Below are 72,089 nucleotides of genomic sequence, written 5' to 3'. Positions count from 1 at the left end.
AACCGAGTTGAAGATGGAAATGTGCTCACAGATGTTTCTGTCTTTCAATTCTGCTTTTCCTCCCCATATGTCAGCTTTTTTTCTCTTCTTCCACCACAGATCACCTTTTCCACAGATAAGAAAATATGGCTGTGGTCAGTTTTAAAATTTTATACATTACAGTTTTGGTCACCTGAAAAAGATTGTGTTAACTTTGTCCCAAGTATACAAAAAAATCTAAAGAAACTGATTCATTAATGTGGGACAGTTATCTGCCCTTGAACCTATCTGCTGAGGTTGCAAGTGTGGTTGCAAGTGTGGTTACATTGTACACACGTGGGAAGTGTGATGACCTTGTGCTCATGTAAGTAAGGAAATGACCTTGTGCTTGCATGGGAATGTCATTTCTTTGTACTTAGGTGATGACTTCCTCCATACTCGTGTGAATTAGGCAAGAGCTTTGAAGGGGCAATTCCTGCTTAGGTATTTTTACAACTTGTTCAATTTTTTTTTTTTTTTTTTGCCTGTTTGTTTTATTTTCTTACTAAGTTTGCTAGTTAGTTGAGTAGGTCAAATCAACCATTTATTTTTGGACTCATTTCAGAAGAGCAGACATTTCCTGTAAAACATGAAGATAACAGAACAAGCAATTCATGAGGACAAGGTCAAATGTTTCCTAGCTGAGCTAACATAGTTTTAGAAGGTCTTTTACACACTTGACCTAACAGTGGAAAGAGAGTTGGAGAGGCAGTTTTTTATTTCCTAGGGCAATAAGGGTCTCAAAAAGCATCAGTTACCATATTGAATTTTGGCATCCCTTAATATTTTATGTCCCAGCCAAGGAGTAATTTTCCATTCTTCTCTCCAATATCATGGCAGCCTGCAACATCGAGACTGTTACTTAGAGATGAATTGAGTGACTCATACTTAATTTTGATTCTAGAAGTTTTGGCTAACTTCTCTCTTGAAGGTTTGCGTTTATCCAAACCTTCTTTCCAAAAAGTAGATGTAACACCATGAAAAATGCTTGCCATACCTCATTAATGATGGTAACCATGCTGGCTCACTCTTCATAGAGCATGAATCTTGCATCACAGAGAAGAATTATGCTTACCAGCTTTTCTTTCTTAAAACTGAGATAACAATACAAAATGAAATATACCTTGCCAGATGACAAATACCTTGCCAAAATGACATATACCTTGAATTTTATTATTTGTTTCTAAATGGTTTCTCTGCTTGGAGTGATATACAATTGCTTCTTTTCCTTTGACATATATATGTATATGTATATATATGTATTAGAGACATGTACAACAACTCTTTAGAGACTGATTTGTTCAACTATTTGGAATTTGAGGGATAACAGTTGCTTTAGAGGAGCAGAGTAAAGTCTTTGGAGGACTCTTACAGTGATCTAAGATTGCTCAAGGGTGTGGATGAAAGTTCCGGTGTCTCCTTTTCTCTATAAATGTTCCTAATTTATTCATTGCCATCAGTAAGAAGGGCTTAAATCTAAATTTTTAAAATATGTATCTTCAATCTAGCAATTTTGGCATGAAGGGTAAGGGGAGGGTGGGACAAATAGGAAAATTAGGACTGACATATATACACCACCATGTGTAAGAAGGATAGCTGGTGGAAAGCTGCTGTGAGCACAGGGAGCTCACTCGGTCTGTATGATGACATGGGTGGGTGGGATGCGGGTGGGGTGGGAGGGAGGTCCAAGAGGGAGGTGATATATGGATACATATAGCAGATTCACTTCACTGTATAGCCAAAACTAACACAACATTATAAAGCAATCGTACCCTCATAAAAATATAATAATGTAATCTAGAAATGTAAGTGAGAGTAGCACTCATTCAAAGTAAGACTTCAATATTGGGTTGCTTGAAGAAAGTAAAATGATGGTTAAAATAAAATCAAACAACCAAAGAGCAATAGCGAACTAAATGCCACTCTGAATCACTGGTCAACTAAAAACTTTTTACCATCTATCTCACCTGGGTATATATGCCAGACATTGAATATACAGGGATGAACAAGAATGATATCAGGTAAGGAAAGGAGGTCAATGGGAAGTACACAAGCTTGTGAATTACAAAAATCCATTCTCTCTCTCTATATATATGTATGTATATATATGTGTGTGTACATACACACACACATACATGGGACTTCCCTAGTGATTCAGCTGTACCAAATCTGCCTGCATTGCGGGAGACATGGGTTCGATCCCTGGGTTGGGAAGATCCCCTGGAGGAGGGCATGGCAACCCACTATAGTATTCTCGCCCGCAGAATCCCATGGACAGAGGATCCCCTAGAGAAGGAAATGGCAACCCACTCCAGTGCTCTTGCCTGGGGAAACCCATGGACAGAGGAGCCTGGCAGGCTACAGTCCATGTGGTCGCAAAGAGTTGGACACAACTGAGTGGCTGAATACTCACACACACACACACACACACATGTTTCAGTTAGATCCCATTTTACCCATTGTTAAACTCCTTTTGTTAAAATCCCAAGATAAAACTCTCATTGTTAAAACCTCAAGATTTTTTGCAAATTTTATTTTCCAGTTGATTTCTTATCTAGACATTAATATGATACATTAGTTTCATTTCCACTCCCTTTTTGACATTAGGACTTTTTTGGATTTTTTTTTTTCCTTTTTGGCTTTTTATAAGCTTTCCCAAATCTATGCTATTAAAGTCATTTTCCTAAAAAAAAAAAAAAGCCTTATTATGTCACTCTCAACTTCTAAGTCTTTAATGACTACCTAATAGATGTAGTGTAAATTAGGTTATAAGCATGAAATTTAGAAACTGCCAGAGTTGGATTTTTTGTAATCTGAGATCTGAGGTAAATTATTTGGCATTCTTCTAAACCTCAAGGTCTTCATTTGTAAAATGAAGGCACTAAAATGACTTGCCTCATAGGATTTTGGTGAGGACCCGTTGTCTAGTTTATAGTAACTCAATAAACTATAGTCATCTTTTCGTTGTTGTTTAGTCTCTAAGTTGTGACTGATTCTTTTGTGATCTCATGGACTATAGCCCACAAGCGTCCTGTGTCCATTGGATTCTTCAGGAAAGAATACTGGATTGGGTTGTCATTCCCTTCTCCGAGGGATCTTCCTGACCCAGGGTACTGAATTTGTGTCTCCCTCTTTGACGGGTGTATTCTTTACCAGTGAGCTACCAGAGAAGCCATCACAGTTATTAACTACAGCATAGAAGACTCAATTCCTTTAACATATTACTTATGGTGGAATACTGTGGAACAGATTTCTCACTGGCTGTGAGAGTAGTCAAAAATGATTTTTAAATCACTTGCTATTAAAGATTTTCCTGAATCCTTGACCCAGTCTAACTAAGTTTGTATCATAGTCACAAAAGAATAATGTTTAGTATAGAAATTTCTGGGAATTAGTTAAAATAATCAACTCATCCTTTAATAGTCACAACATGATAATAGATAAGGGATGAGATTTCTGCATGCTGCCAACGTTTGCTGGTTGCCGACCAGAGATGCTAAGGTGAAGGACTTGGTGAGTTGGTGGCAACATTTCCAAGGCCTTAAGCCCAGCATTCCTCTCTTCTGCAGTGATTGTTATTTATAGCCTTAATTTCTGGAGAATCTAAGCAAGTGACCTCAAAGGAACTTGTCAAAGAAAAGTAAGAAGCTACAAGGAGAAGCTAATTTCCCTTATATAATCATGACTTTAAATATAAGTACACTGAAAATTCCAAGGAAAATAATGTATACCTTGGTTACATTTCTGACTTGTGAATAAGAAATAACATATATAATATTCACTGGTCTTATATCCTTTATCCAAAAGGCCTGCATATTCTCCTTTTGTATCTTCACAGAGCCACATTTTTCTTTAAAATAAAAAAAAAGGGAGAGAAAATCCTGATTGAATTGTAACAAACCAAGGGTCCTTGATATGGGACATTCCTTTTAAGGAGTTTTCCCCATTCTCTTTTCTTCTACAAAGAGAAGAGAAAAACAAGGTGATGCTAAAGCTGTCATTGGGGAAAGGGGAGGGACAAGGAGATTCAAGTACCCTCTCTTAGTTATCTGCATGTACACAGAGTTCTACTTCATGTGAGGTTGGATCTTAGTATGATCAGCATTTGGGACAACCATCAGGGCTGATAGTCCAAGTCTAGTGGTTGGAGAAGGTTGATAATGTCATTTAAAAGGCAGGAAGAAGTAACCTAACATCCTTATGGGTCTCTCTAATTGAAAAACAGACAAAAATAAAATACTATTCGGTCATAGTCCTTCTTAGTTCTTTTGACAGAAGGACATGGTAAAAGAAGCTCTATTAGAAAATGTCAAATTATTTAGAAATCATAGGAAACATATGAAGTAATAAGGCTTCTGTGACAGTTCAGGGTATATATACAGAGCTAGGGATGGATGAATAATTATCCTTTAGCCTCATAAACTACATATATAGAATTTATTTATTTATGACTTCATAGATGATATGTGGACATAAGCAATAGTGAGGTGTTCGCCAAAAATTTTGAAAAAAGGAAAATAAAGATAAAACATGTAATGCCATTTTTTACTATTTAGGATAAACAAGATTTTATTGTTGTTTAGTGGCTAAGTTGTGCCTGACTGTTTGTGATCCCATGAACTGCAGCCTGTCAGTCTCCTCTATCTATGGAATTTCCAAGGCAAGAATACTGGAATGGGTTGCCATTTCCTTCTCCAGGGTATCTTCCTGACCCAGGGACTGAACCCACATCTCACGCATTGGAGGGCGGATTCTCTACCACTGAGCCACCCGGGAAGCCCAGGCAAGATTTTGTTATAGTGAAAAACAACCCCAAGATCTCCATGGTTAAAACACCAAGGTTTGTATTTTGTTCATAACATAACATCTTGTGTCCTTGATAAAATATCTGGAGGCCCTTATTCCAAACTTTCTTGACCCCAAGCAGACCCTATCTGGAGCCTTGACTGTTGTTGGCTATCTTGACAGATAAAGAGAACTCAGGAGAGTTTTGTGCTGATATTTAAATGTTCCAGTCTAGAAGCGACATACACTCTTCTGCTTGAAAAGTATTGGTCAAACGTATTGGTCACATGGTCCCACCAAATTCAAGGAGGCAGTGAAGTTCAGGTGCTCAGAAGGACTCTTTATAATGACTACTGTCATATCTTAAAGAAAGTGACTAGCTTACAGGTCAACATAACTATTAACAGCAACCAGATTGAAAAAGCTAGCATATCTGAACAAGGTGTCAATTAGATTGTAGGTTAGATTGTAGAATGTAGATTGTTAGATTGTAGATTGTCAGTTAGATGAAGGTCATCTACCTTAGTAACACAGAAACAGAGTAATAGATTTAGATATTGGCAACGTGCCATTCATGTCTTTTCTAAAGAAGAGGGCTTTAGATAGATAGAAACAAGTATTTGGTTATTCTGATAGGTAAATCCTTACTGTAGAATTGGAAGCATTAGCTGGCAAATCCTGATGTTCACTCAATATTTGCTTGTTTTCATTTTCTCTTAAACTCATGCTGTGATCACCAAGTAATCCCTTAAGAATGAGGCTTTTCATGAGGTCTTTTCTACAAAAAAAGAAAGGGGTGGTCAGTGAATAAAAGCATCTAGTTCACCTAGTATAATTTTATTTTAAATTAATACATCAATAGTATAGTTTTGTAGGTTGCTTTCTTGTGAAGTTAGCTTGAATCAGTTTCCTAAGTTAAATAGGGCACTGAAGAGATGAAGTGTTTGATTCTGTGTAGCTGAAGCTCAGACACTGAACTGTAGTGAACTCCCCAAAGGAAGTATTTTTTCAAGAATTGTGAGGGCAGTGCTGTCTTACCCTAACTTTGCCTAAATTCCTTTCTATGTAGTTTTTGACAATGCTTATTTAAATATGTCAGGAACAGATATGTAGTCCACATACTTTATTTATTTTTTTAATTTTTGTTTGGTATTGAGGGATAACTGATTTACAACATTGTGTTAGTTTCAGGTACATAGCAAAATGGATCAGTTATACATGTACACATATCCATTCTTTTTCAGATTGATCATAGCCCACATATTTTAAATTGAGTTGATAACCAAATTAAAAAAGAATTTATAGGAAAGCTCTTGGGCAGAAATCACCCTAATAAAAATACGTACAAATGCAAGCCCAATTCTTTAAGCTTTGTTCACTAAACAGCATAGGAAGTGTTCAAAGGCAATGCTTTAGTAACTACAATTATTATTATTTTTTTTAGTACTTGCAACCATAGTTAGAGAAACATAGAAATGCTCCCTCTATGTAGTACATTAAAATTTCAAGAAATGCTTTAGTTGTAGTGTTCTAGACAGCAATGCAAAGGATTGTAACATTTCAACTTGAGTGCCATTTCAAGGAACCAAGGGACAAAATATGAGCTCACCCCTCTCCCAAAGATCTTTTAATTTACCTATCAGGGAAAGCAGAGCAAAGTGGGAAAAATAATGTAAGTGACACTTCTTTGGGGTTAACTATATTCTTTTATGAACACAATCATAAAAATGTGCATTCTTGTAAATGGCTTTATGCAGATATGTGTTCTATCACATTTTATATCATTTTGAAAATCAATATTTTTAGTGCTATCATAAAAAGGGCTGCAAAAGCCAAGGAGAATTAAATCCTTCATGGGGCTTCATACCTCACTAAGGACATAATCTGTTGCATGAGTCAACTTGCATAGGATGTAGTAACAAGTTCTTTAATTAAACATCTAGGTGTTTTGTAGAGGTATTTTGTGGATGTGGCTAACATCTACAATCAGTTGACTTTAAAGATTATCCTTGATAATCTGATGGGCCTCATCTAATCAGTTGAAAGACTGAGAAACACAGTTTCACAACTGCGAAACAGATTTCCCTGAGGTAGAAGAAATTCTGCCTGTAGATTCCAGTGTCAGTTCCTGCCTCAGAGTTTCCATTCAGCTGGCCTGACCTACAGACTGAACTTGCCTGACCCTACTAACATGGAAACCATTTCTTGAACTAAGTTTCTTTCTCTCCTCTGCTCTGGTTTTGTTTTTATGCTAGAATCCTCACTGATACAGATTGTTTTGGATACTGGGAAGTGGTGTGTTGCTTTAACAAATACCTACAAATGTGGAAGTGGCTTTGGAATTGGGCATTGAGTAGAAACTGGAAGAATTTTGAGAAGCATGATAGAAAATGCTTAGATTTCCTTGGTAGAAAGAGTCAAATGTGTTTCTGGTGAAGTCTCAAGGATATGAAGAATACGTTATTTAGAACTGAGGAAAGAAAATCTTTTTTATAAAGTGGCAAAGAATTTAGCCGAATTGTATTCTAGTGCTGAATGAGAAGCAGAGTATATAAATGATGAAATTTTCTATTTAGCTGAGGTGATTTCCAAATAAAGTATGGAAGGTGTGGTTTGTTTCCTGTTTGTTGCTTATGGTAAAATGAAAGAGGAAATAGATAAATTAAGATAAATTAAGGTCAAACATATTAACCAACCCCTTCCTGCCCCAAGATTTGACAATTTGGGAGGTTCTCAACCTACTTGGATTTCAAAGGATGCTAAAATTAGGAAATCCACTGTTGGCAAAACAAACTATAGAGAGAAGACCAAGGTGTGGCTGGACAACCTTTTGTTAAAGAAATTAGATGTTCAATCAAACATCCCAAAAGGAATAGAGATTGGATTATCAAGGAAGAATCTGTGAAAATCTCTCTTGTCTAATGCATGGATTCCCTTAACATACATTGGAGACCCATGAGGTTTTGGGGGGATGCTAGCAAAAACTGTCCTTTTTAGTCCAGTAGTCCAGCTTGGATTAAAAACAACAGTGAGTGGACAAAATTAAAAATGGTAGTCAGATTCTCCAAATTTGATATACAAACAATGAGTCAGTAGAGCTACCAGGGTTCAAGAAAAAGGATGACTGCCTCAGTGGACAGATCTGTGAGCCCAGAGGCTAGGGTGATGGGGCAGCTGCTGAGGGTACAGCAGGCAATAGGGCTGCTTCCAAGGGTGCAGGGGTGATGGAGCTGTGAATCCAAAGGGTGAAACCTTGAGCCACAGTTCTTGAAACTTAAGGCTATTCCTGAGATAGAAACAAGAAGGATCCCAAGTAAATGGGATTGATTTCCGTTTTGAATATACTGAGTTTGAGGACATCCAATGGCCATCCCATGGAAAGTGTATACTAAGCCACTAGAGTTCAGTTTATGGAATTCAGGAATGAGATCTGAACTGAAATCTCTCAAATGGAGGGGATGTGATGTTGGTAAATGGAACTTGAAGAGATGAAGATCATTGTTTTGTTATAAGTAGGATAAAGATAAATAGGATGGAGAAGTCACTAGGGGAAAAATGTCAGCTGAGAACGGGCTTATTGTGAGAAAGCCTGGAACATTGTAAAATGTTGTGACAAGAGAAGCAGAGAGGGAGAGGCTAAAGATTCAGGAAAGAGACAATAACTCATTGGTAGGGTAAGATCCCCAAGGAGACAGAAGAAGATGCGTGCAGAGCAGTGGTGGGATGATTTAAATCAGACAAGTGGAGCGTCTCTTCCGTTGTGGCAAGAGTGACGAGGGAAAGAATGAACTACAAGTAGGTCAAGTGGCAAAAGACTTAAAGAAGGTCCTGAGGGTGTTGGCTGTTTTTTGCAATGTAACGAATTACTCCAAACTTAGCAAATTAAAACAAAGAATATTTATGGTTTCAGTTTCTGTGGGTCAAGAATCTGGCACAACTTAGCTGAGCTCCTCTGGCTCAGGCTTTCTCAGAGTTGTCAACAAGCTGTCAGTCAGGGCTGCGGTCATCTCAAGGATCATGTCTGAAAAAATGGTGACAAAGGAGATCCCAGCCTCCCTTCCCCCATGGAGATCAGCAATTAGACATGCCTATGGACAGAAGCAGCTCTGCAGGCCTTTCCTGGTAGTCCAGTGCTGAAGGATCCACCTTGCAATGCAGAGGACACTGGTTTGATCCCTGGTCTGGAAAGATCCCACATGCCATGGTACAGCTAAGCCCGTGCACAACTCTTGAGCCTGTGCTCTGGAGCCCGTGAATCACAACTGAAGCTGGCCCGCCCTAGAGCCTGTGCTCTGCAACAAGAGAAGCCACCACAGTGAGAAGCTGCACACCACAGCTAGAGAGTACCCCCCACTCGCAGGAACTAGAGAAAGTCCATGAGCAGCAAAAACATCCCAATGTAGCCAAAATAAATAAATGTATATATATATATATATATTTTAAAAATAGCTCTGGAAGAGCTCAAGACTCCACTTAAACAACTTTAGCAACATAGTGGGGGAGAAGAAAACTGAAAATAACTGCACCAAAAGAGAAGAAACGCAGCTTCATTTTGCCTATCACCCCATCTTCCAGGCCAGCATTGTTCAGTATCAAGAGGGGAACCTCAGCTAGAAAGAGGTCCCTTCACCAAGAAAGGAAGAATGGGGTGAGCAGCCACTTCCCTGACCTTTCCGGATGCCGCACAAGGGTCCTGCTTTGGTTTCACCCCGTCCAGACCAGCAGAGCTGTGGGAAGGCTGGGAACAAGGAGAAAAGCAAGCATTGCCAAAAGCAGCTACTGCGGCTCCCAGGGACCTATTCAGTAGACAAAGCCAGCAGATTTCATGCCAAAGAAACCAATGGCCAGCAGAGCCTCTGCAGAACCCTACGGATTTTCACCAGCTTTGCCCCACAGGCTTTGATGTTCACTGACGCCAGGTGCTTGTGTTCTTTCCTGCTCTTTCCTTCCTGCCCCCAACATAACATGGGGTGAACGCTGGCTGCCAGCCCAGGCTGTATAGCAGTGCATGAACTACGAAGCCTATGGCTGACCTGCACCACTGTGCACACACCTGGGGTGAGACCCTCCAACTATGTACCTGCATGTTCCTACCCTGATGCCCTTCACTGGCCTCCATGGCAGTGTGCATGTCTGGGTGGAGACTGTGTAAACATGAGAAAGCATGCCAAAAGCCCAGCCTCTTCAGGTGTTTATGGGCCTGGATCAAGCCTTGTCTTTGGTCACTGGCCTGCTCTACTGCACTCATCTCTAGCTAGCCTCTCTGGCTATGTACCTGCATGACCCCCAGCATGACTCTTGTCAATGGCCTCCACTACCGTGCACCCTTGACAAGACCCAGTAGCCACGGTAGTTGACATCCAAGGCCCCTGCAGCTACTAGTGTGTCTGCAAGTGGCTTTGGTCCTCGCTACCCACTTTGGGCCCCACCACTGAGTGTATCTGAAACTGGCCTCTGCCACCGCACAGGCGCCCACAGCTGAGCGTGGACATGGCACCAGCTCTAGCCGCCATCATCGCCTGTCATGATCCCTAGCCACTGGGCCTGGGGGCACCACTGAGGACTCCAACAGCCCCTGAAGCCACTGCGGACCCTCTGCTGCTTGCCAAGAAATGCATAGTTGTCAATGCTGCAGACCCCAGGAACCTGAGCTGAAACATCACATCTCTCTGAACCTGGTGCCCTGAGGGGTTCCCATGCCTGGGAGGACCACTAGACCCGGGGTCACAGCATGTCCCAGTGTGCCCTATTTGTAGGTGCAAAGATTCCCATAATAAAGTCAGTCCATAAGATGCTGAAGAGGTGACTGCTTCTTCCAAAGTGCAGACACCACACTGGCTACAGGCATCATGAAAAATCAGGGAAATTTCACTCCACCAAAGTCATACAGGAAATTCCTAAGAGGTTCTCTAAAGAAATAGGGAACTAGGAATTGCCTGACAAGGAACCCCAAATAATTGTTCTAAAGATGTTTGGAGAGCTACAAAAGAATGCAAATAAACAATTTAGTGGTATCAGGAAAAGAAAATAATATAAGAACAAAATGAGAAGTTAAAAATAAGGGGTAAAAAATAATAAAAAAAAGAATCAAACAAAAATTCTGGAACTGAGGGACACATAACTGAACTGAAGAATTTTATAGACTGTTTCAAGAGCAGGCTAGAGCAGGCAGAAGAAAGAGTAGGTTAACTCAAAGACGGATCAATTTAAATTATCCAGTTAGAGAAGTTTAAAAAAAAAAAAAAGCACAAAAATGGAAAAGGGAGTACAAAGTCTACATAATCAAAATAGGATACCATCAAAAGAACCATTTGCAAACTATCACACTTCCAGAAGGAGAAGACAGAGAGAAAAGGATAGCAATCTTATTTAAAGAAATAATGAAAAAAATTAATCTAAAGCAAAAAAGAAAGAATGGCTGAGAACGTCCCAAATCTGGGGAGAGATTTGAATATTCAAGTCCATGAATCCCATTGGTCACAAACAAAATAAACTTTAAAGAGATCCTCTCCAAAGCATATTATAATGAATTTTAAAAAATTAAAGAAAGTCAAAGAATCTTAATGACAGAAAGAGAGAAACGCAAAGACTTGTGATTCACAAGGGAACTCCCATAAAGCTATCAGTGGACTTCTCAGCAGAAATCTTACAAGCTGTGAGAGAGTGGGATGATGTATTTAAAGTGCTAAAAGAAAAAAAAAATGCCATTAAAAATACTTTAACTTGCAAAATTGTCCTTCAGAAATGAAGGAGAGATAAGAACTTTTCCAGACAAATGAAAGTTGAGGGTTTTCATCACTAGAACTTGCTTATAAGAAATGTTGAATGGAGTTCTTCAAGCTGGAATGAAAAGATACTACTTAGTAACATAAATCATATGAAAATATACAACACACTGGTAAAGGTAAACATATAGTCACATTCAGAATACTCTAATACTGTAATATTATGGAGTGCTAACCATGTAGCTCTAGTATAAAGGTTAAAGAACAAGACTAGTAAAAATAACTATAGCTATGAAAGTTTGCTAATAAACACAAAAAATAAAAGAGATAAACTGTGACATCAAAAACATAAAACTCAGGGAGTAAAGGGGAGAGTACTTGCATGTAATCAATTTCTTTTTTAAATCAGAATAAGATAAACTGTTATGAGATGTTTTATGTTTGTCAGGATGGAAGAAATAGGGAGTTGTTGGCCCAAGAGTTAAACTTGCAGTTATAATACAGATACATTCTGGGAACCTAATGCACAGAATGATGATTATAGTTAATAACACCGTATTATACACTTAAAAGTCTCTGCTGGTAGCTCAGTGGATAAAGATCCACCTGCCAATGCAGGAAAAATGAGTTTGATTCCTGTATTGCCAAGATCCTCTGGAGAAGGAAATGGCAACCCATTCCACTATGCTTGCCTGGAAAATCCCATGGACATAGGCGCCTGGCACATTACAGTCCATGGGGTTGCAAAGAGTCAGACATGACTTAGATACTAAACCACCACTTAAAAGTTGCTAAGACATCTTAACTGTTTACACCACAAGAAAGAAATGGTAATTATGTGATATGATTGAGGTGTTACCCACTGCCACTAAATAATTGTTTTACATAATGTAAATATATTCAATTAACACCTTGTATACCTTAAATTTATACAATGTTATATGTTAACTATATCTCAGTAAAGCTGGGAGGAAAATGGTTTAATATACAAACAGATAAAAGAAGGGAATAGTTAAATGAATTAAGGTTATTCATGTGATGCACAATTTAAAAAAATAAAAAAAAGGTTCAACTCATGGAGGATTCACTTGCAAATTACTCATGTGGTTGCTGGGTACCCTCAGACTCTCATTGATTGGTACTCTCTATATTTACCTTCAAATTCTTCTGACACAGCTTATGTCTTCCCTCTGAATGAGTGATTAAAGAGAGAGAGAGAAAGACAAGAGTACTCAAGCTGAAAGCTACAATCTTTTCATAACCTACTTCTCAGAATTAACACACACTACTGCTGCAAAGTGTAATTCATTAGAAGTGAGTCCAGTCCACACTCAAGGGGAAGGTAATCAATCTCCACTTCTTGAAAGGAAGGGTATCAACAATTTTCTGCACTTGTTTTATTAATCTACCACAGACATATAATCGGCTGAAAGGAGACCACACAAAGATGTTAAAATATTGGACTGCCATAAGATATTTTTCTATGGCCCACAACAATAATAACCATCTTTCAGAAACATGTCTAAGAAGGCTATCTTCTTTTATTTTCCATACAGTAAAATATCTCTTTAAGTGCTTCTGTATACTTAGAGGAAAGAGGAAATTGACCAAAAACTTTCATTATGAAAGCCACAACTTCACAGATAGGAAACCATATCTGCTTTTAGCAGTGTTGTGTACAAGGTACATACATGTAGTAGGAAGATCTTTCCATATTCTTTGGTATAAACAATGGATTTTAGTAAAATGTACATTTTCACTGTCTGCCAAACAGGCAGGTACATGAGCAAAGTCTAGTTTGTGTTTGGATAAGATATCAAGAATCTTTTTAAAAAAATGTTTTCTGTGTTTAAAAGCATCTTCATAAAATTCAAGAAAATGATTGGCAAATCCATTTTTTAAACTGAAACACTGAAAATACAGAGGGATTTTTTTCTTTTGTCATTGTTGCCTTGATTCAGCTCATCACCTGATAAACTGTAGAAAGCATGGTTTCAGTAAAATTTGACAGAATCAAGTCTATACTATTCCCTATTATCCAAATTTTCTATATTATGCGACAATAGACATTTCAGTTGTAATCAGTGAATCAGAGCATGTAGCTTTTCTCAGTTTCATGGTGAAATCAAGGCAAAGATATGATAATGTATGGTCATTGGTGTGGTGTGCCTATGCTAATTTACTACTGTGAATTGGTGTCTTTTTAGTAGACAAAACAAAAACAAAAAGTCCTTTAATTGAAAGAAATACTTTTCTGTCTCATTCTGGACTGGATGCAGCCTCCAAGTTAGCGCTTTCAGCCTACATGCCCCTTTGCCATGCCAGCTCCAGATTATTTTCTCAGATTGTGCACCGTGATCTATTTTGGTTACTGACACCCTCCCCCACCCCCACTCCAGTTGTTCTCGTCCTTCCAACTATCACTAACACGGCACAGTTAGTTAGACTTCTCTTTTGGCAATGCTTGGGTCATATTGCTATAAGGACTGTCATCATTCTCATTTTCATTATCTGATCTCTTAGGAAACACGGTCACAACAGTCACAATGTGAAAGAATTTAGCTCTGTATTGATACCACGGCTTCCCTGGTGGCTCAGTGGTAAAGAATCCGCTGGCAAGGCAGGAGACAGAGGAGAAGCAGATTCACTCTGTGGGTTGGGAAGATGCCCTGGAGGAGGGTATGGCAACCCACTCCAATATTCTTGCCAGGGAAATACCATGGATAGAGGAGCTTGGCTGGCTACAGTCCATGGGGTTGCAAAGAGTTGGACGTGACTGATATGACTGACCACACACGCGTATATTGATACATAGTACAATTGATCTATGAGTGCGAAGTCACATCAGTGGTATCCGACACTTTGGACTCTATGGACTGTATCTCTCAAAGCTCTTCTGTCCATGGGATTCTCCAGGCAAGAATACTGGAGTGGGTTGCCATTTGCTTAGGTAAAGTTAAAAAAAAAAAAAAATGGACTATCAATGTTCATAGTTACCATGCTTTTAAGTTGCACACTTCAGTATTATCACTTGGAGTAATGCCACAGTGGATGACTGTTATGGTGAGCTGCAAATATGTAATAGTTGCCAAAATCAGCAGTTGCTATGATTTGAATGACTGTGTCCCTCCCAAATTCATGTGCTGAAACCTAATCCTCAAGGTGAGGTGGTTGTCTATACAATCTAGACAAAGACGCTTGTTAGTGTTGGTAACAAGGCAGAGATTAGCATGTGCCATGGATAATCTGATCACTGACCTCTTCCATATATTTGGATACATGCAAAGGAAGGAACTTACCCTTCTGAGCCAGAGTTGTCTGTGAAAAGCTCCCATTGAGGCCAATAAGAAAAATAGGCTCTTTTCCTCAGAAGGGTCATTGACTGTAAGCCATTCTAGCTCTATCACTAAGAACCATCTTTGTTCTTCACTTCCTTGTACCTTTTAAGGAATTCTTTGTTTCTTAAGTCTGCCTACAATTGGTCCTCACCACTCATCTCCAGAAGTGAACTTACCCTGACTTCATTACTGATGAGGTCCCAATCCCACCTCTCCAAGCCGGGGCCTGAGTCAGGATGGAGTGTGCAATGTGACACTTGTTGGCTATTTGAATTTGAGGTATGGTTTGCTTATACGACCATTATATGCCTCTGCTCATCTTTTTACTCCTCTATTTCTGCTTATTTTTACTCATGGTGATTACTCACCCTTCTTCACTGCTCAGCTCCTACCCAGGTGCACAATCCAAGCAGGCATTTGGAGCTCTAAAATCTTCAGATTCAGTTGAGTGAGAGGCTAAATTTTGCCCAATAGGCCCATTTTTCTACAGCTGCCTGTGACTGAGAGGCACTGCTTACATCTCAGAAAAAACAAACAAAAAGCCTAAATGAGGACTTCTAAGAATGCTAATTTTTTTTTTTTCAGGATTTAAAGAAAATTAGTATCATCTCTGATTTTGTCCTAGGGGAAAAAGACTTCCCCTTAATGACTTGCTCTCTGAATTCCCCCCATTTTTCTATGTTCTCCCTTTATAAAGGTATGTGTGTGTGTGCTCAGTTGCTTAGTCATGTCTGACTCTTTGCAACCCCATGTACTGTAACTCAGCGTACTCCTCTGTCCATGGAATTTTCCAGGCAAGAATACTGGAGTAGGTTGCCATTTCTTCCTCCAGGAGATCTTCCCAACACAGGGACTGAACCCACGTCTCCCTTGGCTCCTGCATTGCAGGAGGATTCCTTACCACTGAGCCACCAGGGGTAGCCCCTTTATAAAGATACTTTGCAAAATCAAAACGTTTCTGCAAAACTTCAAACACTTTTATAAAAACCAAACAAAGTGATCTAAAACAGCAACAAAAAAGCACATCTAGTTCTTGAAAAATATTTCAGCCACACTCAATTACACCATGACTTATAAGCATGTTTCTGAAACACAAAAATACCTCTAGGGATGACAAATGGCATCTGGGTCAAATGGAAAGAGAAGATGTTGTCTAGCAAGCCTTCAAGCCTGTGACTTCCATCATCCCCGTGACATGAGACTGCTCAACCTAATGCAGCCTGCATGCAACTTTCACATAGAGGAAGAGCTGTTTTGGCTAGGTGGAAAGGCTTTCCTTTGTTATTGGGAGATTTTCAGTTTAGTGGTGGGGACAGAGGTGGAAACACCCAGACTTGCCAGCTAGTACTCAGGACAATATTGAGAAAAGATGTTCGGGTTGTTAAAACTGTATTTTACCCACATGTTGTTAATAAAGACTAGATCTCACAAACCTAGCAGGGCTTTTCTTACTGCTGCAGGGATCCTAGCCCTTGGCATTGCAAAAATGCTAAAGAAGCCCACTTAATTGGCTTCCAGGAATGTTCATGGTGCCAGGCAAGGATCCTTGCTTCTGCTTTTCTCAGAGTTTTTAATTTTCTTACCAGTGGTTTTCAAACCAAGGAACATTCCATGTCTGAAATGTTTAGTGCCCAAGTGTTCAGTCACTAAAATAGAATAATGAAGGTTATGTCCCAATTCATAGAGAAAACAACATTACCAAATAGCTATCCAATTTTCTGTTTCTCTCCTAAATGTTTCGTGATCTTTGAACATCTGAATGGACCAGTAGTTCATGAAAAAATAAAAGAAAAAGATACATTTTTTAAGATGATTGAAAACATGTCTCTTGAAATCCTCACTCTGCCATGAATGCAGACAAGTTAATCCATGGCTTTAAAGATTTGGTTGGTTTTATCATCAGTAAAACGGGGATATAAAATTTAGCTCACTGGATGGTTATGTTAAATTAGATAATATATGTTTGATAATATCTGTAAAGGTCTTAGTACTCTTATCTTTCACATGTTACACACCAGACTCAAAAAATGTTCATCATTTTAAGCCAGGCAGAGAAGGAGAAATACCGAATAAGATCCTTTATAGGTGGAATCACAGACTTATAGGCTTAGAGAACAAACTTAATGATTGCCAGGGGGAAGGCTGGGGGAAAGGGACGGGTAGGAGGTTTGGGATGGCCATGTACACATAGATATATTTAGAATGGATAACTAACAAGGACCTACTGTATAGCACATGGAACTCTGCTCAGTGTTATATGGCAGCTGGATGGGAGGCCTCAGTTTGTCCTTTAGCCCTGGTCTTAGCTCAGGAGTGGATCAACTAAAGGGTGAGCTTTCCCATAGTTTAATCTGTCCAGATGCCCACATCTGCACCCAACTCATATTCCTCTTTCACAAATCTTTGCCTCATTACTGTCCACCCTCCACCTCTGCTATGCATTTATCCATCCGTGAGGTCTCACCTAATTGGCTTCAAGTCTGCATTAGACTGATTTGTTCAGTACGTGTTTCTTTTGTATCCACGTATCTTCTCCATGATTATATCATGAGGTTCTTAAGGTTAGGATTACCATACATTTGTTCCTTCATTTATTGTTAATCCTCGTAGTTCCTGGCAAAGGGTGGGACTCAAACTTGGTACTCAATGGATAATTGCTTACAAATTCTTTCCTATTCAAAAGTGAAAGCATTTAAGGAGTCTGAAAAGAAGGGTTTCCTCAAGCAATCCCGAAAGGCAGGGTAGAATGTAAAATTAATACTAATAATGAAATCAGCATACGGTATTTACAGCATGATTTATCATATCTAAGTTGACTCTCACAACTCAGGGAGGCAGGGAGGGATTAATACAGTTATCTTCATTTTACAGACAAAGACTTTGACTCCTGAGGACTGAGTTATTTTCCCAAAGTTGTGCAGGCAAAACATTATTGAGGCAGAACGAGACCCAGGTATCCTGACTCCGTATCCCATACTCTCCCAATGGTGCTGAGCTGCTCCGTTCCCATCCCAGCTGATAAATTATTTCCCTATAAAACTTCTAGAATGTTTATATGATCCAAGGCATGAGGACCCATACTTTACCCTAGAAGCAAGAGCTCTCATTGTAAAGAAATTATTTTCCTGCTTTTCTTTTCTTAAATAAATTTGTGTAAGACTTGTGGTCCTGGTTAAGGCTGGATTGTTTTCACTTTTGGTTAAAATGTTGTCCTTTAGAGAATATGTTTGTCTCAGAATGTAGCAACTACACCAAGTGTAAAAGCTTGGAAGTCAGGGCAAGATGTTTAGAATGCAGCTGACAGATACCCAGGGGACATCTTAGTAGCTGCAATCCAACACAGTTGTTGAAGGCAAAGATGCTGATGATACCTGAGAGGCACACTTAGGAGGTCTCTCTTATTGTGGTATTTGAAAATCATTCTTGCTGAGATTCATTATTTGAGGAAGCAGGGACACACCCTAGGGGAAAAGAAAGCTGAAACTTTGCCTTGAACATTTGACACTGTCTTCCCAAATAGTGTGGAACTAGAAGCCCCAGAAGGTTCTCTTCATGGCAATTCAGATTAATAGTCTAAGACACACTTAGAATGCCATAGAAAAATGGAACATTCTTGCGATTATTTAGTAGTTACATAATGTTCAAGTCATAGTGATATTAATATATTCAACAATATATTAAAAATTAAAGAAATAAATAATAGGATATTGTGTAAGAGTACAGAGATATGAAAGAAACCAGAAGAGACTATCTGAATATTTCTGAGTAGCCAAAGTACTTTTTTTAGAACCTCGAATAGCCAAAATGCAGTTTTAATGAGGGCATGGTGCTCAAAAGGAATTCAGCATATTATTTGTCATAACACTGAGGGAATGAAGTCATATTAAGTTTGGCCAAGACTATGGTTTGGCTTCATTCTTAAATGGTGTAACCGTTGTGGTTAAAACAGCCAGTTAAGAAAGTCAGATATACTGTTTATTTCTTCATTGCCCTGATTGGTTGTTTGATGGAGCAATTCAGTCATAATGGCTGCTCTATGGCAGAATTGGTGGCCATAAATACAGTCTAGAGAGGACTAGAGATTAGAAGACACAGTATATACTTCCTTGTCCACTATCTGTAATCAACTGTGCTTTTACAGATCTCATCTATAAAATCTCATGCTGGAAGAGATCTGGAAGGACTAACGATACTTTTTGGCAAAATTTGACCTTTTCTTCTTGCATGATGCTTGAAAAGAGCTTGGGCTTTGGAGTCGGAAGACAGTTCAAGGTCTTGGTCCTGTCTCAATAACTATGTATATTCGGTCAAGTCACAATCGCTGGGTGTCTCCTTCCTCATTTGTAAAATAGGGGCAATAATACCTACCACACACGTCTATTGAAGAGCTATATGGGTATGTATTTTTTCGTTTGCATTATTTTTAGATTCCACATACAAAAATTGTCTTTTTCTGTCTGATCTACTTCACTAAGTATAATATTCCATAGGGCCATTCATGCTGCTGAAAAAGGCAATATTTCATTCTTTTATGGCTGAATAATGCACACACACACACACACACATCTTCTTAACCCAGTTGTCTATTGATGGACACTTGGGTTGTTTCCATGTCTTGAATATTATAGTGTTGCTTTGAACATTGGGGTGCATATACCTTTTTGAATTAGAAGTTTTGTTTTGTTTTCTGAGTATATACCTAAGAATGGAATTGCTGGATCAAGTGATAGGTCTATTTTTAGTTTTTAAATGAACCTCCATACTGTTTCCCATAGTGACTGCACCAATTTACATTCCTACTAACAGTGTAGGAAGGTTCACTTTTCTCCCCACCCTTCCCAGTATTTACTATCTGTAGCCTTTTTCATAATGGCATTATGACCCATGTGAGGTAATAACTCATTGTAATTTAGATTTGCATTTCTCTGACAATTAATGATATTGAGCATCTTTGTTGGTCATCTGTCTTGTTTGGGGAAATGTCTATTTAGGTCTTCTGCCCATTTTATGATTGAGTTCTTCATTTTTTTGATGCTGAGTTATACGACCTGGTTGTATATTTTGGAGATTAATAATCTCTTGAATCTCTTGTTGGTTGCATCACTTGCAAATATTTTCTCCCATTCCATAAATTGCCTGTTCATTTTGTTGATGGTTTCCTTTACCATGCAAATAAAACTTTTAAGTTTTATTAGGTTCCATTTGTTTACTTTTGCTTTTGTTTCTTTTGCCTTGTGAGACTGATCTAAATAAATATTGCTACAATTTATGTCAGAGAATATTTGCCTGTGCTCTCTTCTAGGAGTTTTATGGGGTTGTGCCTTATATTCAAGTCTTTAAATAATCTTCAGTTTATTTCTGTATATGGTGTGAGAGGGTATTATGATTTCATTGATTTACATATAGCTGTTCAGGTTGTTATGTCTGTGTTCATTAGTAATAATCGTGAATAGAACACACATTACTGTGACCAAACTACCCCTTGGAGGTGGAGATGAATTTGCACTGGATTCTTAGTTTCAATGCCTATGTGATAAATGAATAAAGAGACAAGCAGATGAAGCAAATATTAACTCTCAAATCCTATAAAATCTTTTTTTTTCTATTTCCAACTATCCAGATCACTTCCACTTTCTCCATTCAGCTTTTAGTGACTGCCTCCTCTCATCAGATCTGCAGTGGTTAGCTTCTGAGTTTTATATTTATATACTATCTTTTATTGCTCTTGGGTACCTCCTTCCACCAAACAGATTATGAGCTGCTTGAGTGCTGTTATTTCATTATTGCCCCACTGTGACCATGTGGTGTTATCCCCACAGATCCTTTTAATAAATGTTTGTTGACCAATTGACTGGAACCTTGCCTGATGCTAGGGGGCATCGTGGAGTGGCAAATAGTGAGGCAGAGCATGCAATGGAATACAGTTAGCTGCTGTTTATAGTAACCAATAAATGCAGTGATGCTAATGTTATGTGTTATTAGTTTTGAAACTAACAAACTAACGTTTTTATTTTCCACTTATCTTTTATGGTATAATCAAATTTCAATTTGTACCAAAGCATATTGTCTTCAGTGGAAAACCTTTGGTGAGAAGTACCAGTCTCCTACCATTCTGAGATACATTAAATTTAAAGACTCCTGGAAGACCTGATCTTTGTCCAAAAGTTTGCTTTCCTTTGCAACACTTTTCTGGCCATCTAACTGCTGTGTCTATTTTAGATACTATTAATTGATGAGTACATGCTGGAACAGAAGCTGTAGTAGCTACTAGGGATTCAGAGATAAATATGACACAGTCTCTGTCCTAAAGAAATTTGTTCTGGTGATGAGAAGTATCACTTTAAGTAGTTACCATAAAGTATCAGGAGACTCAGTTTCAACCCCTTGGTCTGGAAGATCCCCTGGAGAAGGAAAATGGCAACCCACTCCAATATTCTTGCCTGAAAAATCTCATGGACAGAGGAACCTTGCGAGCTACAGTCCAAAAGGTCACAAAGGCACAGACATGACTGAACGACTAAGAACAACACATTGGGGCAAAGGCAGGAAGGGTGTTCTGCTCATAGTGTTGTGGGGTCCCCCGTGAAGACCTCCTAACCAGCCTGGGAGAGATCAAGGAAGGCAAGGAAGACAGTGATGTTTTATTAGGAAATGGAACTTAACCCCATGTACTGTAGGGAGCATGTAAAGTAAGAGTTAAAGATCAGTATGTTAGATTGCTCTCCTTGTTGTGTATAAGTGTAATTTGAAGGAGGCAAGTCAGAATAGGGATAAGGAGACCTGACAGAAAAATGTTTCAGCAGTTTGGAAAAGAGAGGATTAGTTCTAGTTGAGATTATTTTCATGGGACTATAGAAACTCTCAGGTGTTGGAAGGCACTTCTTTCATTGTTTAAATATTTCTATAGTTAATAGCTAAAAAATACCTATTGTAAGTGGGGCAGTGGATACAAAGAGACAAAGAGAACATTAAGTCTTGTCAAAATAGGAAAACACAAAAGTGTTTTATGACAAGTGATATAAAGTAAGAATTACGGCAGCACCCCAGAGGGACTTCTAACATGCCTGGGGTACCAGGGCATATAGCACTGCGAGTCAGCCAGGGAAAGAAGGCCCAGGTACAGAGGCTTCCAAGTATGGAAAATAGTATATAAAGGGTGCACAGGCATAGAGGAACATGGCAATGTCTCTTCAGGGAAGTGTGAGTTATTCTGCATGACTAGCACACAATTATACCTGGTGGGCAGTGTGTGAAGGAATATATGTCATTGGAAGGAATGTGTTTAAGAATCTTGTGAAGATTTTAAGCAAGGACACATATGAGATTTATGTTAGGAAAAATCTTCTTCCAACTGATGTATAGATTTCCAAAGTAAAGACTGTAGCTAAGGAGACCAGGAGGCAATGATAAGTGTTTTAAAAAGTAATACTTTGCGATTAAATAAAATAGATCAAATCCAAGCATTGCTCAGGAAGTGAAAATTATAACTACTCTGATGATCCCATAGTACTTGGAGCATATGAGAATGTCTGGTCCCCACTCAAGAGAAATTCAGGGAAAACTAGGATTTACTTAAAGCAAGGAGGTAGGGCACGAATCCATGAAAACAATGGAAGGTGTACGGTTCTTTATTTTCTTTTACTTTTTTTTTAAGCTATGGGATAGAAGTTCTAAGAGCCTAGGAAGTATAAATGTATAAATGCGTGGGGATATAAGAATGAAAGGAATAGCGAGACAATATGATTGGAAGAATATGAATAAAGAGTACAGGAGAGAAAATATAAAGGGGCTGCCGCTTAATCCTTCAGCAAAGAATAATCAACAGAGTCAGTCATTCAGTCATTCAACAAATATATTTTGATCTCCAGCAATGTACTAGGTACTCCACCAGGTGTTGGAAATACAGTAAAGGACCACATGTACCAGGCAGAGACTGACTGCCTTCATAGTTTCATTTGATGAGTTGATTTGGTGCTCATACTGGCTGAGGCTTCAGATGGGGTGAGAAAGGATGAGATTAGCTGTCCATGGCATTGCCTACAGAAGGCAGCATAGCTCAGTCTACACTGGAACACGCATGCACTGACCTCAGCCAGGTCTGATGAGTAGAATGCGTGGTCTTGAAAAACTAATTCAATATCTATGAGACATTTTTCTCATTTGTAAAATGAGATTAATGAGAGCCACCTTGTAAGTCGACTTACTCTGAGTTTTCAAATGAGGTTCATTTAAGGGCCAAGTAAGGTACCTGGCTCAGAGAATGTATAAAAATTATTGTTATCATAATCATGATTTGATACCTATATTTAGAGACAAAGACAAATCAAATACTTGGTTACTTCAGTACATGAAGATCAACTGTGAATTCATGGAGGCCTGTGTGGATCAAACCTTCACATAAAGTCAAAGGCAGCAGCATCCTTAATGATGATTAACTTCATGTGGAAGGACCTCAAAATTCCACTACCTGTAAATTTGTTTATTTTCTACCTTTTTTTAGATATGAGATCTTTATAATGTCTGATGAAACTGGGACACACTATTTTACTTCCTTAGATTAGGTGTCCAAATTCCTTCATTGGGAATTAAAGATAATAAAAAATAATTTATATGTCTACTGAATTGGTTGTGACTACCAAATACCAGTGATAAATTTGGTTTATGACGCAGGTAACCTTCATCCTTCAAGACAATGTTGGAGAAGAGCCTCAGGAGATGAAATAATCTAGAGCTTTGATATCAGCCTAACATATTTCTGCTAACAGACTGGGTATCCTGGGGTTTAATCAACTGAAGAGAACAGTAGTGCTTATTAAGCATGATGATTCTCTAGGCAGAAATCTTCCCAGGGCACGTGCAGCAAAAAGAAATGAGTCTGAGACTCTGTGTGGAACTGAAATAATTGTGGAGGCTGGGAACAAAGAAAAGATGAGTATGTCTCTGTCAGAGTAATTCTGCTTACCTGGGTTAGATTGAATTTATGTAATCAAGGGTTTGTGATGTAAGAGTCATTATAAAAAGCAGACAACAAAGAGGCATTGTAACTACAGGAGATGTTGAATCTGTTCCTGAGTTTATTGGGATGGGTAAGGCCTATAGTAATATGAAAAAGGTTAAGACTTTCAGGCTACCCGTCTGACTTTTTAGATCTCCAACAATGTTCTCTCACTTACCTTACAATGTACCTCTCTCTCTAAAGGTAATGTGTAAAATATTGGAATAAAGCTGTAAGTCTTTTTCTATTGTACAACATTTAGCTATGGAACAATAAGAAGCAGTTTAAAAACTTTCTCTCTTCTTACTCTCAGTGGAAACCCCTGGCTCCCAGTTGACATAGCAGAGAAGCTGGGCTTCACAAATAGCCAGACTTGGATTCAAAGGCCACTCTCACTAGCTGTGTGACCTTGGGCAAGTAGTCTTCTATCTCAGAAACTTTTGAACTGAGCTATAAAATGGCAATAAGAAAGCCTATGTAGAGCAGCTGCAAGTGTTAAATGGGAAAGCCTGTCAGAGCACAGAGTTCAAGGGCCTGAATTTCCCTTTCATGTTACCTCACTAAACCACTGTGCAAGGACCTGGGAGTGTACATCACTGAGCTAATAGCCCAGAGCCTTGAATTCTAGATCTGACTGTGCCACTTACTCATGGGGTGTCCTTGAGTAAGTCATTGACTTCAGTGGGCTCCCATCTTCCGTTAGTAAGATGCAAGAATTGGACACATGGTTTCTCTCAGCTCCTTGAGAAGCACCTCACTTCCACAGGTTTGCCCAGGCAGTCTCCCCTACTGGCCTGACTCTGACTCTTCTTTCACTTGTTCTGATGACTTCTGTTTCATCAGCCTGAAACTCTTTACCTTAGATAGGGACTTGAACCCACGTGCCGGGACTCAAACCTGGCCAAAACCTGACCTGGGACTTAAACCCACATCTTTTCATTAGAATGGCTCATCTGGCATCTAGATTTACTGAGGTTCAGGTTCTTTGTATTTCAGCACAGAAGGAATTCAGCCAGAGACAAAGTGATAGTCAAGAAGTAGATTTTTTAATATAGGATGCTTGTAAGAGATGCAGGTGGGCAGGCGAGGGAGCTCTGCCCCAAGGATTAAGTGGGCTATGATTTTATAATCAAAGGAAAGTGGGGGAAGGGGAAAGACCACCTTATTCAAGATTTCAGGCTTACATCACTGGCTCCTCCTTTATGTCAGGCAGGAGAGTGTTGGACCCTACGAGGTCAACTAGGATTATCATCAGTTCAGGATTATCATAGTGCTTATTAAATCAGTAGAAGGGTGGTGACATTTTTCTAGCCCCTAGTGGCCTGGGGCCTATTTCATGCTTTTATTTATGGCTTTATAGTTAGGTAAGACTGGTTCCTTCCATGACATTCCAAAAGCTTTCTTGAGTGCTAGTAGTCTCTCAAAGTTTCCTGGGTTTCCCTCTCTATCTGTAGTCCCTTACTGGAACTTCTCTACCTCCCTGTATGGCTATCCTATTCTACTCCTATCAGGCACACAGTGATCCTCCTTCACATTGTGTCACTCACCATGCCCTTGATTGTCACTCACTGGGCCCTCGATTGTAAGCAGCTTTCTTTTGATTTCTAACCTTTCTGGATTTTAGGCCTTGACTCCCCAACTAGAACAAAATTCTTCCTGAGGAAAGACGTATGTTTTAGGCTCTGTGATTCCTTCAGTGTGTTCCAGGAACAAAGTAAGTGATTAATGATACCTTGTTGAAGTAACAGTCGACGTTAAATGTACAGAACAGATGTGTGAAATTATGGATTTGGAACAAGCAATGGTGCCATTCTGGGAAGGGCTGAGTCTGATGCCACCACCACCAATAATTCACTCGTCCACATATTTCCATTTTTTTCTATCCCTCTGCAAAGGTTTTTATCAAGGCTTACCTATGCATGTAGAGAATTAAGCTTGCCTTGGCTCTGAATTTCTGTGAAGTCCTTCTCCAGCTTGAGCTGTGCTGTTTTACACTGTGAGAGGTGTTTGGCGCCTTTCTCCTGGAAGCCACGGGCAGAACTAATTTGCATGACATTGTACTGTCAGTGACATTATACTGTCTCGGTAGGGGACAGGCAGGTATGACTCAGAGTGTTTGATTTCCAAAGACATCTTTCCAAGGGGTAATGGCTAATGAGCTCATCTTTGAGTCTGCCAACAAAAGAGACCTGGGAGACACTCAGGTCAGCTGAAATCCACCAGTCCCAGAGAGGGAAGACGTGGCACAGAGGCATGGTCTATGGATGCCTGCCAGGCAACCTCATGAACAGGAAACCCTGACTCTCAGAAACTGGCTTTGCTGCTTCAGTCCGGCTAATCACCAGCTAGTCTCACAAGTCAACTCTTTGTGGGAATAACAAGGAAAAACAAGGGTCATAAAGTCTATATTCATGAAATTTTAATCTGTGTTGCTGTTTGTATTAGGGCTCTACTTGTATTTACATATCAAATGTTTGTTGTATAGGGGATACATCAAACAAAAATCACTGCCCTCCTATCCCCTGGAACTCATACGCTATTATAAGACTCAAAATACATCCAAATCCATACAGAGCTACACCAATTTACCAGCCTGTGCCCCTTTGCCCTCAGCCCCTCAGTCTCTTCAAGGGTTAGTTACCTAGGCTCTGCCTCATGTTTTACAAATGCTTAGTCCTGTTCTTCCCCGGTGGCTCAGTGGGAAAGAACCCACTTGCCAATGCAGGAGACTTGGGTTCTATCTCTGGGTTGGGAAGATCCCCTAGAGAAGGAAATGGTAACCAACTCCCTTATTCTTGCCGGGAGAATCCCATGGACAGAGGAGCCTGGTGGGCTATAGCTCTTGAGGTCACAGAGTTGGACACGACTTAGCAACTGAACAATAGCAACAAGTCCTGTACTTGTTGCTCAGATGTTGATTTCAATATAGTTGAAAAGGTCATAAAAACACTAAAATTCACATTCTGGTTTTTAGTATGGCAATACACTTTCTGAACATGTAAGTAACAATTGTGACTGACTGGTATGTTTTCCAACTCATTCATCACTAGTGAGTAGCTCTTAAAAGGATGAATTACCTAATGATGCTGAGGCAATGGCACCCCACTCCAGTACTCTTGCCTGGAAAATCCCATGGACGGAGGAGCCTGGTAGGCTACAGTCCATCAGGTCGCTACAAGTCGGACACGACTGAGAGACTTCACTTTCACTTTTCACTTTCACACATTGGAGAAGGAAATGGCAACCCACTCCAGTGTTCTTGCCTGGAGAATCCCAGGGAAGGGGGAGCCTGGTGTCTGCTGTCTGTGGGGTCGCACACGGTCAGACACGACTGAAGTGACTTAGAAATGATGCTGAGGAGAAAGCGGGAAAGTGTGAATGCTGAATTGATTCAGTCGTGTCTGACTCTTTGCGACCCCATGGACTGTAACCTGCCAGGCTTCTCAGTCCATGGGATCTCCCAGGCAAGAATACTGGAATGCATTGCCATGCCCTCCTCCAGGGGGAGAGGGCATTAACTCCCTTCTAAGCCACACATTATCATAATACTATGCTTCTTAATACAACCATGCAATTTTCAAAGTGCCTTTACACATGTTTCCAATTATTGATTCCTTAAAGCTTTGATTTTGTTGTTATTTTAGTCGCTAAGTGGTGTCTGACTCTTTTGCGACCCCAAAGACCGTAGCCTTCCAGGCTCCTCTGTCCATGGGATTTCCCAGCAAGAATACTGGAGTGGGTTGCTATTCCTTTCTCCAGGGGATCTTCCTGACTCAGGGAAGAAACCCACGTCTCCTGTATTGTCAGGCGGGTTCTTTACCACTGAGCCACCAGGGAAGCCCCAGAGCTATGATAGGTCTCCCCAATAAAAACTGAAAACCAGCTGGAAATCCAGATTAATTTTAAAGCAAAAGTCTTGGATGCCCACTATATGTAAAAACATCCTCTCAGGCACTAGAAACCTACAAACAAATAAGATAGGCCCTCTTCCCTTACGGGAATGCAAACAAAGACTGGAGTACTGAGGATACAAGAAGGGACCCTGAACCAGTCTTAGCAAACACTGCAAATTTTCTGGGGAAGCTGAGTCCCATGCTTGGTCCTGAAGGGCAAGCAAGAGCAAGGGCACTTCAATGAGTGGAGGAGTTTTAAATATTCATTTCTCATTGGCCGTATGACAGAATGAACATCTGTTCCATTGTCTCTGGGGATGGTGAGAGACGTTGGAAAGAGCAGGTAATTCTGCCTTTTAAATTATAACCCACTAGGCGGCCTGTTTTATAATCTCTCTCTTTCCATGAAGTCACCATATGCTCACCTTTCAGCTGGAACAGAGACCAAGGGCTGAACTGTTTAGCAGCTGGTGACTGTTCTTATCCCATAAGATTAAAATTACTTTTTTAAAAATTGTAAACACAATCAATGGTAATTGTTTTTTAAAGTCAGGAAAGGCAGAGAAGTATTTAAAAAAATAAAGAAATAAACAGGAATGCTACCAATCAGAGAATTCAGAGGATATAATAATTTGCATTTTTTAAAAGATGTTTCTATTCAGCAATCTTCACTGATACGGATATTCATTCACATGGATGACTGGGCTTCTTCAGGGGGCACTGGGAAGAGGAGAAGCTTACAAATGATACATTTTCAGTACTTAGGAAGGCACAGAGGAATCTAATAAATAGATTTTTAAATACGCAGATATTGTGAATCTGTCTCACAATACAGGGGACGCAGGTTTGATACCTGATCAGAGAACTAAGATCTCACAGGCCACAGGGCAACTAAGCCTGAGTGCATTGGTAATGGATAAACACCCCAGTTAGATCCAGACCCCATTTTGCAAAAGATTTCACTTACGTTCATGACTCTGGCTCCCAGAATGGTAACCAGGCTCTGGTAGTACTTCTTAATACAGTGGTTAAACTTCACAAAACTAAACAGAAGTTTTAGTTAAAATGGACTGGAGCTTTGTAAGATCTTTTTTTTTTTTTTTCTTTGTCTTTCTTTGTAAGAGTAGATGCTGTTGACTCAGTGGTCTTTGCTTGTATTGGCCACCTGATGTGCATACCTGTTTGGATGCAGGCTGTACTGAATGACAATTTCCTTCACTAATAGGGGGAGAAGAATCTGGAAGTGTAAGGAGAGAACCAAGTAGGTTGGAAGCTAGACAAGGGACTGGCTAGAAAGAGGAAAAAACCCTGACTACATGATGAACAATAAATAAACACGGAAGAAGGAAATTATTGAGTCCTGCCCCAAGGCCACCGAAATGGAGCCTAGAACCAAGGACACCACTGAAGCTAACTGAACCCCTTTACAACCATCACCAAAAGCCCCCTGATCATCACTAACAAGCCTCCTGACTCCAAATTAGGCAAAGATGTCCACTCTAGTAAATTCCCTATAGTGCTTCCACCACTCACCTAATGCCAACCTTCCAGCAGTAATTTTCTTTTGTCTTGAGGCTATAAAAATTGGCTACTAATCCATGAAAACTGTCGGCTTTCCCTGGTCTGTCAGGGGGTCAGTCTACTGCATTCACAGTGTCCACATTATTTCTGCTCTTTGTTCTTAATAATAGGACTTCCTTCTGAAATTCCCTGTGTATGGAAATTCTTATCCAACCTGTGTTCAGACTGCCTCAACCAAAATATCTAAATTTTTGTTTTTTGCTTTTTCAGTTTGAGTTTGTACATTCGTTAATGCTTTTACAAGAATACATTCCTCTGTAGAAACTAAAAAAATGCTGAGCTTCTAGTCTGGGTCAAAGCAATTGACCCATAAAGATAATACATATGGATGAACACTCAGGATGGAGAGAAAACTCCCCAGGCCATGGCATGGGTGCATGGAGCAGAAAGAGGATTTGATAAATTCCCTCTCCCTAGATTTCTAGGAGGCCTCAGCTGCAATCTGAGTTCCATATAGATACCATAATTGCAATTATTAATATGCACAAATAGTGGAATACCTTATAGTGCTGATGTGAGCTATCTGTACATCCTTAGGGTATTTGTGACTGTGTACTGTGCCTCCCAGACACTTTGGTGGCATCAGTGTTTTCTGGGGAAACTTTCCTAAGCCTTTACATCCTTTGATGCCTTCCATGATGTTTCCATTGCCTGAAATGCCACTTTCCCTTTTCCCACCCTAACCTCTCACCACTCTCTATTGCAATGCTACCTATTCTTGACTCACCAACCTGGACTATAATGATTTACTTGCTTGTTTGACCCCCTTAGTTTATAATCCTCTGGAATGCAGGAACTCTGCCTAGTGAAGTGGCTGATATATAATAAACCTTTAGTAATTTATTGGTTGAGTGACCAAATGTGAGTAAATGAATAAAAAGTGAATGATAGCAAAATTGATCTCACCTCTTCTATGAATTTTCCTATTCTTTATCTATACCAATATCCAGTTTACACAGGAACATTATTTCTAAAGTATGCGAATAATATTTTATTTCTCTTAACTACATTTATTGGGTCCTTATTAGTGTATGACACTATGCGATCTTATTTAATCCTTACAACAACCCCACAATGTGGGTACTACTATTGTCATTGTTGTTGTTTAGTCACTAAGCCATGTCCAACTCCTTGTGACCCTGTGGACTGTAGCCCACCAGGCTCCTCTGCCCATGGGATTTTCTAGCCAAGAATACTGGAGTGGGTTGCCATTTCATTCTCCAGGGGATCTTCCTGGCCCAGGGACTGAACTCACATCTTCTGCTTTGCAGGTGGACTTTAGTGACTTTAATTATAGAGTTAGGATTCCAAAGAAAAAAGGGTTTTGTTGTGTTGTTTAGTTGCTAAGTAGTGTCCAACTCTTTTGTGACCCCATGGGCTGTACCCTACTAGGCTTCTCTATCCATGGGATTTCCCAGGACACTGGAGTGGGTTGCCATTTCCTTCTCCAATTATTGTCTTCACTGAAGGAAATAGAGTGTTAGGGAAAGTAGGTGACTGAGCCTTGGTCATGCAACTGATAAGTGATGGAACAAGGATTTGTGCCCCGACTGCTGGAATCCAGAGCCCTCTTTTGCACTCACTTCGCAAGTTCTACGGGTCCTTCAGGGCCAACCATGGGCTTGGCTTCCTCAGGAAACTTTCCTGCACTTATGTCTTCATTGTCTGTTTTCTCATCTCTCCCTGTCAGACTGTAGGCCCTGTGAGGCAGGAATCAAATCTCTTTTCTTCCCATTTTTTTGTGACCACGCTCTTGCAAAGTTACTAGAAAAGGGACTCCTGTTCATACTAGGCAGATGAGGAAAGAGCGGGCTTGGGGATCTGTCTAATATTACATAGCCACTTGCTGTCAGAGCCAGGGGCAGGACCTAGGTTTTCAAATCCCATCCCAGGCCTCTTCTCTGGAAGAAAATGCCTTAGGAATTTGTAAACAATCTGGGACAGATTGTTCCGCATTCACAGAATTTCTGGGGTTGCAAGAAACCACAATATCACCTAGATAAATTCCTCACAGAGTGGGGACGTGGTTTGTCCAAGGTTGCACGCAGGTTACTAGAAAGATTGGAGTAATGAGAACACCGAGCGAGGACTCACAGTCAGCAGATCCTGGATGAAGCCTCAGTCTGGCACTGAGTTCCTTCTGACTGAGGCTGACCAAAAAAAAGTATAAATTCAGATTTGAACCAAGTTGGTGATGACTTTCCTGTTATTGTCCTTGGCCTATATGCAAAAAATAGCTTTTTTCTTAGTTCTTCTCTCCATTTATTCTACTTGGCACAGACACATATTGGATTGCTGTATTATTTTTTTTTCCTTGACTCGCTGTCTGGCAGTCTCCCGGACTGCTCCTCCCAGCTGTACCTCTCCAGCCCGAGCCTCCAGCTCCCTGGTGCCCTCCTCCCCCACCTCCTCCCCAGCCTTTGGTTTCCACCGTGGCTGCTAAGTCAGCCAGTCTGCATTGCCAGTCTCTCTTCCAGCTGTGTTCCACACATCCGGCCAAGTCCATTTCCTGGCTGCCATCCTGACCCAAAGCTGCAATTGCTAAAATATTAATGGTGCCCTTTGTGAGAAAAAACACAGGGAAGCCTGATGTAAATTGTCAGAGACGTGGAAACAGTGAAATGGAAGAAATAAAGCAGAAACATGATGTGAAAAAGGGTCTCAGCGTTAAGTCAAAGGCTGACATCCTTAGCTCTGCCTTTCTCTTCCTAATACCGAGGTCTCACTGGGAAATGCCAGCTTCACTGGCTGAGGTTCACTGCCTTGGCCACCTAGATGGGTTGCCTAACAAGGTAGATGATCCCTGTGGATTTGCCTGCCTGCCTGGGTCTCCTGAGAGAGAAGAGAAGGGAAGCACAGCACAGATCTGAAAAGAAAAGGCAAACTGTGTGGATAAAGAAAGTAGAGGCTCCCTGTGGTCAAAAGTCATGTGACACATTGGCATGAGGAGGTCTGTAGGATGCTGAGGACAAATCAGGCTAGATTCAAAGGCAAAGAAATGTGGTTCACCCTTTATCCAACCCTTAATGAAAGCACTTAGCACTTTATGTTTTATTTATTGGATTTCTCATACTCTGTCATTATCATTATTGGATTCCTGGTGCCCTGCATGGTGCTTGGCACAAATCACAATGAGAAGTTATATTTTCTGAATAATCAGAAAGGGGAAGAGTAGAGAGCAAAATGGAGAAGGAAATGGCAACCCACTCCAGTATTATTGCCTGGAGAATCCCATGGACAGAGGAGGGCTACAATCCACAGGATTGCAACGAGTCAGACATGATTGACGTGGCTTAGCACAGAGAGCGAAAAATGACCCTTAACATTTGCAACATGGTAAACATTAATATTTTTATTCTTTTTATGATGAAGAGAGTACAAAGGGCTGGGGATGCGGACATCACAGGAGGAGGAAAGACAGTGCCACCTCTGCAAAAGACACCCCTAAACTACACGTAGAAGAGAAGTAGATCCCCCCAGGGCAGACTTTCCCATCCAGAAAACGGAAACCAATTGGCGTGAGTTTGCCAGTAGCTCACACAGCTACAGGGCATATGCCAGTTTTTCCAGGTGCCAGCAAGTCAGACTCATTTTTCAGCTTTTCTCCAGGTTCCTAACTTGAGTCTCATTCTCTGACCTCTCTCATCCTCCTTGTTTTTGTCTTACTTGAGACTGATTCTCACAGGTTTCTCTGGTTCCTGTGCTCATTTTCATTACTAGGCATGCTAACAATCTTCTTCCAGTTTAGGAAATTCTTCCAATCCTCAGTCTTTCAGGCCCAAACAATTTCACCTCCCCATTTCACCTCCCAGTCTCCTCCCTCCTGGAGCACAGAGCTCTGCCCTTGAACTTCTAGGCAAGTGTGGCTTACATGGAATGGGAGAGTGGAAGCAGGTCGCCCTAAGGCAGAAGATCTGTTCTCTGTGAAGATCCTAGGTTTCCTTCAAACAGACAGCTCCAGAGAGCATTCCTGGTCCCCTTCTTCAATTTCTGCCCCTTCATTCCACCACTGAACCTCCTCACAGGTGCTGCTCAGCACCAGGCAGCTCCCTGGGTTGTAAAAGCAACAGCAAGGCTAAGACAAGTGCTCAAGCAACTAGCTTGTTTTCAGGCTGTGCGTGTGCACACAGAATATGTGGTGTGCAACAGAGCCATTGTCATTCGTACAAAAGGGTTTCTATGGAACGTGTTGAAAGTGAGAAAATATGGATTGTATTATAAGTGTGATACTAGTCAGAAGGCCCAGAAAACTGGCATTACAGCTACCAACCAGCTTGGGCAGAAGAAAAGAGAGCAACAGAAACCACTTAGGAGTCCCTGCTGATGTTAACATCTGCGGAGTCCTCAGGTCTCCCAGACCTCTTCCCTTCACCCAGGTTGGTAGGTTGCAGATCTAAACATTTGCAAATTCACAGTCATAGTCAGTCATCCGGCACATTATGAATTTCCACTGGCGATCCCTGTAGGGAGAGAGTCAGAGAGGTGATGTCAGTGAGAAAAGACACCTTAGGAAGAATAAAGCAATGAGCAACCTTTGGAGAATTTAGGAACTTAAGGGACACCTAATCTCACTTTCCTCTCAGGAAACATCTCTATGAAGTCTCTAGAAAACCTATTGGTAATTGTCCATGAGGGCAGGACTCCTGGACACCTCCTCACCCAGTTCAAGATGATCTTGGAGGGGACTAACTAGGTTGCCAGTGTGTTTAGGTCCTGTTTATCACCAGGGATCAGCTCATCACTGCTCAGTCTCAAAAGCACCTTCTTGGACATACAGGTTACAGCTTGGGATAAAAGCATTTATTTAACATTTTCTTCATTTCATTGTAAAGAATCATCTCTTACATAGGCCATCCATCTGCTCATTCTTTCTTTTTCTGAAAATGTACAATGTGCTGGGCTCTGCGCTGTACCCTCTTCAGAAAACACTACTACAGGGAAATGGATGGAGAGAAAATAACTCTAAAAGCCTTAATATGAAAAGGAAAGTGCCTGTTATTTTTGCATAACAGAAATTGCATATTTGTTTAGATGGTCAGGCATAGGTATGAGAAAACAGAATTGTTTAGTTTTGAAAAATATAGTGTGGATGCATTTCAAGGAACATTCTTTGCTAAGGACTAGCCCAAGTTCTTTGTTCACCTATTTAAGAAAAATATATTGAAAGTCTACTCTGCATAGCACTCTTCTGGTTTGATATTGTTTAACAATGATAGCAGCAATGGTACTCACAACTGTAACTACTATTTGATGAGTCCTCCAATATGTCTAGCATTGAACTAGATGTTTTACATATTTTCTCATTTGATCCTCACAATATGTCATTGTTTAGGTGGAGAAGTGGACTCAGAGCCACATGAACTTTATTAACATAATTAGGTGACAATTTCAAGTTCCAAGTTTGTTGAACTCAAATCTTGCTCTTTATCTGATACCACAATGACTCTGTAACTTGACACCTATAACCCCATTGAGAACACGGCTGTCACATCTTTTGCAAAGTCTTGATGAAGGGCAAAAAAGTCATTCCATATATAGCCACGCAAATGCTTCCCAAGCACAGTGGGGTCATTTAACCTTAGAATGTTCTTCTTCCTCTTCAGTCTGAAAGACCTCTTCCCAGATCAATTTTTCTTAGACACCAACACTGATAAGATCTTCATCAAGCTGCAAATCTGGAAGGTAGGACTAACCTCTCTCAAGTTCTGGGAGGTAACTCTTGCCAACAGCTATGGAACAGGCTGCTCACACAGTAAGGCAGGCTTTGTAATTTGAGTCTGCTGCTCCAGGTTGTTTAGAGTAATGGGCATAGGATCTCCAAGTATAAAAATTTTCAAGAGCCTGGGTAACCAACTATTTATTAGTATTTATTCCTGCAGTTGTTAACAGAGGACATGGCCTGTTTTAGATGGAGGTTAGGAAATCAGTGGCATGCGAGTTTATGAAATAAATTTCATTACTGTAGACAAGTCTGATTTATCTCTATGCCAACAGACATAACTAAATAAGATCTTGAGCCAGGCATTCACACCACTCTTTCAAAGGGCTTTAATTGATGCTAAGCAAAATTTAGACTTGGTTGTAAAAGAACCAAGTTATTTGAATCAGGCTTAGTCACTGATTTCCCTCCTAGATGGTGGTTCTCAAGAAGCGGCAGTTTTGCTCCTCATGGTTTTTTATTGTTGTTGTTGTCACAACTCTGTTGCTATTGCCATCTAGTGTGGAGGGGTCCGGATGCTGCTGAACATCTGGAATGCACAGGAAATGCTTCTGCAACAAAGAGCTATCTGGCTCTAGAGGTCATGTGTGCCCCGGCTGGACAACTCCATTCCAGGAGAAAACCACTATTATCTGCCTGTGGAGGAAAAGCTCCTGCCCAATGACTGCATGGGTATATTAATTGCAAACAAATGCATGATATAATAGCCCAGTTTTCCAAGATTTTAGGTTAAACTACGTAACTGAAAATGTCCATGTCAATAGCCACTGGACACTTTAACTGTCAAAATATATTTATTTTGAGGAAATTTTGGATGGTGTACTCTCTTGACTATATATTCCTTTCTGGCTCCTTAAACAGAAAATGCCAAACTAATTTTCTCATTGACTTGGAAACATCACTAGGAACATTGAGCACCCTGCTACACTCTTGTCTAGTGTTGCCCCTCAGGGCTACTCACCACTGATAAATGTCCACAGTCTTTGAGTTCTTAGGTCTTTCCTTTTCTTCTTCTTAAATTTAGTTTTGTGTGTGTCACATCATTCAGCTGTTTTATTCTAACTGGTAAGAAGTAACATCTTCCCTATTCATTTTTAAAATTATTTTTAATTGAAGGATAATTGCTTTGCATAAGTTTGTTGTTTTCTGTCAAATATCCACATGAATCAGCCATAGGTGTACATATGTCCCCTCCCTCTTGAACCTCCCTCCCATCTCACTCCCCATCCCACCCCTCTAGATTGTTGCAGAGTCCCTGTTTGAGTTTCCTGAGTCATATAGCAAATTCCCATTGGCTATCTATTTTACATATGGTGATGTAAGTTTCCATGTTACTCACTCCACACATCTCACCCTCTCCCTCCTTTTCCTGCCCTCTTGTCCATAAGTCTATTCTCTATGTCTGTTTCTCCATTGCTACCCTGCAAATAAATTCATCAGTACCATTTTTCTAGATTCCATATGCATGCATTAGTATACAATATTTATCTTTCTCTCTCTTACTTCACTCTCTATAATAGGCTCTAGGTTCATCCACCTCATTAGAACTGACTCAAATGTGTTCCTTTTTATGGCTGAGCTATTCCTTTGTATGTATATACCACACCTTCTTTATCCGTTCATCTGTAGATGGACATCTAGGTTGCTTCCATGTTCTAGCTGTTGTAAATAGTGCTGCTATGAGCAGTGGAATACATGTGTCTTTTTCAATTTTGGTTTCCTCAGGGTATATGCCTAGGAGTGGGATTGCTGGGTCATATGATGATTTTATTCCTAGCTTTTTAAAGAATCTCCAGACCATCTTCTATAGTGGCTGTATCAATTTACATTCCCACCAACAGTGTAAGAAGGTTCCCTTCTCTCCACATCCTCTCCAGAATTTATTGTTTGTAGGCTTTTTGATGATGGTCATTCTGACTGTTATGAGATTATATCTCACTGTAGTTTATTTTTTAATTTGCCCCTTCTAGAAAATAATAACTAAGCTAGATAAAAAGGTATGTAAAATGCAAACAATTAATGTGTGAGAATTGAGGGGCTTTCCTATTAATAAATGTAAGTGTTTTTGTTCATGGAGCCTGAAACCTGTATTGCATCTTTTCAGATGTCTTTCATGTTAGTATTTTTGTTTAATTTTTGTTTTTTTTCAATTAAAGGTCATATTAAATAAGTTAACTCCAATTAGGTATGATATCATTGCACTTAAAAACATAAATATATACAAAAATGTCACACCCAAATTTGTCATTCTATTATTTAATGAATTAGTGAGTTAGCTTTTGTTCTATTTGCTAAACAGTTATTGGTAACTTTTCAGGAATTCATTTGCTGTGTAAAGTGATGATCACCTAACTATAAGTAGGTCAAATCAACCTTTTAACATCTGAATTTATTCATATCTCTTTCTTTATCAGCAGAGAGAAGAATTTTTATTTTCCTCTTATTATTTTGTTTTGATGTATTTGTGATAAAACTGGGAGCTGATTGTGAGAGAAAGGGGATTGAAAAAAATTAGTAGTTTTTCTCTTAAGTTCTCCTTTTTTGTTTCTAAATATAGTTGGCAAGTTTTGTGTGTTTCTCCTCTCCAGTCCCCTCTCCTTCTCTTTTCTCTCCCTTCCCACAACTCAAAGTGAGGACCATATAGAGAAGTGGTATTGGAGAGGGTCCATTTTGACAGTGGGCACTCTTTTAATCATTTTCGCCCTCTCTAACATGTTTGGTAGGAAAAAAATGCTTTTTGAAACTGAGTAAAGGGAAGAGCATAAACCATCATGGAATACCATCTTGAGCATTTCCTGCTCTGAGCAATCTGGAACCCATTCTTATCTCCAAGGGTGAGCTGCTGCATGAAGTAGGTTCAATTCCCATTGTTTTCCATTGTCCTGTCAATCTTTTAGTTAACCTAAACCAAGTAGAAAACTAAAATAGGGAAAACCCCAGATCAAAGATCCTGCAGATATGACCCTTGCAGGGAACTGGTCCCTGACCACTCTAACCTTGCCCATGGGGGAGGCTCACCTTTCCACTGCAGAGAAAGTGGTTGTTGCCCCTCGCATATAATAATCATAATTGTAGGAAATCATGTCCATCTCCTCACCATAGTGGCCTGGATATTCTGTTGTCAGCCTATGTGGAAAGAACAAAAGGTTAGAGGGAAAAGGTAAAACACTACTGCTAGGGGCAAACAGGAGACATGCTATAGAAGAGAGATACAGTTTCAACACTATGGGAGACCCAAATCAGAGCTGGATGACCTCTGCTAAACCATTCCAGGCTGCAAAAAGATGGACAGTTTTCTCTCACGTCTCATGTTCCTTCTTGCCACTAAACTAGACACTAAAAAAGATATAGAGAGCTCCTCAGGCCTTGAGGAAACACTGACTAATATCAGCATTAGTTCATTCCAATCAAGTCAACCAGAACCATGCTTTCAAAATGTGAGTTGTGACTTACTAGTAGATCATGAAATCAATTTAATTGGTTAGGACCAGCTGAGCTTTAAAAAAGAAGAAGAGATTGAATAGAAAATATCAGAGACTGCATTATACACACTAAAGATAAGTTCTTGTGTACATACTGAAGATCAGTTATTGTGTATATGATAAAAACTTTGTTTCAAATATATATGTGTGCATGTATTTATATGATATTTATATTGTCTGATAATTTGATATGCATTTTTTTACTGTATTTGAAAAATATTAAAATATAAGCTGTATAAAAGTAGTTTTTACCTAGTCTGCCATTGTTTCTTTGGCATCTAAAACAGTTCCTGGTACATAATAAGTATTTGTTGAATAAATAAATAGACTTGAGAAAGTCATTTAATCTCAGTTTCCTGGTCTATAGAAGAATGAAGGTTACCTTATAGCTTTGTCATTTGGGCTAAAACAAATAAGTATGACACGTGGTAGCAGTTGAATTGTTGGGAGAAATTTTGTGTCCTCTTCCTCCTTCACATTTCCTTCTTTCTCCTCCAAGATTAAGTCAAGCCCTGGCCTCTCCCTGGGTAGGCTCATTGTGGTCCACCCTGGAATAAATCTAGAATTCCCTGGCTCTTATAATGCTTCACCATTGGGGATCTTCAGGATCAAAATAGTCCTTTTGGTATGATATGGGTTCCCCAAAGTCTTTATCTGCACCCCCAACCTGCTTGGGAAACAAATAATGTCAATAATTTAATCTGATTTGGGGTCACAGGTTATTGTATGTTGATGATAAAAAGATCTCCCTCTATGTAGACTTAATACTGCAAGGATTGTCATGAAATCTTAAAAAGCCTGATTTATAAACTGGAAGGTCTCTTAGAAGATTCTCAAGCTTCGATGCAACAAGTTAGCACAAGATAACCTGAGTTAACCAGAACCTAAAACTTCACTCTCTTTGTTCATGACCATTTGTTTTCCCACATTATGCACTTGTTCTTGTTCTCTGATTCTCTTCTCAAGACATAATTATGCTCTATCAGAACACCAAGCCCTATCTAGAGGGGGTTACATGTGTTTCTGCTTAATATTTATGGAAGGAAACAGGCTAATGCTGAACCCTATTTTGTGCTTCCAAGGAGACTCAGAACAAGGGCTTTCTCTTCCTAATGAAAATATTAAATGACTCATAAATGGCCCTAATATGTTCTCATTTGGATTCTGTTGGTTTGTGATTCCTGGGGATTCAAACAAGTGCTAGATTCAAGTTTACCTAAAGAAGGAGTGATTTGTTGATAATGCAAATTAGGACTAAAAGAGATGGAGTAGGAGGCATTTTTTCTTACATCAGGGAGCACAAAATATTTTCCAGATTTTTTAGAGCACTCTTTAGATACAATATATAAAAGTTAATTGCCAAACATTTTAAGATGTGCTGAGGCAGAAATCTACCTAAGGCAATAGTGTATGGTAGCCACTCAGTCGTGTCTGACTCTTTGTGACCCCATGGACTAGCCCACCAGGCTCCTCTGTCCATGGAATTCTCCAGGCAAGGATACTGGAGTGGGTTGCCATCCCATCTCCAGGGGGTCTTTCTGACCCAGGGATTGAAACTGGGTTTCCTGCTTTATAGGCAGATTCTTTACCATCTGAGCCACCAAGAGAGCCCCAAGGCAGCACTGCATTAAGCTAAATCCAGTTCCCAAAACTATTGGAAATCATTATGCTAGACTGTTATTTTTTTAAGTTTTTACTGATCTGCTTTCAGATTATTTGGATAGTTAAATACATTTGGAATGAGATGGGGAAAAGAGGCTTGCATTTTAAAAAAATGACATTTTAAGCTTCAAAGGGGGACAAAAGTTATCCATTGCTTTTTTCAACTAGCAGTTCCTATGGCTTCATTTTTGGTAGTGACCAGACCAAAAGTCTCCTGTTCAGCTGATAGTTTGTCTGTGAGGTTTCTCTGTGGAGGACTGCTGTTCAGTAAACTTCCAGAATACCCTCAAGAAGGTGTCTTACATGCTTATTTGTGTATTTCCATCTTGCTCCCAGCCAGTTTTTTGTTTTTACTTGATATTGGGGATTTTCCTATTGTTTTGTCTTTGTTATAAAATCATGAGGTCAAGTGTAGATTATTTTACAGAATCTTCGATTAAGAGGATAAGGCAAGAGTTTGGGTATTGGTAAAAATTACTTCTACTTTATGAAAGAAAAAATACAGAGGAAGAAAGAACCCCAATCAATAAACCTTCCAAATACCATTCATAGAGGGAACTGCTGTTTCAATACAGTCCAGGATTCTGAATTTTAGAACAAGATAAATATGCCTCCATTTAGTTTCTGAGGATGTCATGCACACACAAAATATTCCAATAAGCGAAAGCCCTAGTAATAACTCCTCAGAAGGAAAAAATAGAATTTAAACATTCAGAACAAGACACTGGGACAAGGGCATAGGGACTTGTCAGGAAATTAAAGGAAACTACAAGGAAGCACAGATCAGGGTTTCATAAACTATGGTGATGGGCTTCCTGAGGGCAGAAGGGGAGGAGTTCAGTGTGGTTCCAGATTCCTTGTGAATTACCAGGTCACTGCAGGCAGTTTTATGGCAAAGTACACTTCATACTGAGCACTGCCATACATTTCCAGACCAATTAAAACAATCAAGCAGCCCTTCCCTTGCAAGAAGAGAAGGTTCTGTCGGTAACACTGCTGTTGTTCAGTCGCTAAGTTGTGTCTCACTCTTTGTGACCCCATGGACTCCAGCATGGCTGGCTTCCCTGTCCTCCACTCTCCCCTCAAGTTTGCTCACACTCATGTCCATTGAGTCGGTGATGCTATCTAACCATCTCATCCTTGCTGCCTCCTTTTGCCTCCAATCTTTCCCAGCATCAGGGTCTTTTCCAATGACTTAGCTCTTCACATTAGGTGGCCAAAGGACTGGGGCTTCGTCTTCAGCATCAGTCCTTCCAATGACTATTCAGGGTTGGTTTCCTTTCAGATTGATTGGTTGATCTCCTTGCAGTCCAAGGGACTCTCAAGAGTCTTACCCAGGACCACAATTCAAAAGTATCAATTGTTCAGTGCTCAGTTTTCTTTATGGACCAACTCTGACAATCCATCCATGACTACTGGAGAAACCATAGCTTTGATTATATGGACATTTTTATGCAATTTACTGAAAGGGATCTACTACTGAAGCTCTTCTATCAGGATCCTTATATATCCCTTTACAAAGAGCTAATTGCCCCTCTGTGTGTGTGTTTCCCCTATCACTTTTGGATGAGTAGGGCTATTGGAGCATAATTTCTCACTTTAAACTACTTTTAATGCCATCTGTAGGCAAGGGTATGGCATCACTGACTCAACGGACATGAGTTTGAGCAAGCTCTGGGAGTTGGTGACAGACAAGGAAGCCTGGCGTGCGGCAGTCCATGGGGTCGCCAAGAGTTGGACACGACTGAGTGACTGAACTGAACTGTAGGCAAGGGGACAGGACCAGAAGGTTGTTTCAAAACTAAATGAGAACTTGATAACATAGAACCACTTGTACAATTTCTTGTATTAGATAAGTCTGAAGGAGATGGAAAGAAATTAAATGATGTCTTGGTTATGAATTGAAGAAGGCCCATGCAAATGGAGGGGATTTTTAAAACAGATAGAGGATTTTCTCATCTAAGATTATTAAAGCTCTGAAATTATCAATGGATTCAGCTAGAATCAATAAATGATTGCTGTCTAGTACGTTACCACAAACTGAGCCCTAGCTGACAGATGGCTTTCTCCTTTCCTATGAGAACAGGACATGTCACAGAGCTCGCTCACATATATGTCATCATATTCATTTTATAAAGGAGAGCAGGGATAGAATTTAAAGAGGACAACTTACTTATTGTTGGAGGTTTGCTTGAGAACTTATACAATTTTTAGTAGTTAAAGGAAAGGGTTTTGAATCTTTCTCTACAGAAAGTGACTCATATAGAGTTTATCAAACTTCACCTTTATTATTGGTTTGTTTTGTTTAGTTGCTAAGTCATGTCTGACTCTTTTGCAACCCTATAGACTGTAGCCTACCAGGTTCTGTCCGTGGGATTTCCCAGACAAGAATACTGGAATGAGTTGTCATTTCCTTCTCCAGAGTATATTCCCAACCCAGGGATTGCATCCTCATGTCCTATATTGCAGGCAGATTCTTTACCACTGAGCCATTCAGGAAGCCATTTATTATTGATTACTGAGGCTTGACACAAGGTCAGAACTTGAAGTACCAGCATCTATTTGTTACATGTTTGACCTGTCAGCAAGTAGGACAACTGGATTCTTTGGGGGTCATCCTAGAGGCTCCACTGCTAGGCAGTGTATCTCACTGGTGTGCACAAGAACAAATGGGGCCATGCCCTATGGCCCAGCATCAGTTAGTATCACATCCTCAACCTTATCCCACTTTGTGGGATGCCAGAGAAGCACACACTGCAGATGTCCTACCCTAAAAACTGGAAGAAAACCCAGCATCTACAAGTTAACAAACCAGAAGGGGGTACCTGAGGAAGCCATACCTCAGCTTTTTTCAAAACAAGAGTAAACAGTGTTTCCCATCCCATTCTTTAGTGCTCAGCCCATCCTCCTCAAACAACATTTTAGAGAGGCTTCTGGCCAATCAAACCTCTAATTCTGTCTTACTTCTATTTTCTATGCCTCCCAGAATTCCCTGGTGGCTCAGATGGTAAAGAGTCTGCCTCCAATGCAGAAGACCCAGATTCGATCCCAGGGTCAAGAAGATCCCCCGAAGAAGGAAATGGAAACCCATTCCAACATTCTTGCCTGGAGAATTCCATGGACAGAGGAGCTTGGTGGGCTATAGTCCATGGGGTTGCAAAGAGTCAGACGTGACTGAGCAACTAACATGTCACTTTTCTGCTTCCCAATTAACACCTTGTTTAAAATATCCCATTTTAATGTTCTGGGCCTTCCAGGTGGCTCAGTGGTAAAAAATCTGCCGGCGATGCAGGAGACTTGGGTTCAACCCCTTGGTCAGGAGGATGCCCTGGAGAAGGAAATGGCAACCCACTCCAGTATTCTTACCTGGGAAATCCGATAGACAGAGGAGCCTCCCAGACTATAGTTCATGGGTTCGTAAAAGAGTCTAACACAACTTAGCATCTAAACAACAACATTCTAAAGTCCTATTACTTGTCAACACCACATATTTAGCTTTTGATTAAAAAACAGAATACTGTATGGCATCTTGTTTCACAATGGTGATCAGTACAGTGAGCTCCTTGAGGGGTCATGTGTATATGACAAGCATATACACTTTTATAATTTAGTTCAGCTGTGGATGTGGAGAAATTCAACATTTATAGCCTTGGGATATGTTGAGATTGGCCTCCATTCTACATACAGTCAAAAAAAAGACACCCCTTTCTGACAGGCAGATCACTGAGAAGTGTCTTAAATAAACAGAATCTGCTTGTGATCAACCCTCTTGCTTAATACATGCTTAGCCACGTAAGCTACAGAAAATTTTAGGTGAGAATAATTTGCCAGTGGCCTGGCACCCCCAATAGGTGTTATATCAGAACCTATTTGAATTATTTTTGCAAAAATGAGAAAAGTAAAACCCAATTGCAGTTATGCATAAAGGAAAGCAAACTCAGACTCAACTGGCTTCTGCAAAGAGCTGGGGAAAGGGTTCAAGTGGGACTAAATGACTCTGGAGCCACCAAAGTGCCCTTCTCTGCAGAGAGGCCCTGAATTCCCGGGATAGGAGAAAGAATGCAATATGATCATGTCTGTCCTCTTGTGGCATTTTGGAGCACTGTATATCAAAGTGTTCAAATATGTATCACAACAGGGGGAACACAGTTCTAGAGATATCTGTGGTTTTAAATTAGAATAGGAAAGTCCCTAAGTATTTTCCAAATTGCTCTCTTGGAAATGAATTTCCAGCTCACCATTCCAAGCCCAGGGCTGGTCATCAAGCATATTTGTTTTGACTCATGTTAGTTTTCACTGGCCACACTGCGTCATGGTTGCCTTGATCCTGCAATTGGTGGGGACAAACTGCAGTGTCTCCCCTCCAGCTAAAATAACCACTTTCTTCTCTGTTCTCACTAGGAGATGCCCACTGTATTGTTACCTAATACTCCACCTGTCCAGGTCTGATTTTCTCATCGAGATTCAGAGGACTCAGTACTGTGCAAAGCATGTGGGATCTGGAGGCAGATAGACCTGTTGGAATTGAGTTCAGAACTTTGAACAAGTCACAACTTCTGCACCCTGATTCTCTCATCTGGGTCATAGATCATGATTTCTGTGCATCAGAAGTAAATGAGCTAACAGGGTAGATTAATAAATAAAATAAATAAAAATTATCATCATCATTAGGAACTGAATCAAAGTCCATGAACTGTACTTATATCCATTTATATTCAGTCTGATTAAGTGACTTAATGAATAGAGGAATGAATGATTATTTCTAGAATACCATAAAGGAGAGTGGACAAGAAAGTATAGAGCCACAAATTTGGTCTGGAATTGCAACGTTTACTTTGTTCTAAGCAGCACGTAGGACCTGGTCTTAGGTTACCCATTACTTACTAGACAAGCAGCCACATCTCTGAAATTTCTACTCTTGAAGGTTGAGCATAGAAAGGAAGGAAGCACTGACATGCAGGCAGCAAATACATTTCTAAACTAGAAATATGGCACAATGATTACGACAGCCATGCCACCCCAACTGATGACAGATACAATTGATTTTGCTGAAGCTCAAAGGGGCCATCGACCCCTAAAATGAGTGATTAGTGCTTCGTGCAGTGCCAGGTGATGGTTGATCTCAGGCCCAGAAGCATCTAAACTCAATGCAAGCTGCTTAAAAATGTAACATCCAATCTTATTTTCTCAAAATGTGGTGTCTCCATCTCTATAATAACAGCTTCCAACCTGCTCAGAGGAAGCATCGTAGAAGATTCCCTTCCCATCAGGCTTCTGGGAGCAGTGCTGTAGCAGGCATCTGGGCAGGGGTTGGGGGGGCAGATGCCACATGGAGATGCCTATGAGGTCATCCTTGTCCCTGTCATGGTTTCACAGGGAATGGGAATGCAAACATTTTCCATCTTGTATTAAAATCTAGACAATGAGAGTAGTAGTTAAAGATAAGCTTTGATGGAGTGCTTTGGGGTAGAAAGAGGAGAATATTCAGATGAGCTGATTTTGTTGTAGCTGTTAGCCAGAACGATCTAGGAATTAATTTAAAAAAAAAAAACAAAAAACAACAACTCTGGTTTATGACTTCAGCACAATGGAGAGGGAGACCAGATTGTGGAGAACAGAATGCAGGATCTGAGATTCATATAGAAACTCATAGTAGAAACTCAAGGCTGAAGGAAAACTAATGCGTTATCTAAGCTGATTCTGAGGAAGGACTTTTTTTTTTTTTGGTCAAAACATATTATGCAGTGAACCTGATGAAAGGCCATGAATCTTGAAAAGAAACATTTAGGAAAGGAAACACATGCTAAATTCAAAACTGTCGGTCCCTGGGACATGGTCTATGCCTGGACAGCCTCAGCGTGCTGATGGGGGACAGCCTGGTGCATGGCAAGCAGCCACTGGAGCTGCGTGGAGACTGGGGAATTATTCAAACAGTCTCTGAAAGGTTGTGGCTTCCTCAGTGACACATGTTTGTGGTTTGCAGATGAATGGACTAAGAATGAATATTCTCACACATAAATAAATACATGTAACAACATTTACATCTGTATCCAGTCCCAGTGGGGACTCCTGAGTGATGCCATGTCTGCTTCTATCAGGAATTTGCTTTCTTACCAGACTTCAGTGATGCTATAATATCTTATGAGAAACTGCAGAGACTGAAATGGGAGCGGCGCCTTGGTCGCCACCAAACAAATAAATCCCACACTTGCGTGGGAGTTGCTTGGATGATTTACTTTTTTTCCTTGCACAGGGTGCTATTCCTGAATCCCTGAAAGCTTGCAAGCTTGGAGAAGATAGATGCTCAATTCTCAGTGTCAGGCTCAGTGCTATAGAACAGCCTTCCAAGTGGGAAGAGAAAAATGTTTCCACCCACATATGCCCAGTTCCCTGGGAGGTGATTCAAGTTAGTAAAAGTGATGTGAGGGAAGGTTTCGAGGAAGAGGGTTATCAGGAGCTTTCACTGTGGGAAGGTGTGGGAAAACAGTTCTCACTCCTAAGGGCTGTTAAAAGGATCGGATAAAATAATGCACTTGAAGGAAGACTTTTTTCCACTATAAAACCTCCTCATATCAATGTCAGGTTTCCCCACTGTTACTGTTCCAAGGGGCCTGTGCTGTTCAACTATTCATTTGAGAAATGTATTGCCTACTTTGTGCCAGGCAATATGCTGAGATGCCAGAGAAATAAGACCTAATTCATGCCCTAGAGGTTTCATGCAATTTAGAAAAACATAGAACGTCATGACTCAGGAAACTTAAAGATGCCACTAAAATGTCTAGACGTGCCGGCGGGGCAGTGAGTCATGCCCTGCATACCACAGTGCCTCCTGAAATCTCATTGTACTGTTCCAAGTGTCCCTTTGCAAAAGTACTATTTCCTTGACAACCATAGTAGTTCTCAGCTCTAACACCACACAACCAGAAAGAGGTCCAGTCAAGTGAAGCCTTCCTTAGAGCGACCACTTCAAAGCGGACCTGCTGTGTCTTTCTGAGGAGTTCTCTCCTCTCTCCATTCTTCTCCTCTCTCTCTCTCCACAGTCTGATTCTACCAACTCTCAGTGTCGTGTCTGGGTGACGGAGTGGGATGAGGAATGGGGAGAATGGGGTGGTGAGGGAAGATGGGCAGACCATTGCAGACCACAGCCAAGGATAAATTTTGTTACCAGAGATTTTAATGTCTTGGGCAACTTAAGAAAAGTTGCTCATCTCTGTCAGCCTTTGATCTCAAGACTTTGTTCCCACTTACACAGCTCCATGCCCATTAAATTCTTAGCCTCTAAGAAACTGGTGGGTTCCTGCTGCTCTATCCTGAATCTAAGACCCTTTAGGTCTTGGATTCAGGAACTTTCACAGTTATAACCTACACCCTAGCCATGCCTGTTCACCAACCATATGGAGTAAGGCCAGCTTTATGGGCATCTGGTCCCATCACTTCATGGCAAATAGATGGGGAAAAAGTGGAAGCAATAACAGAGTTTACTTTCTTGGGCTCCAAAATCACTTTGGATGGTGACTGTAGCCACGAAATTAAAAAACAAACAAACAAACAAACAAAAAAAACCCCCGCTGTTCCTTGGAAGAAAAGCTATGACAAATCCAGACAGCATATTAAAAAGCAGAGACACCAATTTGCTGACAAAATTCTGTAAAGTCAAAACTAAGGATTTCCCAGCAGTCATGCATGGATATGAGAGTTGGACCATAAAGAAGGCTGAGAGCTAAAGAATTGATGCTTTCAAACTGAGGTGCTGGAGAAGACTCTTGAGAGTTCCTTGGACTGCAAGGAGATCAAATAAGTCAGTCCTAAATGAAATCATGGAGTAGGCAATGGCACCCCACTCCAGTACTCTTGCCTGGAAAATCCCATGGATGGAGGAGCCTGGCAGGCTGCAGTCCATGGTGTCCTGAAGAGTTGGACATGACTGAGCGACTTCACTTTCACTTTTCACTTTCACACATTGGAGAAGGAAATGGCAACCCACTCCAGTATTCTTGCCTGGAGAATCCCAGGGATGGGGGAGCCTGGTGGGCTGCCGTCTATGGGGTCGCACAGAGTCGGACACGACTGAAGTGACTTAGCAGCAGCAAAGGAAATCAACACTGAATGTTAATTGGAAGGACGGAGGCTGAAGCTGAAGCTCCAATACTTTCACTGCCTGATGCTAAGAGCCGACTCATTGGAAAAGACCCTGATGATGGGAAAGATTGAAAGCAGGAGGAGAAGGGGACGACAGAGAAAGAGCTGGTTAGATAACATCACTGACTCAATGCACATGAATTTGAGCACACTCCGGGAGACAATAGAGGACAGAGGAGGCTGGAGTGTTGCAGTTCATGGGGTCGTAAAGAGTCAGACACCACTGAGCAATAACAGCAACAACATGGAGGCATTTCGGACAACTGGATGAAGGGCCTGCCCCATCAGAGAGCTACTGATAGCGGGTGACTTTGAGCTCTGAATGTACCATCTATCACTGCTTCAAACAGAAAAATGCTAAGGTTTTGGAGCTGCGTATCCCTAGAGACACCATGCCCTACTTGAGCATCTGTGGAGTTGTTTGGTCACAGAGAATAAGCGTGACCCACAAGGCTGTTTTTCCAAGCATCACATCACACTGTGGAGAGATATATCACTTGAGTGAGTCAACCTTCAAATGTTGACACTTATTCTTTTGTTTCAAGTAGAAATGTCTGACTTGTTTCCAGACTGAAGAACTTGGGACAAGTTGTGTTGTCCACATCCAGTGAAAGTTATCAGAATTTATATATATATATTCTCCTAGTCAACTCAAAGGCTAGGTCCTTTTTAAGTCTATGTTTAAATACTATGTTTGGCACTCTGACCTGGAAAAAGGTAGGATCTTCAAAAGAAGTCCTGCAAGAAAAGATAGGGTCCCAGATATGTCCAGTGTCCTTGGATGTGATGAGAAGTTATCATGATAGAGACAGAAAAGAGCACTGAAACAGGAGTCTGTAAACCTCAGCCTAGAGGTCAACCACCATGAAATAAGCTGGCTGGTCTGGGGCAAGTCACATTTTTGCTCTATTGCTCTCTTTGTTTGCTTTTCTATCAAAAAAGGGACGTAGAAGCACTGGGCTGATGACCTATAAGGTCCCTCCCTGTGTGAATATTATTCTGACCTTTTCTTTCATCTGTCCTTCCCCTTCTATAGGCTAGCTGCTATATTTAAAACTTGCTTGTGATGGCTGATGCTTATCTGAAACTAGAAACGTGGACAAAAGCACATTTCTGTCCCCCCAAGCCCCCTCCCGTCCCAGTAGCCGTGAGGGATTGCGTTTGGCTGCCAGGCTCACCAGCAGGAATATGGGCATCTCTTGCTGTAGCGGCAGCAGTAAAATTGCCACTCCCGATCCAGCACTGACTCGAAGTAGCGGCTCTGGAACCCTGCCACCAGTCCGTTGTTGGAGCACGTCTGGTACCTGAAGAGAAGAGAAAACTCCAAATAAACTAACACCATGGTGCACAAATTCACCCCCTCCCCAAGATCTTAGCTCCCAGTTACTAAGCCAAGCCACTCTTTCAATGACCTAGATTCCTTACAATTTATTCTATTTTATGCAAATAATAAGGACTTTGTTTTATTGGTAGGAATGACATATACTCACCGTTAAAATTCAAATGATTCGAACTCTTTCAACTGGAGGAAAATTGGGAAACTCTGCTCTTGTTAGACCTCTGAGAATATGTTGTTAGATGGAAGAATGCATAAATGGATGGATACAGAGGCATCTAGAATTTTTACAAATGCAAGATTGTATTATTCATGCCATTTAAAATAAAAGATAATATAATTCACTTTGTCTAAATTGAAATAAAATGAAGACAAGGAAAAACACAACGGATTGATGAACTTCAAATGAACATTTCTTCTGCTTAAGAGCAGGTGGATTCTCTAACCGTGAGCCACCAGGGAATCCCTGAAAGCTTTCAAAAGCTCTTCCAAAGTGAGTCTTAGCTAACTGTTTTCCTGCATTTTTACCCACCTGGACATTGATCCTGTTCCCTCTTCTGAGGAAGCAGAGCAAGAATTTGTCTCTGTGTTACTACCTGGCAGTTGTTGGAATACATCCCTGCTTTCCAAGTAAAGATAAGTTTCCAGAAAATATAATAGATAAAAGTAAGAATAAGTACCCAGTGCTGATAGGTCAGAGAGACCTTGCTGACACACAAACTATAAAACCATCAGTGACTGAACTTCATTTTGTTCTTTTTAATTATTGGAAATGATCTTCTGGATCATATTTAGATATATATTTGAAAATACATATATATATATATTTGAATATATATATATATAAAAGCATGAATGAATAAATGAATAATAAATGAATGAGAAAAAAGATGCTTTCTGACTAGACATGAAATATATTTAGTATCTAGTTTGATCAGATTCAAACAGGGCCTTCCCAGGTGGCTCAGAAGGTAAAGAATCCGCTTACGATGCAGGAGACCTGGTTCAATCCCTGGGTCAGGAAGATCCTCTGGAGAAGGAAATGGCGACCCACTCTAGTATTCTTGCCTGGAGAATCCCAAGGACAGAGGAGTTTGTGCGCTATACCCCATAGGGTCTCTAAAGAGTTTGATGCATCTTAACAACTGAGCACATATTCAAATATGTGTTTATTTATCCCTTCATCCAACAAACTTGTACCTCATCACTACTCTGTATCAATCACTGTGCTTCTGTGTTGAAACAAAAATCAAGAAAAGGGCTTGGTACTCAGTCAACATGCAAGCTGTCTCGAACTCCCTGTTCCCAGGACTTGCAAGAAGTTCTGACAAACCTTAGAAAGCTCAGCTATAAGATACAAATAATGCAAGTTAAGATGTACATTGAGACCTATGCCCGTTGATGACTTAGCCTTCTTTGCTCTACCATTGCTCACATCTCAGCTTTGGAAAACACCTGGTACATTTCAGGAAGCCATACAGTTGGAATGGATGACTAAGGTCTGAAGGGTAGCCTTGGGGGCTGATTTTCCACAATGGTTTATTCTATCCTAATTCTAGCCATGCTAGTGAGATGCAACTTCAATAAAAAGCTCTAAGAGTTGTAAACAAAGCTCATATGTGTCCAAAGAGTGATGGCACAGCAAACTGGAACTCTCTGTGATCTTTCTCCATCACTAAAAGTTTGCCTCCCTCTAAATCAGCCCTGTCAGAACTGAACCAGGCTTTCCTGGAATTGTTGTTCCACTGTCTTGGCTTGTCCTGGGCACTCAGACTGTCACAGGGACAGCATTCCCATGATGGTAAGTTCCCATAAGCAAAAATAAATGTAACAAGATAAGCTGAAAGGTTTCGGTACCAGTTCTGAAGCCCATCCAAGTTCCATGAATTCTCTGCCGGCTGCCAACCAGGCAGCTGACCCCACAGTCCTGTAGGGGAAGTCTGTGTGTGTCACTGTCTCAAACGCCGCCTAAAATAACACTGCCTTGTGAAGATTATTTAGACACTACTTGCCCAGGGCCCAAGGACATATGATGAAAGCTAGTTAACCAAACAGAGCTCACCTCCCCCCGTTTCTATCCCACTGCTTTCACATTTTGGTAGAGTGAGCCTGTACCAGAGCTTGGCAGTGCATGTGGCCAATGTGATGAAAGTATTCCTTCTAGAATTGGATTTTTGTAAGGGGACATTTTCACATTCATGTAGAAGCAGTATAGCAGGGTAGTTAAGAGCATAGGCTATGTTGCTGGACTGCTACTCCAACCATTCCTGACTGTATCACCTTTGACAGGCTTCATACCCTCTAAAGGCCTCAGTTTTCTCATCTGTAAGAGGGGCATACTAACAGTATGTACTTATAAAAGTTACTGTGAAGACCAAATGAAGCAATGCATAGGCAACTCCGGGGCTTCCCTGGTGGCTCAGATAGTAAAGAATCTACCTGCAAAAGAGGAGATGTGGGTTTAATCACTCATGCAGGTCAGGAAGATCCCCTGGAGAAGGGAATGGTTATCCACACCAGTATGGTTGCCTGGAGAATACCCTATGGACAGGGGAGCCTGGAGGGCTACAGTCCATTGGGTTGCAAAGAGTCGGACACGGACTCTTTTGCTTCTCTAAAGCAAAGCTCACAGAGGTTGGCTGTCCTAATTGCTGATACATCCACCCCGCAGCACAGTTACTTGAGTACTTATTGCTGCCAGTAGATGGTAAAGTCCTTAAAGGAGAAAGATCACTTAATCTTCAGTTTTAATTCCCACAGGGCCTGACATGGGAGTCCAGCAAATGTGTCATGAAAGAATGAATGAACAAATGAATGATCATGGAAGAATGAATGAACAAATGAATGATCAGGGCAACTTCCATTACCAGAGGCGGAATGCACTTCTTTTGTCTTAATTTTTGGTTGTGTCGGGTCTCAGTTGTGGCACTCAGGATCCTTGTTTCGGCATGCAGGTTTCTCTCTAGTTGAGGTGTGCTGGTTCCTTTGTCCTATGACATGCGGGATGTCAGGTTCCCAATCAGAGATTGAACCCTCATTGTCCTGCATTGCAAGGTGGACTCTTAACACTGGACCATCAGGGAAGTCCCCCAGGATGCACTTGTAAGAGTCCATCATTCAAATCCAAGAGGGACTCTGAAACTCTCTCCAAGCAGTTCTCAGAAACTCAGATGAGCAATACCTCTTCCCACTTCTAACTTCTCCTTCAGGAACAGAGCCTGCTCCAGGAAGAGGGTGCAAAATGAATGTAGCTTTGAGCGTTCCTCTCCTCCACTCCTCTCCCTTTCAATCACCTTTTCAAAACATACTTAATAATAAGATCCACCTAAAGATTTGGCCACAAACTGCAGGATTCCAAACACAGGAGCCAGGCAGGTGAGAAGGGGAATGAAGGGAGCTTATCAACAGGAGGGGAGGGAGGGGGAGTTGGAGAAAGCTTGCATTACTAAAGTGATTCAAATTCAATTTTCTTTTTTTTTTTTAAGTTGTGGAAAAGACATCCTTGAGGCTCTGCTTCACTGCCCGGTGCATGGCTGTTGTTCTTGAATGGTCGGCAGAAAAGAGGATGGGCCCAAGACTGCAGCTTTTCTGGTAAAGGATGATAGGACCCAGCTGAGCCCCAGGCACAGGTCCCCTGAGAACATTTCCTCAGAGTCTGAGGGCCCTGGGGTTCCTTGCTTCTGGACTCTCTCCTCTCCCTTTGAAAAGACATTCTTTCTCATCAACCCTTTGAAGGCTGGAGGCTCAGATTCACAAACTCGAGCACTGTGAGCCCTGTTCCACCTGACACTGGAGACTTTCTAGAAGGAAAATCACCAGGCAGTTGTTCCTCTTCTGACAACAATGGTCATGGACATTTTCTGAGAAGATGGCCTTTCTGAAAGTGGTTTCTCTTAACAAAATGTGGAAGCAACAGGATTCAGGAGAAAGAGTCCTTGTTGAGGGATTGGCAGACATTGAGTTCTGGTCCTAGCTGTGACCTTCACATTCTGTGTGGAGCCTCACCTAGGTCACTGTGAGAATCAAGTGAAATAACACCTGCAAAGCTCTTGGCCAAGATAGAAACAGGAAGAGCAAGGATCCAAACTCAGATTTTTCTGAGGCCAAAGCTCCTGCTCAGGAACTCCCAGGGAGCCCAAAATGTTGCTCCATGATGGTCCTTCTGCTTTCTGGTCCATTCTCCAGGCAGGCTTTGTCCCTGCTGCTGTGTCCTTCCCTGGGTCCAGGGCCACTGGTCAGGCTGTGTGACAGTGGCCAGGATGGGAAGCAGTGCACGTGTCTGGTTTTGCCAGTGAACTCCTCTGTGAAGTTTTAGTCTCTCTTTCCAGTCTCTGCTGGTCTCAGTCCAGACCCACAGAAAACCCAGATTCTTAGCAAGTTGGAGGTGGCATTGGGTTGAGTGGGGAACAGCGTAAGGAAAGCAGCATCAACTTGGTGAAGAGCTTTCAGAATCCCATCAAGTGGATGGGCTGATTGGGCTTGTCTCTTCTTCCAGCTCCACAGACTGTGTTTCCATGTCTGCTAGTCAGCCTTCAACTCCATGACAAAGAAGGAATACAAGCAACTTTTCCCATCGTCTAGGCCGGTGGCCACTCCCTGTGACTAGAATACCATGTGGCTCAGCCTCTTACTCCCCAACATTGCTCTTCCAATCCAGTTGGGTAAGGGTTTAAATTTCACCAAGGGAGACTCATTCCTTTAGAGTAAAGCTTTGACTCCTGTTAATTCTCTTTTCCCCAGAATATTCTTTGAGTTGCTATCAGACATGTATAACATGCTCCACAGATTTTCAGAATGTTTGTTAAGTCAACAAATATTCATTAAAATCTACTCTATGTCAAGCGCTGTACTTGGTCTGGAATGTTTTCCAGACAACTGTACTGGTAAGGGACATCAAAGATGATACAGATGTTGGACAGAAGAAATAGATTGGTACTAAAGACAAAGATGAGAAACAAGAAACTGCCTGGGGATGGTGGGGCAATGAAATGGCAAGGGACAAAGACAAACCAGTTTGGGGGCAAGTTTACTATTCAAAGGAGCTTTACAAGTTTTGGATTTTTCTCTCAAGCCCCAACAGAATGACTCCATGTCCCTTCTTGTTCTTTCTGCTGATATTTATGCCTACCTCCACAAAAATGTGGGCTTCCCTGGTAGCTCAGACAGTAAAGAATTTGCCTGCAATGCAGGAGACCTGGATTCAATCCCTGAGTTGGGAAGATCCCCTGGAGAGGGCATGACAACACCTCAGTATTCTTGCCCGGAGAATCCCCATGAACAGAGGAGCCTGGTGGGCTAGAGTCCATGGAGTCTCAAAGAGTCAGACATGACTGAGCAACTAAGCATAGCACAGTACAGCCACAAAATGGGGATGACAACTTTAAGCCTGGAGATTAAAGAGATGTTATATGTCAAGTGTCTACCCCAGAGCCTGGTACAAAGTATGTTATGAAAAGACAGAAAAGGTAGTGGTTGTTACTATTACTGTTATCAAAAATATTTGCAATTAAATGGAAGGAGAAGCTACATCTGGGCCAAGAATTGTTCCAGGTGCCTTCTACAGTCTTCCAGGGAATTGAAAATTCTTCCATTAGGAGAATTTTGTAAAGACTGAAGTAAATAGAAATCTGAAGGTATAATGTCTGGTGGATATAGGAATGAATCAGAACTTTGATCACCAAAGAAACATGCAGTCTTTCAGTATCCTGATAGAAGATTATAGGTTTTCTGTTGACTAAGTCAGACACTTTCTGTCAAGTGGTGGTTTCGGTTGGTCTAATTGGTAGCAGCACTTGTTGAAATTAGTCATCTGTTTTTCCAGAAGGAGCTCATAGTAGAGGACTCCCTTCTAACCTCACCATATACACCTCATTAACTTCTTTGGATGAAGACTGGGCTTTGGTGCAGTTGGTGGTTTTGCATTTTAATTGCTCATTATCTCTTCTGTTCTACATTATTGTACAGTACCCACTTTTCATCTCCTGTAACAATTTGTTTTAAAAATGGAATGGTTTAGTTATGCCTAAGTAGAGAATCGTATGAGGAAATACTGTCAAGAAGGTTTTTTTTTTTTTTTTCTGTTTAACTTCCATGGAACTTCAAAGCAATTAACATAACCAAGCTGGTGCAAATGATTCTCAACACTTGATTTGGATATTTTGAGTATGTCGATTATTTCCCACACAGTATAGCATTGATTGTTCTCAACTAATGTCTCAGTTTGATCACTATCAGATTCAACGGGTCCACTTGACCATGGAGCAATGTCCTATGAGAAATCTTTAGCACAAAACTTCATAAATCACTTCTGACATGTTTGATCAGTCACAGCACTGTCTCCATACACTGCACAAATCCATTTGGGTTTTTTTTTGCATTTCAGCTGCTTTTTTTGCCTTTCATGAAATCATAAAGCATAATATGCCAAAAATGTTGCTTTACTTCTTCCATCTTCAATATCAAAATGGCTGAACAAAAATTTACCAATTTTGATATTTATTTTTAAATCCACACTGATATGACAGCTATTACAATACAGTCTAACAAAATTGTTTCAAGTGACATTAAAAACAACTAAGCACTACTAGAGACATCTTATGGAAAAAACTGAACGAACTTTTTGACCAACCCAATAGTGATTTTGCCTTGCAGTATTATTGTGAAGCTCAAATAAGATTAGACCATGAGTAACTCAGGGGCATAGACTGTATGTTATTCATCTTCATATTCCTGGAGTCTGGCAAAGTTTGTGATAATATGTATTTGGTAGTGAATAAATAGGCAAATGCATGAGGAATAGTTTATAAATTATACAGCACCATATCAATTAGAATTAGGGTAACAGCACATATACGTCATACCTGCTTCATTGATTTTTCAATTGTTTCAGTCCCACCTTTGTTTTTGAAGTCTGTGAGTTTGCTTCTGTTTTGTAAATAAGTTCATTTGTATCAATTTTTTTTTAGATTACACATATCAGTGATATCATATGTTATTTGTCTTTCTCTGTCTGACTTACTTTACTTAGTATAATAATCTCTAGGTTCCTCTATGTTCCAGCAAATGGCATAAGTTCATTCTTTTTCATGGCTGAGTAGTATTCCATTGTATATATGTAGTGAGGAGAGGGGATAAATTAGGAGTCTGTGGTTAACATATATACACTACTGTAACAAAATAGATACTCAACAAGGATCTCCTGTATAGCATAGGGACATCTACTCAGTATCCTGTAATCACCTATATGAAAAAAAAATTGAGAAAGAATGTATCTATATATATATGTAATTGAATCACTTTGCTGTACACTGGGACCTAACACATTGTCCATAAGCTTTACTACAATATAAAATAAAATAAAATAATTTAAAAATGTAACCGAAGTGGTTCCCTGTGCAGGAAGATCTGCAGGCTTCTTTGTTGGGGTCACTGAGGACATTGGCTGGGGTTTGAGCTGCTCAGTGAACTAACTAGTCTTTTTTTAAGGTTTATCTTTTCTTTTTTCTTAATGTGAACCATTTTTAAGTCTTTATTGAATGTTACAATATTGCTCTTGCTGTTTATGTTCTGGTTTTTTGACCATGAGACATGTGAGATCTTAGATCCCAACTAGGGATCGAATCCACACCCCAGCATTGGAAGGTAGATTCTTAACCACTGACTGTCAAAGAAGCCCCTAACTAGTCTTATTTGATCTTTCACTACACATTTAGTGGATCCCACAATGTGACAGTATTATTCTAGTGCTGAAAAATATTCTATACAGTGGTGAATGAGACAAAATCCTTACATCCATGAAGCTTATATTTTGAAGGGAACAAACTATAAAAATACAAACCCAGTAAGGACAAGTGCACTACAAGAAACATAAAGCAGATTGGGAAGCAGAGGGTGAAAGACATTGGTGTAGAGGAGCTGATTTGGGAAAACCAGGTGAGCGCAGTATATGCTTAACGGCCAGCATAATGAATCATGATGGACTGCTCTTTACTAGACAGGACCTTGGTCTCAATTAGAACCACACTGTGGAAAAGTGAGTTCCTGGTGTTAAAAAGGTGAAATAGAAATCTCAATTAAACAGAGTCAGGAAACCACTGCAATATTGTAAAGTAATTAGCCTCCAACTAATAAAAACAAATGGAAAAAATAAACAAATAAAATGCTACTCTCTGGGGGGTGGGGGGGAAACTAGAGTCAGGAGAGGGACCGGAAGGGGGAGGTCTCATACCCTGTGATGCTGCTCAACCAATGAGAGTTTGTCACAAGGGAACCAATGAAAAACCATGGACTCTATGTTAAATGTAGTCCTCCCAACTCCTTTTACCCCCACAAAAGCATTCTCTTCATTTTGTAGGGACTTGCACATGCCTCACCATGGCTGTAGACCCCAAATTGTAATCATTTGCTCATCCCAACCAAACCCATTGTTTTCTGGAGATATAACTGGCAGTCTATTTATTTTAGGTCAACATTTTGGTATTCCATTGGGGGATCCAGTGAAGATCCTTGATTACTTTGAGGCTTGTGAGCAAACAGATGTGGTACCCACATTGAACTTGTTGATGCTCACTGCTTTTCTAACTGACCCTGAGATTTTTAAGCAAATCTTTCTCCTGGATCTGAGCTTCACCCTCGTTGCATTTTGAAGCTTTCCAGGTTTTATTCAGGATCTGTTTTAAGGTTTTATCTTTTCCGGTTAAGACCTTGTTCCCGTATGACAATATTCATTTGGCACTTTGACTCAATTTTTGAAATCAGACTGATACAGCTGGAAGTGGCTGGCCATCAGCCCATTCCTTGGGAAGGGTGGGGGGGCTGTCCTACTGGAAGTATGCTGAGTAGCTTCCTGTCTCTCTCACGGCCAGACTGCTGTCTTAGAACTCGCTGATACTAGACCTGCATGCAGTGTGGGTTATTCGAGCTAAGTTGTTTGAAAATAATTCTCTTACACTAGAGAAAACAGCTCTGAGAAAATGGTGTCCCGGTTATTTAAATATTTTGAGGGTACCCCTTCTGTACAGCGATCCTGGTCCATTTTATGTTTGACCACCAAGGTTATTCTTCATGTTCATGTCTAACTAAATTGGATTGACCTAACCAAAGGCAATTTAGAATACCAATGACCATTATGGGAGAACTTTTGAAATCCCTAAGCATACTTTTCTCAAAACCAAATTGGACAACCATCGCTCTAAATTTTCCAAAGCTAAGTGAAAAGCCTATTCTGGTGGGTATTTTGAGGCTTCCAAATATTATCAGGAGACTAAAATTGCTCCTCTGCAAAGTAAAATGTTAAGACTAATGGAGGAAAATGTTTAAAGAAAGATAACATGGCTCCCAAAGCCTCGGGTTCTTCTTCCTTGGCTTCTCTGTCTCCCACTCCAACTCTGTACCACCTTGTCTCTCTCCCTCAGCACCCCCTGCTCAGAGCCCACCCTCAGTGCCATCTGTCTCCTTCTCTATTTGGCCGTCTACACCTCCTGTGTGTATTTGTGTGCTCAGTCACTTCAGGCGTGTCTGACTCTGTGACCCTATGGACTGTAGCCCACCAGGCTCCTCTGTCCGTGGGATTCTCCAAGCAAGAATACTGGAGTGGGTTGCCATGCCCTCCTCCAGGGATCTTCCTGACCCAGGGATCAATCCTGCATCTCATGTGACTCCTGCATTGCAGGTAGATTCTTTACCGCTGAGGCCCTGGGGAAGCCCCTATATCTCCTATAGACCTCCAACCCCCCAATACTGATTCTCTTGCCAGACTTCCTCTTTTCTCTGAAGGTCTTCCCATTCCCTTTTCCTCTGAACTGATCAGAAACTGTCTCTTTCAAATTAAGCCTTTTGGGGACCCAGAGGCTCAACCCTTAATCTCTAATATTTCCTGAACTAAAGCTGAACTGCAAGCCACAGTCAAATTTTTCCCAAAGTAACTGAAGATCCTCATAGATTTGCTGAGTACTTTAGTCATTCAAACTTATCAACCTGGTTTCTTCAACATATATCAGCCAGTTCATATGCTTGTCAGTGAAGACAATGACCAAATTCTAATGAAAATAACTAATACAGAAAACCCTGAAAGGTCTCTAGAATTGCAACTCTGAGACCAGCATACTAACTTACTATGTGTTCAGGCTCAGGCAATCACTAGCCGTATTCAGTGAGTTATTACAAGGGCTTTTCTAAAGCCTGTTGATTGGAACAAAATTCAGGCTGGCACACAAAAATTTGACGAATGTGTTTATGACTATTACAACTGACTTCAGATTATTTTTAAAGCAAATTCTGATCTTTCTCCAGATGTTGATTCCATTTGGGTAGCTCTAAACTGAACTAAAAAGCCTCTTGATGAAAGTGAAAGAGGAGAGTGAAAAAGTTGGCTTAAAGCTCAACATTCAGAAAACTAAGATCATGGCATCTGGTCCCAACACTTCATGGCAAATAGATGGGGAGACAGTGGAAACAGTGTCAGACTTTATTTTTGGGGGCTCCAAAATCACTGCAGATGGTGATTGCAGCCATGAAATTAAAAGACCCTTACTCCTTGGAAGGAAAGTTATGACCAGCATATGAAAAGCAGAGACGTTACTTTGCCAACAAAGGTCCATCTAGTCAAGGCTATGGTTTTTCCAGTGGTCATATATGGATGTGAGAATTGGACTGTGAAGAAAGCTGAGCACCGAAAAAATTGATGCTTTTGAACTGTGGTGTTGGAGAAGACTTTTGAGAGTCCCTTGGACTACAAGGAGATCCAACCAGTCCATCCTAAAGGAGATCAGTCCTGGGTGTTCATTGGAAGGACTGATGCTGAAGCTGAAACTCCAATACTTTGGCCACCTCATGCGAAAGAGTTGACTCATTGGAAAAGACCCTGATGCTGGCAGGGATTGGAGGCAGGAGAAGAAGGGGATGACAGAGAATGAGATGGCTGGATGGCATCACCGACTGGATGGACATGAGTTTGAGTAAACTCCAGGAGTTGGTGATGGACAGGGAGGCCTGGGTGTGCTGCGATTCATGGGGTTGCAAAGAGTTGGACGCGACTGAGCGACTGAACTGAACTGAAACTGTGTTTAGTAACAGGCTGATCTGAGACCTCTCCCTTCTAGTAAAAAGAACTAGCATGGAATAGGAAGCTGTCCACTCCAGACTCTGTTAACCTAATATACCAGCACTCTCTTACTTTAGATGAGTCACCTAAAAGGAAGACTGCCAAAATTCTTAATCTTCAACTTCAGCAAATGAAGACCCCTAAGTGAACCCCCTCCCCTAAATTTCTGCTATTTTTGCAAAAAGTCAGGACATTGGAAAATAATTTGCTACAAATTTAAGGACTTCAGTTCCCTTCAGTCCTTTAATCGACCTTTCCAACATCCTCCCAGTCCTCAATGACTGGACTCCTGGGAACAAAAGGAGCTCATCCCAATCATCCCTCTTAACTGACTTGAAGAAAATGTGTCCAGGTTGGGGGTGAATCTCTTCCAGTTCTGACACTGGAGCCACGTTCCGGGTACTGAACCGCACAACTTAAATCAGACCTTGCCTTGTAGTACTAAAACAATTCAAACAATGGGAGATCTCTGATAAACCTCAAGAGGTTTCTGTCTCTGAATATATTCCCTTTTGTTTAGGCCTTTTAAGAGCACATATCTTTTTCCCTTATTTTCTTTTCCCTTCCCTTTATTAGGTGAAGACTTCTTAGAGAAGAATACAGGTGCAAGTGCCTGCTCAGTCTCTAAGTCATATCTGACTCTCTGCGACCTGTAGGACTCTAGCCCACCAGGCATCTCTGTCTATGGGATTTGCCAGGCAAGAATACTGGAGGGGGTTGCCATTTCCTTCTCCAGGGGAATCTTCCCAACCCAGGGATTGAAACTGTGTCTCCCTCATTGGCAGGTGGTTTCTTTACCATTGAGTCACCAGAAAAGCCAGAGAAATATACAGGACTTTTTCCTAAAAGAAGAAAATAATTCTAGAATTTGAGAGTAGTCATCAAAGCAGCCAACCAGGTGATTTAAGTGACTCTTTGACATCTTTTATTTGTTTTGTTTTTGATGGTACTAGAGCTGATTCTGGAAACAACTGATCATCTGCTTCTACTGAATCAACTACCAGCCTCTTTGTGGCAAAATCTCCAGCTGAGATCAGCAAAATTCACAGTCCACTGCACATCAAGGTTCAAATAGATCCCTTAATTTCTTTCCAGAATTAATCAATATCCAATAAGTAAAGAAGTCCTTCAAAGCATAAAAATCATATTAGATTATAAGGCTCAACACCTCATTGTTGCTTATACTAGTCCCTATATGTTATGTTATTTGCTCAGTCATATCCAACTCTTTGCAACCCTCTGGAATGTAGTCTGCCAGGCTCCTATGTCCATGGGGTTCTCCAGGCAAGAATACTGGAGTGGGTAGCCATTCACTTCTCCAGGGGATCTTCCTGACCTGGGATTGAACACTGGTATCCCACTTACAGGCAGACTCTTTACCATCTGAGCCACAGGGGATCCCAATGCTCCTGTTTTACTGATGAGAAAACTCAAGGACTGAGAGTGGAGGTTTGTCCAGAACCATTTAACCATTTTTGTACCTCAGTAGAAGCTCTCCTGAATTCCCATCACACTGAACATTTCTCAGTCAGCTGCCTCACCTCATAAGAAGTCCTTTGGCTCACTGTTCCTCGCACCACTCATTTATGTTGTAATAATCTTGACTCTGCTACTCTTTTCCCTCTGGCACTGATGAAGTTCCTCATGATTGCTTAACACTGATGGGTGACCTACTGACTCCTTGTGATGATCTTTAGGAAGTTCTCTGGGTAACTGTGATTACTCTTGGTTCACTGACAGTTCTTATTTAAAAGATGACAACGGCATATACTGTGTGGGGTATGTTATTGCAACTTCTTATATTTTTGAGGTAGTACCTTTATCTATGGCTACTTCAGCTCAACAGGCTGAATCATATGCTCTTATGTGGGCCTGTACTTTTTATCCAAGGATAAAACTGCCAAAATTTATAATAATAGTAGATATGCTTTTCGAGTAGCTCATGATTTTGGAATTTGGTGGAAGTAATGTGGCTTCCTTTTGTCCATCACGTGGCTTATCTTTGGTGAATTCATAAATTCAAATAGTCAGCTCCAAAACAAGCTGCCATTTTGAAATGTATTCTTGGGAATTCTTTGAGGACCTGGGAAAAAAGCAAATGCCAGGAGACTGAATGTTCTTCTGAATTCAGACTCCATGTAAAGCTGACTTGCCTCTTTAATCAGCCTGGTCAAATTATAGATTCACAAAATCTTTGTTGACTGCCCATGATATGCCAGGAATTTGTTTTAGATATGTGTTAGAGTTCTCTTACACTTTGGCTTGTGAGCATCACAGTACCTCTCCCTAACAGCTTACAATATGGGTTTTACACATTTTTTTCTTTTTTTCCAGAATGAGAAACTGAATGCCCAAGACCACAGTGCTCAGAGATGACAGGAAAAGGAGCTGTGAATCAAAGTTTTCTGATTCTAAAACCAGAGCTCCTTCCACCACACTCCAGCTCAGCCTTGTTCCACATGGGACCCACATGTCCTACAGCTTGGGTCAACCCAAGTTTGAGAAGATTCCCTGAGAACAACTGGGGCATGCTCTGAGATGGCAAAATGCCACTCATGGGATCAAGGTAAAGCCTCCAAGCTGTTGTAAGTGGGAGCCAGCATGCACACTTCAGAATCTGGCATCTGAAGAAGTGATTTTTCAACAGAGAAGCCCTAGCAAACAGCCATGTTACAAGTCAACTCAGCCATGATGGAAGCACTTTTTAAAGACTGTGCTCCAATTAACAAGGGTCTTTAGCAGATCCTATGCATTTTTCTCTTATCTGTGTTTGAGACTCCACCACCCCCTTTAAAACTAAGCTTGCAAGCAAATGTAGTTATACAAGGCAGCCATATTGCACAAAACTATCAACTCTTCCCCCAGAACAGATTAAGAACCTGAAGTCAACTGGAAGATATAATTGCTCCCCAGTTTATGAAAGATGTCTCTCCTGATTTTTTCACTTAAACTGGAGCCTAAACTAAAAGCAATAATCATATAACAAAAATGCCTCTGGGGTAATCGGGATCAGTCCTGGGGCAGCTGAGTCCTACTGTTTTTCGTTTGTACATTTTGGTTTTTTAAACTGTGTGATTAATGGAGGAGGAGACAGAGACAACAGAGGGTAGAACAGGGGAAAGAAAAAAAAATCATTTGACTCTGCACAATCAAAAACGTGGAGGAAGTGAAGGTGGAGGAGAGACTGTGTCTGTCAGCTTCTCATTTGATTCCCATTGGCTAAACAAAATCATATAATTTGCACTCCCTCTTGTGCTTTTCTTCAAATAGTTTGGGAGTTAATGACAAACCAGTCACACGTTGGCAAGTTTGAAACTAAACACAATTTGCCTTCTCTCCCTAGCAGGGATAAACACAAAGATCAACAGAATGAAAGAACAATCCAGCTATATTTTCAGAGCAAAGCAGAGGTTAGGAGCCTTGGAGCCCTATGAGATTAGGCAGTCTAACTGCTCATTTTCTAAATGAGCTGAGAGCCTAGAGAGCTGAACCCATGGTCCAGGGTCACCAGGCAAGTTGTCTTCAGAAGCAGGATCTAAGTCCAGGCCTCCTGATTCAGAGTCCAGGGCTTTGGACTGGACAAGAAATCATCTGAGTGCTGTTTTGTGTGGCTCTAAAAGGGGGCATTAGAAAGGGGCCCCACCCATCTACCGGCCCCCTAAATTGGAGGACTAGACAGACAGTTGTAATTAGGTCATCCCTAGGCTCTGTGCCAGGCAATGGCCTGCCTACGGGAAGCCACTGGAGACTATCATTGAGGTGAGGCTGGACTCTGAGTCAGCCATCTGTCTGGAAGGGTTTTAGATAACTAAATATGCTCCCTGGAGGCAGTGGGGATGGATGAATAAGGCCTGAAGGGGCCCCCACCTGCAGCTGTGAACCGTTACCCCCATCCCTTCCGCAGGCTGGCTGAGCCCAGTTCTGGCAGTAATCAAGCTGACCCCATCCCTCCAGGACTAGCTTCTGCTGTCATCTTACAGAGCCCTCCCTCTGCAGGATGAAGAACTGCCCTGAGTCCAGTCCCTACCGCCCTGACCCATGCTGACTGAGCCCATGCAGTGGGGCAGCAGATTCTCAAGTAGCCTATCATCATGGCTAAGCACTTATGCTCTGGAGCTGAGACTCACTGGATCCAAATCCTGGATCAACCATTTTCCAGTTGAGGAAACCCCTGATCTCTAGACAGCAGTTTATCTACCTACAAAGTGACTTATAGATTTGTTCTGAGCATTAAATTAGAAAATCCGTATAAAGCACTCAACATGGTGCTTGGCTGGGTTAAGCAATCAATGACAGCTGTTTTTATTGCTTAGAAGTCCTCTTTTCGCCTGGCTCCTCCACCCATCAGTCTTTTCCTCTTGATCTCTCATCTCTGTGCTGGTAAGAGTGACACTCAGAATTTTGTGTTTGACCATCTCTAAGCCCCAATCCACCACATGTCCACAGAGACCCCTCAGTAGAATCTCCTCTGCACAGATGCCATAGCAGCAACCAGCCAGCTGGGCTTCCTCCTCCCCAGGCCAGCCTCCCCCTGAGCCTGCCCTCACCCTCTCCCCCAACCCACTCAGTGGCCTTGCCTGCATGCAGGCTGCTGTGACTAACTGGCCTCACAGTGCATAGCTCCTGGGATAGGCTCTGACCAAGTATTACTGTGAGACAGTCACACGCCGCAGTGGAGACACAGGCTCAGGCCATTTCTGTGTCGTTAACCATGGCAGAACCTAGTTGAATGAGAAGACGTCTCCCAAAAGATTTCAGTAAACTATTTCCCAGCAGTGAAACCCATTTTAAATGCAGACAGAGAAGGACCTTGGTACTCAAAACTGAGAGGGCACATTTAATTGGGATGGCAAAAAACTATTTCATTTCACTTCTCTTGGCTTAAATTTCTTTGACCCCTCTGCCCCACTCATTAGCCTTAAATCAATATTTCTCAAACTGTGGTGAAGATTCGGTTGTTTATTTTCCCCAGTCTATTGGGTACCAATACTTTTTTTGTAAGACAATCTGAATAAATTACTACCATACTAAAATGCCATTTGCATGTCACAGCAAAGTTGAATTGCTACAAAGTTTCGTAAAGACTTTCAGTTTCTGTACTTATCTTTGGCAAACTAGTAAATGTTTCACAAAGCCATACTGGCCCCTGGACCAAACTGAGAGCCACAAAGAAGTCCATCTGCCATGGACACCCCCTCTGCCCCATCGTGAGTTTTGGTCCTGTAATGTGGTCTGCTCAGCATCGACCCTGCCACACCCGGAGCATGCAATGGAAAGGATCCTGGTAGGATCTGCCCAGTCACCAGTGAGCTCTGTTCCCTGAGGGTCAAGCCTCCCCCAGCGAGAGGGGTATGCTGCTGCATCACCAGCCGTGTGCAGCACGCCGGCTCTTACCATTCCATTCCAGCCCTGTTGATCTCCTCCCACCAGCACTCCGAAGGCTCCCCCAGGCTCTGGGGTGTGGGCATGCAGGCGTAGTTCCACTGTCTGTCGGAACCTTCCTTCTTGTTGAAGATGCTCCTCACGGCCACCACCACCTGCCCATGGGGACATTGGTAGCTGAAGCCCTGCCGGTTCAGATTCACCCACCCATCATCACTGTAGTCATGGTACTGATGATAGGAGTACCCGTAGTCACCATACTGTCCCCAGGCCACGGTGACCAGTGGCAGAAGCACCCACAGAAGAGTGAGGTCCATGCCGCCTGGGCTTCTGGCAAAAAGTGTCACCCTATGTCTGCTGGGCTGCTGGTTTTATACAGCTGCTGCGGACATGTGGCTTCCAGATGTGGGTGAGCAGGCTCCAACTGCAATGTGTCATCGTTTAAGCAAAACTTTTCGGCGCGGAAATATTGGCCATAAGTACGTTCAGTTTGTTTTAAGGTGGAATTCTAAGAGAATGTAAGGAACACGCAAATGGAAGAAACTCCCAGAGAAGGAAAAAATTAGCAGTTAGATTATAAAAGCAAATGGCTTCACACTCCTTAGAAACAGTCACATGAATAAAAGCAGTGTGTTTGTCCCTCCTCTCTTAGCACCTCACCCCTCTCTGCCCCCCACTCCACCCACCACTAGCAAATCCCCGTATTTATCCTTCAAACCACCAACCACCCTTCCAGGACCACACAAATATGCAGAATGAGATTTCAAAACACCAAAATAATAGGATGAAGGAGCAGAATCATTTAGATTTCTGTAAGTCTGGAGGCCTGCTTTTTTAAATGATTTTCTCTGTGTGTGTGTGTGGTGTGGTAAGTCACATAATATAAAACATACTATTTTAACCATATTTAACTATACAGTTCAGTAGCACCAAGTACATTCACATTGCTGTGTAAATCTCACCAACAACCATCTCCCAAATTTTTCACTTTCCTAAACGGAAACTCTGTTCTCATTAAACACTAACTCCTCGTTCCCCCTCCCACTATCAGTCCGCAGCCCCTGGTCTCTGGCAGCTAACAAGGTACTTTCTGATTCTATGAATTTGACTGCTCTATGTATAAGTGGAGTCAAACAGTTTTTGTCTGTTCCTACTGTATATGGGAATGCATTTTAGGGTTAATTTAATAAATGTCCTACAAACAGATTATACCTTCTTTTTACCCCTGTGCTACACAGTAGGTTCTTGTTAGTTACCTGTTTTATATACTTCAATCCCAGTCTCCCATCCTAACCCTGCTTTCAAGTTCCCAGCCCAAGTTCTCTTTTAACTCTGAGTATGAGCATGGAATACGCTTCCCAGGTACTGTTAGTGGTAAAGAACCCGCCTAACGCAGGAGACATAAGAGACGCAGGTGTGATCCCTGGGTCAGGAAGATTCCCTGGAGGAGGGCATGGTAATCCACTTCAGTATTCTTGCCTAGAGAAGTCCATGGACAAAGGAGCCTGTAGGGATACAGCCCATAGAACTGCAAAGAGTTGGATGGGACTGAATGACTGAGCACGTGCGTAAGTATGGAATACCAATTTGCAAGCTACTCTGAGAATTTTAAAGTCACATATGGATTTACTATGGGCCTCTGGAAAGATAAATTTGGCATTATCTCTACACTTAAGCATCCTTCTGAGCTGCTGAAACTGGACCCAGCTACACCTAGAAACTGTGCTTGTCTGTTTAATACATAATGAGTTTAATCTGAATAAAGCCACATTTTATCCTTTGGTGGTTTTCCCTTTCATGCTTTCTTTTTAATGAGGCATAATTTACATATAATAAAAGTCATCTCTTCTGTGTTCAGCATACAGTCATTCATCCAGCACCATAATCAAAACAGAACAGTTCCATCAACCCTCAAGTTCCCTTATACCCCTTGGTAGTCAAATCCTTCCCAATATCCAGCCACTGGTAACCACTGGACTACTTTCTGTTACTGAAGTTTTGCCTTTTCTAGGATATTCCATAGATGAAATCACACACCATGCTATCTTTTGTCTGATTCCTTTCACTAGAAATGTTTTCAAGATCCATCCATGTCATTAAATCTCAGTAGTTCATTTCTATATACTGTTGGTATGACTTTACTGCAGACTGCTTATATACTACCAGTTGAAAGAATGTAAGTTTATACAGAGTATCAATAGTGTATATTCATCAATCCCAATCTCCCAGTTCATCCCATCCCCCTCTATCCCCTCCATGGTATCCATACATTTGTTCTCTACGTCTGTATCTCTATTTCTGCTTTGTAAATAAGGTCGTGTTGTACAGGAGAAATTAATATAACATTGTAAAGAAGCTATATTCCAATAAGTTTTTTTTAGAAAGCATGTAAGTTTGGAGATTGGGATTGACATAGATACATTACTATGTATAAAATAGATAACTAATGCGAACCTACTGCATAGCACAGGAAATTCTACTCGGTGGTGACGTAACTGGGAAGGGAATTTATAACTGATTCATTTGGCTGTACAGCAGAAACTAACAACATTGTCAAGCAACTACACCTCAATAAAATTAATTTTTTAAAAAACAAAAAAGGAATATAAGTTTCATGCATGTACAGCTCACCATGTATTTTCAACTAGGTTATTATATTATCTCTCTCACAGCCTTATATAATAGTGAGGCATTATTGTGATTTTTTTTTCCCACATGTAAGAAAACTGTGGTCAGGAAGTTTTTTGGTTCAAATTCCTAGAGCTGGAAGGTCATGACCCCCAGATCTTCTGAGTCCTAGTCTGTGATTCCTTTCATCATTTTATCAAAACTGCAGTCTACCAATTACACTAGTACATCAACGTTTAGTAATAATTTCCAAATAAAATATTTATAAGGTTATTAATATTAAAACACACACTGAGCCTTCCCTGGTGGTCCAGTGGCTAAGACTCCATGCTCTCAATGCAGGGGACCTGGGTTCTATTCCTGGTCAGAGAACAAGATCCCACATACCACAACTAAAGATTCTGTATGCTACAAGGAAGATAGAAGATACCACCTGCTGCAACTAAGGCCTGGTTCAGCCAAGTAAATGAATATTAAACACACACACACTAATTCACACTATGAATTTCTGCTATTGTTGGCAAAGTATGCTCAGTAGGCCCTGGGGAACTTTGAGAACTAAGTATTAGATTAATAGTTTTCAAAGTGTGGTTCTAGGACCCGCAACATCAGCATCGTTTGGAAAATTGTTAGCTCAAATTCTCTGGCCCTGTGAAATGAAAGTCACTCAGTCGTGTCTGACTCTTTGTGACCCCATAAACTATACAGTCCATGGAATTCTCCAGGCCAGATACTGGAGTGGATAGCCTTTTCCTTCTCCAGGGGATCTTCCCAACTCAGGGATTAAACCCAGGCCTCCCGCATTGTAGGCAGAACTTTTTACCAGCTGAGCCATGAAGGAAGCCAAGAATACTGGAGTGGGTAGCCTATCCCTTCTCCAGTGGATCTTCCCAACCCAGAAATCAAACCAGGGTCTCCTAAATTGCAGGTGGATTCTGAGCTATGAGGGAATATTGTCAGTTAGAACAGTAAATATTTACAGTGTCACTCTAGAGTTGATCTAAATCCACTATTAATAGATAAAACCTGTTGGCTCCATGGACAAGGTATTAAGGGCAGAGGACACAGCTCTTCCTAGTGCCTAGAGGAAGGTGATAGTCCCAGATGAACAGATATTTAACCTAAAATATGGACTGGAGATAATTGGAGAATTCCAATTTTGCATACTTATTTTTTTCCCTTTTAACTTCTGTGTATTATGAGGATTTGGCTACAGTTCTACCAACTAGAGTGACTTTGTACATATGCAGTTCTTTGTGGCTAAATGCATACTAAGTCACTTCAGTCTTGTCTGACTGTTTGCCATCCTATGGACTGTAGCTCGCCAGGTTCCTCAGTCCATGAGATTCTCCAGGCAAGAATACTGGAGTGGGCTGCCTTACCCTCATCCAGGGGATCTTTCTGACCCAGAGGTTGAACCTGTATCTCTTATGTGTCCTGCACTGGCAGACAGGTTCTTTACCACTAGCAGCACCTGGCTATACACAGGGTATTTATATACATACTCTCAGGAAAGCTGGTGAGTGTCTGCTGAACCATTCATATTTTCCCTCTAAAAAGAGTGTTACCAGCTTCCCAGTTTATCTGAGGAAGGTCTGAATAGCCCCGGCACACCCAGGCTGTCCTCCTCTTCCTCAAGTTTGTCTCTCTTTGTGTGATCCTCTGCTTTCCTGTGATGGAACCCACCTTTTTGCCATTTGAAGTTAACTCTGAGAGCTAAAGTGTTTAAAAAATGCTCGTATTGGAGGCAGCAGAGAAAGAGTGAGAGCCGAAGTTAAGGAGAGAAGATTGGGAGATATAGAATAAAGTGCGTCTACTGTGTGTTGGATTCTCTACATGTGCTTCACATTGGACAGACCAGTTAATCTTCCAGTGGTTAATCTAGGATAACCATTTTATGGTTGAGGAAAATGAGGTTCAGAAAGCATTAGTCATCTGCCCTAATTTTTCATAGCTAGCTCAAGGCACAAAGGGGACTTCAATGAAATCATCAATCCTTTTCTCACAATCAGGAGATGATATTAACCAAGGTAGTGGTAAAACCTGAAAGCAGTGGCACAAGATCCCCAAAAGAGCAGAGGCTCAAGGACTCTAAACAAGTGGGTTAGAATCCTGGTTCTGCAAGTAAATGAAACTAGACCAGAGTTTCACAACCTCAGAACTATTGATACTTTGAACCAAATGATTCCTTGTTGGGGATACTGTCCTGTATATTGTGGGATGTTGTGCAGCATCTCTGGCCTTTATTGAGTCGATGTCAGTAGATCTTGTCTCCACAATATGTGAGAACCAAAAATGCCTCCACATTGCCACCTGTTCCCTGGGAGATAAACTCATCTCTGGCTGAGAACCACTGAGTTAGACAAACCTGTTTCATTGTCTGTTAAATGAGCGATAATAATCACCATGAGACTGTTGTGAGAATCTCATCAAATTGTGGTCTGCCAAAGCCGTTGCAAATTCTAACGCTTGACACAAATGGAGGTTGTCATTATCACCCCAGAGAAACTCCAGACACTGGATCGGTGGCATCATTAAGCAAATTAGTGTGATGAGCAGCCGAGGGCTCCGCAGGCAGCCGAGTGTCCTTGCATAGGCACGTGATTGGTGCAATTCGTTTGGGAATGAGCAAAGCTGGGAGCCTGTTGTTTCCCCACCCTCAGGGGCTGCATTAGTCCACATGATGAGTGTGGATGGCAGAGGTCACTGAGAGTGAGTTTGTGGGAAGAGATGTCAGAAGGACAGGGTTGGGCAACAAAGACTGAGTGAGGGATGAGAATTCAGAAGATTCGGAAGCAGCAGGCAGAAGGAGGAGCCTTTATGGTGGAGAAGGAAGACTTCGTGTGCACTGGGACCAAGATTCTGAAGGGGGAGCCAAGCCAGGTTAGTTCTGAAATGCTCATGGAAGGAAGGTGGCAGGTCTAAGTGTCTCATCAGTGCTCAGGGATCTGTGAGGATGAGGGAAGCCCAGAGACATGTAGGCTACGGGAAATATGGCTTTAGTAGATACATTATGTGCTTGTAAGTGAAACAACAGAAATCAGAATACATGTCATCAGGAGTTTATGATCTGCTAGAGAACATGGTAAAGAAATGTCCCATTGGGAAAACATGGATACAGATGAGGAAAAAAAGATAATAATTCAAACAGAAAAACACTTACAGGCTGTCATCCCAAGTCAAATTTCCTAATTCAAAATCAGCCTCCTCAGTGCTTAAAACTCTGTATAATTCCCATGATCTAGCAGGAAGTGGGCACTCAGTAAACATCTAGTCTTTTCCATTTGTGGGACTTTAACATGATT

The 72,089-nt window shown here is 41.1% G+C and overlaps 1 protein-coding gene across 1 annotated transcript; it reads right to left on the bottom strand.

Moving 5' to 3' along the window:
* Positions 1–32,672: 32,672 nt before the first annotated feature.
* DPT (dermatopontin) lies at positions 32,673–66,783 on the bottom strand. Its single transcript, XM_043485138.1, has 4 exons — positions 66,169–66,783; positions 49,516–49,641; positions 38,073–38,180; positions 32,673–33,795 (listed from the first exon to the last, which is right to left on the bottom strand). Exons 1-4 carry the CDS (start codon positions 66,471–66,473, stop codon positions 33,729–33,731), a joined length of 606 nt encoding a protein of 201 aa, XP_043341073.1. The 5' UTR covers positions 66,474–66,783; the 3' UTR covers positions 32,673–33,728.
* Between the last annotated feature and the right edge of the window lie 5,306 nt (positions 66,784–72,089).

Source organism: Cervus canadensis, chromosome 13, assembly GCF_019320065.1.
Source record: "Cervus canadensis isolate Bull #8, Minnesota chromosome 13, ASM1932006v1, whole genome shotgun sequence".
In the NCBI taxonomy this organism is placed as follows: domain Eukaryota; kingdom Metazoa; phylum Chordata; class Mammalia; order Artiodactyla; family Cervidae; genus Cervus; species Cervus canadensis.
This window is presented reverse-complemented; position numbering and strand designations above follow the sequence as displayed.

What these genes read in the sequence shown, in the direction of transcription:
- DPT (XM_043485138.1), bottom strand. Translation starts at nt 66,473, where the DNA reads ATGGACCTCACTCTTCTGTGGGTGCTTCTGCCACTGGTCACCGTGGCC. An exon ending in AGATGCCCATATTCCTGCTG is followed by an intron (nt 38,181 to 49,515) that starts GTGAGCCTGGCA and finishes CTTTCCACATAG; the next exon opens with GCTGACAACAGAATATCCAG. An exon ending in ACTTTCTCTGCAGTGGAAAG is followed by an intron (nt 33,796 to 38,072) that starts GTGAGCCTCCCC and finishes CTCTCCCTACAG; the next exon opens with GGATCGCCAGTGGAAATTCA.